This window comes from Helicoverpa zea, chromosome 23, assembly GCF_022581195.2.
Source record: "Helicoverpa zea isolate HzStark_Cry1AcR chromosome 23, ilHelZeax1.1, whole genome shotgun sequence".
Taxonomy (NCBI): Eukaryota; Metazoa; Arthropoda; class Insecta; order Lepidoptera; family Noctuidae; genus Helicoverpa; species Helicoverpa zea.
This window is the reverse complement of record NC_061474.1, coordinates 1,498,865-1,570,953: the sequence shown is the minus strand read 5'-3', so window position 1 is coordinate 1,570,953 and position 72,089 is coordinate 1,498,865. Positions and strand designations below refer to the sequence as shown.

The following is a 72,089-nucleotide window of genomic DNA, read 5'->3' as shown; positions in this document are numbered from 1 at the left end:
CAAGTTTGTAGGTAGTCAACATTGTATCTTAAGTATAGCGTGTTTAGATATTATCTAATTACCGTGGTAACTGAGAACCCTTCGAAAGGTTAATGCTGTCTGCGCCCTTCTTCACGGCTGTTTAGATAGAACCCCCTTGATTCCTATCTAGATTTAATTATGTAGGAAGAAATATAAATGGGTTTGGTATTTACATCGATATATTTACATAATATTTACAAGATAAATTGAGACAATAAAAATATACATTTTCTTCCTACCAAAGAGAAAAAAACCAACTGCCGACTGGTTTGACAAGTCTTCATTTTACGAACGTAGCTGCCAAACCAGCCGGCCAGTACCAATAAGTGGCGAAAGAGGTAGGTCACCACATCACCCCCCCCCAGAGACCTTCAAGGGCGATAATAAGCTGGGAAGTGGACGCGACGTCCTGACCGCGTCGTTCTGATGACGCCATCGTCAGCCGAAGGTAAGCCTCGGTTATCCGCGTCAGGTGAGTAGTGATGAGTGTTATTGTCGAGTGGTGACTGTGGTGAGTTATGTGCGATAGTGTTGTGTGGTGAGTGTGCTGTGGTGTCAGGGTCACGCAGTATGAAGGCCGGCTTGATGCGGTCTATCGATACTGTGACCTGTTTACCGTTCACCAGTAGTTTGAACACCTTGTCACCTCGTTCGAGCACCTTGTGAGGTCCAGAGTATGCCGGTTTCAGACCACCACCAGCAGTGCAGTCCCTAAGGAACACGTGCGTGGCTGTAGCCAGCTCCTTGAAGACAAATGTCTTGAAGCGGCTGTTGTGTCTGACTGCTGGTGCTGGCTGCAAACTCCGGACAATACTCCGAAGCCTAGAAAGGTAATCGGTCATGTCGACCGTTTCCTCGACCTGCGGGTCGAAGAACTCGCCTGGAAGGCGCAGTGGCTGGCCGAACACTAACTCGGCAGCGGAAGCCTGTACGTCTTCCTTGAAGGCACTGCGCACTCCTAACAGCACAAGTGGAAGAGATTCCACCCAACTGCTGCCTGCGTGGCAGGTGATTGCAGCCTTCAGTTGACGGTGGAATCGCTCCACCAGTCCGTTGCAGGCTGGATGGTAGGCAGTGGTCCTACGATGCTGAAAGCCAGCAATGCCGGATAGGCACTTAAAGAGGGCCGATTCGAACTGCCTACCTCTATCGGTAACGATATCCGATGGGCAGCCGAATCGGGCAATCCATCCACCCAGTAAGGCCTTTGCCACGGTTTCTGCAGTGATGTCTGCCAGGGGTATTGCCTCAGGCCATCGCGTAAAGCGATCGACGGCGGTGAGACAATACCGGAAACCTTGACACAGCGGCAAAGGTCCTATGAGGTCAATGTGGATGAAGGCAAATCTCGCCTGGGGCAACTTAAAGGTCTGCAGTGGTGCAGAGACGTGCCGTGTGGTTTTAGAGCGCTGGCAAGCCAGACAACTCTGAGCCCAGTTACGACAGTCCTTCCTAACCCCAGGCCCCACACATAGCGGGCTGCAATCAGCCTGGCAGACGCCTTAGTACCAGGGTGACTCAAGGAGTGCAGGCTGAGAAAAATTGACCTGCGCAGCTCCTTGGGTACAAAAGGTCTAGGCGTGCCGCTGCTGAGGTCGCAGTACAGCTGCTGTTGTGAACCTGGGACGCTAACCAACTGCAGACGCAGTGAGTTGTCCCCGGCGAGCAGCTGCTGCAGCTCCTGGTCATCTTCTTGTGCTGCAGCGATCCTCTCGACGGGCACAGGTTGAGTAATCTCCTCAACCCGCGAAAGGGTATCCGCCACGACATTATCCTTCCCGGAGATGTGCCTGATGTCAGTAGTGAACTGAGCAATCAGGTCCAGGTGACGGAACTGTCGTGGGGAACAGTTTTCTTTACGAGAGGTGAAGGCGAATGTGAGAGGTTTGTGGTCCGTGTAGATCACGAAGTCACGAGCCTCCAGCATATGCCTGAAGTACTTCACGCTCTCGTAAATAGCGAGCAGTTCACGGTCGTAAGGAGAGTACTTAACCTGCGCGTCGCTCAGCTTCCTGGAAAAGAATGCCAGAGGCTCCCATGCTCCTCCGGTACGCTGCTGTAGAACTGCACCTATAGCCTTGTCAGACGCATCCGTGACCAGCGCCATCTTGGCGGTGCAGTCAGGATGCGCCAACAGTGCTGCTCGACACAGACTGTCCTTGCAGCCCTGGAACGCCTCACGTTGGTCCGCTGTGAAATTGACAGGGTGCGAACCCTTCACGGAGTCGGAGAGCAGGCTGTTGAGAGGTGCTTGACAGGCTGCGGCATTCGGGATGAACCTGCGGTAGAAATTTAGCATCCCGAGGAATCTGCGCAGCTCCCTGACCGTTTTTGGCTCAGGAAAATTCTGGACAGCCTCAACTTTGGCAGGCAACGGTCTCGTCCCTTTGGAAGAGATGTGATACCCTAAAAAATTAACCTCCGACGCACCAAAGACGCACTTAGCACTGTTGATGACCATACCATACTCTCGCAGTCTGGTGAACAGCTGACGCAGGTGCAGCTCGTGCGTCTTTTGGTCTTTCGAGAACACCAAAAAATCGTCAAGATATGCGTATGTAAAGTCCAAACCCCTGAGCATCTCATCCACGAAGCGCTGAAACGTCTGTGCGGCATTTCGAAGCCCGAACGTCATGAACGGAAATTCGAAAAGCCCGAACGGAGTCGTGATCGCAGTCTTCGGGATGTCATCCGGATGCACTGGAATCTGGTTATAAGCCTTAACTAGGTCAATCTGCGAGAAGATGGTACAGCCAGACAAGCTGTGCGCGAAGTCCTGGATGTGCCGGATAGGGTATTGATCCGGGACAGTGCGTGCGTTCAGCATCCTGTAGTCGCCACAAGGGCGCCATCTATTGCCCTTTTTAGGAACGAGGTGAAGAGGCGACGACCACGGTGACTCGGATAAACGGCAGATACCGGACCGCAACATGTCATCAAACTCGGCCTTCGCAATTTTAAATTTGTCCGGTGCTAATCTGCGTGGGGATGAAGATACTGGTGGCCCTGGCGTAGTACGAATGTGGTGTACTGTATTGTGTTTGGATGTGTCGTGTATGCCGCGAGGTCGAGTGATGTCGGGATATTCCCGCAGTATGTGTGTAAACGCGGAATCACCGAGACTCACCCTCACCGAAGACACATCATCAGAGCGGCGGACAGGCGACGCCGGGGTGGAGAGCGTAGTATGGTTGTCGATGAGGCGTTGGTTCCTGCAATCGACAACCAAATTATAATAAGACAAAAAATCCACACCTATTATCGCCCTTGTAACGTCTGCAACAATAAATCGCCAGGCGAAGTCGCGGCGCAACCCTAGGTTTAATGTTAAGCTCACAAAACCGTAAGTGTTTATCACAGTGCCGTTTGCTGCACGCAGTTCATACTCTGTTTTTCCTAATCGTCGCGGAATCGCCGACCGGGGGTATACACAGAGGTCGCTGCCGGTGTCAACCAAAAACTGTATCTTCAACCTTTGGTCGGTGACGAAGAGGCGACCAGCGCTCGGACAATCATCGGCCGCCATCACAGATTGCCCCGCGCATTTCCCGACGTTGTGTAGTCGCACGGTTTAATACACTTCTTAGCGTTATCACCGAACCGCTGGTGGTACCAGCACTGCGATCTTCTGGAGCTGGACCGGTGACGTGAGCGACTACGGGAACGGCTTCTGTTGCGGGATAACCTCTCGAGCTTGAGCGCCATCTTCTGCATCTGCCGGTTTAGCGCGGCGATCTCGGCGTGCAGACCGCTGGTGGACGACGACGGTGCAGTGGCGACGGCAGCTGTTGATGCCACCTGCGCGGGACCGGTGATGACGTGGATACGGTCCGCTAACTCGGCCAGCTCGGCCAAGTCCAGCTTGGATTGCGACGCCACTATGGTCTGCGTACCTGCTGGCAGACGGCTCGTCCACATCGTCCGCAGAAACTCCTCGGGAACACCTGGACCGGCGAGGTTGAGGAGGTGCCGGTAAAACTGCGACGGCTTCCGGTCGCCGAGCTCCTCGTGCATGAGAAGCTGCTTCACCTTCTCCTCGCGTGAAGCTGACTGCCTCTTGATGAGCTCGGCCTTGAGCTTTTCATACTTATCGCTGGCGGGCGGGTTGGCGATTATGTCTTCGACGACGTCGGCGTATTTCGGGTCGAGGTGACCCGTGACGTAGAAGTATTTCGTCTCGTCGGTTTTGATGTTCGCCAGCGCGAATTGCGCGTCCATCTGCGCGAACCAAAGCGCCGGCTTCTCAGGGTAAAACGGTGGAACTCGCACGCCCACGCGGCATGCCTCCGCAGCGTCGATGCCGACTTTGCTAGTCTCAGCACCGTCAACGTCGGCTTTGCTGATCGACATTGTTGTCGTGCTCAGACGGGGTCACCAAATGTAGGAAGAAATATAAATGGGTTTGGTATTTACATCGATATATTTACATAATATTTACAAGATAAATTGAGACAATAAAAATATACATTTTCTTCCTACCAAAGAGAAAAAAACCAACTGCCGACTGGTTTGACAAGTCTTCATTTTACGAACGTAGCTGCCAAACCAGCCGGCCAGTACCAATAAGTGGCGAAAGAGGTAGGTCACCACAATTATATAAAGTTTAGACGAAAAGAGGTAAGAAAGAAAATTAGGTAGCCATTACTCTTTTACAAATGAGGTCAGGAATAAATCTGTGTTATGAAGTTGGGAAATGGCCGAGACCAATACGGGGAAACGCTATGTACCTACTTAATGAAATTGGTAAAAGAACCAAACAATGTAAGTATGTTAGAGAGCCCGAGATGATGCGTTATAGTGTTACTTAAGAAGTTCATTGTATTGTATGAATTTGTATGTAATAAAGACCTAACTACCTACCTACCTACCTAACATAGATTTTCTTGGTTTATTTGTTTGATGCAAATTCCTCCATCTTTTGATAACGTAAGCCATTAACATTCTCAATTAATTTCCTTATATTAAAGAGCATTTTTGTAAAATATTCGTTTTATTACTAAAACCCCAGCAAATCAAAAGTTCTTTTTTGGTACCGGAAATTAATTAGTACAGTGTTGTCCAAGTATCGATAAAGCACAGTTGGAAAGTGTCGCTAAAGTGTCGGCCGCCCGCGTCGCCGCGCGCCCACCCGCACCTATTGTTTACCAACCACGTTTTTATGATTGATGCTACTAGTGATGGGACAGTTATATCGATAAATTGTCCATGATATTATTGTGAGATTGTATTATTGTAAATTATATCGATAAATTGTTGTGAGATTTAATGTTTGTAAAGATTGGTTGTTGTAATGTCTTGATGTTATTTTAATTGCTGTTATTATTTATTTTGATTGTAGAAAAAAGAAGAATGCTAGTTGTGAATAAAAAGAATAGGTTGATGATTAATGATAATGTTTAGATTATTTTAGGCTAACGAGGTACTGATTCTGATGACTTTATTTTGAAGTCAATGACTTCGTAATTTGTAATTCTTTATTAGATCTCATTGTCTGTGTATACCAAGATGCTACATCTATTTAGGTTAAATTACATACCTACAACTAAGATTTATGTCCTGACTTTTGCAACACTATTTACCTATACTCAAAATCAATTTAATATATTTTGTTATAAGTACCTACCTAGGTAAGAACCTATGTGCGTTGTAGAAAGTTACATGTATTCACCACTTACCCAAGATTAATTACAAAAGACAAGATAAATTCAAATTAAAAGGTTCGTAATTAATGCAATTTCAAATCTATGGCTATATATGGATATAGCCATAGATTTTAAATCTATGGAGACTAGTTGCTGATATTATCTGGTCCAATATCCTTATGGAGGTAATAAGTAATAACAGGTTTGGTTACTTATACTGATATCATTTTAATATTATCGACGATTTAAGATAGATTTATAGGTATAGTCTTAAAAAGAAATTACGTAAGTGAACGACCATAGTTAATACTCATTCTTCAATGGTTTGAGGAAAAGTAAAACTTACTTCAACAATATATCTAAAGCTTCTTCCTAAGTCGGACAACTATGCTGAAACCTCATTAAAATCGGTATTAAATAATCGCGCACAAACATCCTACATACAGGCAACACTGAGAACCACCTTTTTTAATTCTCGGTTTTAATTCAAAAGTATTTCTTACAACATCGATATCGACACACCCCATCTCTACTGCATCGACAATCGGCAACCACTGAAGCGCAACACTACACAGCATTTATGCGCGCACGCATTTAACTGAACCACCTAACGTCCATTACAACGCTGTAGGTCATTTAAGAGTTAAGCTGCGCTATTATAAACTGTTCGGTTCAAGTTGCAAGGCGTCCATGTGCAAACAAAAGTTAATAAGAATAGAGCTTAAAACCAGCTTCCAATATCTCTTGATTTGCTTGCTCATCATCATCTCCCGAGCCTTTTCCCATCTATGTTGGGGTCGGCTTCCAGTCTAACCGGATGCAGCTGAGTAGGTACCAGTGTGCAAGGAGCAACTGCCTATCTGACTTCCTGGACCCAGTAACCCGGTCAACCATGTAAGACTGGTTGTCAGACTAACTGGCTTCTAAATAGCCGTGATGACTTACCTACTAGAGAGAATTTTGACATTAGCTCCGTACGGGTAATGTCAAATTCCTATCTCTGGTAAGTAAAACCGTATTTATGATCGTTGGAGTACCTATGCGTTGCTTATGATACTGAACGCAAATGTGATATTGAACGGGGCGTTCAACAAGCCAATTTAATAGACTGTTATTATTATTGTACACAATGACTAGAGAAAGAGGCAATAGAATCACCCAAAGTAAGTATATTAAAAGAACTTAAGAAAATTTGGATGACGATGAATATTCATAAAACGACTTTCCTGGTTATTGTAGTACCTATGTAAGTAGGTAGGTAGTTGAAATGGATAAGAGTTAGACTTTTAAACCAAGATTCAAATTGGTTTTCAAATATAGGTTACAATTTCCAACAAATTCCAACAAGACGATGTAAGTACCTACCAGAAATATTTCCATTAGGCCAAATCTTTACATCAACTATTACTTACTTAGTTGATGTAAAGATTTGTTGTATATTTGTATCTAGTTGTATTAACACGCTTAAAATCCAACCAAATCCCTTACCAGATTATCCACTTATTATCAACCAAACCCAACAAACAATAACACATTACACAATTACTGAGAAAACTATTGGATCCGTCTATTATCACGCCTTTTCAAGGGAGCGGCAGAAATCGTGACCACATTTGAATATCTAAACAGCAGTTGTGAGCAATCTAAGGTGTTAGCGCAGATTTTGATTGTATCACTATGGCAACGGATCCAATATGGCGGCCGCGTAATGGCGCGTAAATACGCGGTATTTGTTCTTACTGGTGATTGTTTGTTGCAGCTTGTTTATGGGTTTTGTTGTTAACATAGTTCTAAGACCATTTTCAGCGGCATTTTAAACCCTACCTACCTTGACCTAACCTTGACCTAACTACCTACCTACCTACCTAACATAGATTTTCTTGGTTTATTTGTTTGATGCAAATTCCTCTATCTTTTGATAACGTAAGCCATTAACATTCTCAATTAATTTCCTTATATTAAAGAGCATTTTTGTAAAATATTCGTTTTATTACTAAAACCCCAGCAAATCAAAAGTTCTTTTTTGGTACCGGAAATTAATTAGTATAGTGTTGTCCAAGTATCGATAAAGCACAGTTGGAAAGTGTCGCTAAAGTGTCGGCCGCCCGCGTCGCCGCGCGCCCACCCGCACCTATTGTTTACCAACCACGTTTTTATGATTGATGCTACTAGTGATGGGACAGTTATATCGATAAATTGTCCATGATATTATTGTGAGATTGTATTATTGTAAATTATATCGATAAATTGTTGTGAGATTTAATGTTTGTAAAGATTGGTTGTTGTAATGTCTTGATGTTATTTTAATTGCTGTTATTATTTATTTTGATTGTAGAAAAAAGAAGAATGCTAGTTGTGAATAAAAAGAATAGGTTGATGATTAATGATAATGTTTAGATTATTTTAGGCTAACGAGGTACTGATTCTGATGACTTTATTTTGAAGTCAATGACTTCGTAATTTGTAATTCTTTATTAGATCTCATTGTCTGTGTATACCAAGATGCTACATCTATTTAGGTTAAATTACATACCTACAACTAAGATTTATGTCCTGACTTTTGCAACACTATTTACCTATACTCAAAATCAATTTAATATATTTTGTTATAAGTACCTACCTAGGTAAGAACCTATGTGCGTTGTAGAAAGTTACATGTATTCACCACTTACCCAAGATTAATTACAAAAGACAAGATAAATTCAAATTAAAAGGTTCGTAATTAATGCAATTTCAAATCTATGGCTATATATGGATATAGCCATAGATTTTAAATCTATGGAGACTAGTTGCTGATATTATCTGGTCCAATATCCTTATGGAGGTAATAAGTAATAACAGGTTTGGTTACTTATACTGATATCATTTTAATATTATCGACGATTTAAGATAGATTTATAGGTATAGTCTTAAAAAGAAATTACGTAAGTGAACGACCATAGTTAATACTCATTCTTCAATGGTTTGAGGAAAAGTAAAACTTACTTCAACAATATATCTAAAGCTTCTTCCTAAGTCGGACAACTATGCTGAAACCTCATTAAAATCGGTATTAAATAATCGCGCACAAACATCCTACATACAGGCAACACTGAGAACCACCTTTTTTAATTCTCGGTTTTAATTCAAAAGTATTTCTTACAACATCGATATCGACACACCCCATCTCTACTGCATCGACAATCGGCAACCACTGAAGCGCAACACTACACAGCATTTATGCGCGCACGCATTTAACTGAACCACCTAACGTCCATTACAACGCTGTAGGTCATTTAAGAGTTAAGCTGCGCTATTATAAACTGTTCGGTTCAAGTTGCAAGGCGTCCATGTGCAAACAAAAGTTAATAAGAATAGAGCTTAAAACCAGCTTCCAATATCTCTTGATTTGCTTGCTCATCATCATCTCCCGAGCCTTTTCCCATCTATGTTGGGGTCGGCTTCCAGTCTAACCGGATGCAGCTGAGTAGGTACCAGTGTGCAAGGAGCAACTGCCTATCTGACTTCCTGGACCCAGTAACCCGGTCAACCATGTAAGACTGGTTGTCAGACTAACTGGCTTCTAAATAGCCGTGATGACTTACCTACTAGAGAGAATTTTGACATTAGCTCCGTACGGGTAATGTCAAATTCCTATCTCTGGTAAGTAAAACCGTATTTATGATCGTTGGAGTACCTATGCGTTGCTTATGATACTGAACGCAAATGTGATATTGAACGGGGCGTTCAACAAGCCAATTTAATAGACTGTTATTATTATTGTACACAATGACTAGAGAAAGAGGCAATAGAATCACCCAAAGTAAGTATATTAAAAGAACTTAAGAAAATTTGGATGACGATGAATATTCATAAAACGACTTTCCTGGTTATTGTAGTACCTATGTAAGTAGGTAGGTAGTTGAAATGGATAAGAGTTAGACTTTTAAACCAAGATTCAAATTGGTTTTCAAATATAGGTTACAATTTCCAACAAATTCCAACAAGACGATGTAAGTACCTACCAGAAATATTTCCATTAGGCCAAATCTTTACATCAACTATTACTTACTTAGTTGATGTAAAGATTTGTTGTATATTTGTATCTAGTTGTATTAACACGCTTAAAATCCAACCAAATCCCTTACCAGATTATCCACTTATTATCAACCAAACCCAACAAACAATAACACATTACACAATTACTGAGAAAACTATTGGATCCGTCTATTATCACGCCTTTTCAAGGGAGCGGCAGAAATCGTGACCACATTTGAATATCTAAACAGCAGTTGTGAGCAATCTAAGGTGTTAGCGCAGATTTTGATTGTATCACTATGGCAACGGATCCAATATGGCGGCCGCGTAATGGCGCGTAAATACGCGGTATTTGTTCTTACTGGTGATTGTTTGTTGCAGCTTGTTTATGGGTTTTGTTGTTAACATAGTTCTAAGACCATTTTCAGCGGCATTTTAAACGATTTTTGTTAAAACAACTGTTGATCTTTTTTTATGGGAAATCATCAAATGATTTCCTCCCCCTGTGGGTTGTGCAGTGGGCAGCGTGAGGGTGTGTCAGGCTCTTACTGACTAAAACCCATCATGTTCCTTCTGAAGCCCTTTATGTACCAGGGTCGCGGTAGGTAACTCTTTCAAACAATTCCGCACGGTTTACTTTGAATTTTGAAGGTGAAAATTCATAATAAACAGTGATTTAAAGAAAATTGACGTTTAAGTATTGGTCTTAAACTTGGGCCTCAGAGAAATGTTTGTGACTCTATCTAAGTATTGGTGAAATATGCATTAGAATGATTTCAATTTGCAATAATTTTTGACAAATACACACAGCGAGGGATCTAAGTGATATTGCGAAGTGTGAACAGTTTTTTTCCTAATGAAGCTAACTTAAAATAAGTATCCACCATACTTCAATTTAATTGCGTGAAATTAAAATAAAGAAAATCTATAAAACACGTAAGTATGTACCTAGGTATCATGTGCCGAATTTTATAAGCCTTTACTATACCTATAGGTAGGTCTACCTGCTTATTTAAAGTGCTTGTGTGTACTTAAAGTTAAAATAAAATTGTGTGTGAACTGTACCTAAGCACTATTTGTTAAAAGAAAGTAAAGATTCACCGGAAGTGTTCAATCACCGAAAGTAAGTTTCACTATAATGGGGATGATTGCTGTAATCACCAACTTAGGGGGATCGATTGTTGTAGGGTAAAGCAATCAGTTCATAGGTTACTTGGTTGTTTTATTGTATTAATTATTTGGCATTTATATAATAGCCACAAAATTATATTGGTAGCTACTTATTCATCTGCATTGCCTTTTGCCAACTATGTTAGAGTCGGCTTCCATTCTAACCGGATTTTACCGGATATATAGCTGGGTACCAAGGAGCTATCTGACCACCTCAATTCTATTTAAAAAAAAAAAACGAAATGCCAAGTTTTTAAATCTTGCAGTGATTGCACAAATGATATGTCATCAAATCCGGGCAACGCGATACCCCTTGCTAACAACTGCTATGTAAAGACTGAAAATGAACTGAATTGACAGCCGGGATCCACTTTTTTATGCCTCATGAAATACTGATATACTGGGAATAGATAAATTGGTAAAAAGTTTTTAACATAATAAAGGCTGTTTATGAATAATTCTCAGGCACGGTGGAGTGATGACTTGCGCAAGACGGCTGGCAGGAGCTGGATGCGAGAAGCCGAAAATCGATCTCAGTGGCGTGCACTTGGAGAGGCCTATGTCCAGCAGTGGACTGCGATAGGCTGATGATGATGATGATGAATAATTCTTGTTAGAAAGCTTTTAGTGATCAGGTTCTGGGAGCAACAAAAGTTTTCTAAGGAATTTTAAGTCATTATTCTCACAAACCCAACTTCTTGCATTTCCCAACCCATCTTCTTGTTTTCAAAGATTTAAAAATCTTTCTTATTAGAACATATTTTGGCAATAGACACTTAAAAGCACTCAGTAGGAGTTAGGTACAATTATTTTGCACCCGGCTGATAGCCTTTTTTAAGAAATTTTCTTAGGGAAATTCCAGAGTAAATACAACAGGTAGGTATCTTGGTCACTAATGAATGCCCGTGACCCATAGTGTTTTCATAAGACAATGTCAAAACATTTTCCTTAAGGATAGATAAAGTAAATTCTAGTTACTTAAGTCAAGAAATTACCGCCTGTTGTACTCACACGTATTTTTTTGTAATGTCCTTTTATCCTCTATGTTTGTTTTGGTGTACAATAAAGAATATTCTATCTATCTATCTAAAGACTTAACCACGAGGATTAGACACAGGATTTTAATTTTAACTTCATTTACTTTATGAACAGAGTTAGGTACCTACTTAATTGATAAAAATTTGTATAAGTTTGTACTTATAAATTGAGAGTCCCATAACTTCAAGCTTCTGAATCTCATGACAACTATTTTGTACTTATGGACAACCTTTTATTTCAGCTAGTCGAAATCGAAAGCTACAGTAAACATGATTAGGTATCTAATTTAAAAAAAAAGTTTTACTATACCTACACTAAAGACAGGGTCTCTATAAAAAAATGGAAAAGGTTGCATATAAAACCTACTTAACTCGCATTTAAAAATACTAGCTGATTTACCAGAAAAAATATTAACAAAGCCATAAAATAAAGAAGAATAAATTAGTTAAAATAAAACTTTAATGGCATTTACAATTATTTTCATGCAAAGTGGCCAGCGGTTCCCTATTCGTCGATAGAGGAAAAAGGTTTTTATTGATAAGAAACTTTTTGCTAACGCAGTAAGTATATAAGTATATGGGTATGATCAATTTGGAATTGGAAATGTCAAGTTTCATAATTTTGTTAGAAAGTTACCTTTTTTACTTACTACCAATAACTATTACTTAGAGGAGGAGAAAATAGAATCATTAATTGAGGTGGTGGGTAAATCAAATTACTACTTACAAGACATTAATTCTATATTGAAAAAGGTAAATCAGAGGATTCAGAGACTAAAAGACTCCTACTTTGGTCCTATTCTAGGTATTAAGTTATTTTTACCTAAGAACAAGTTCCTATCTTAGCTATTCCTCCGTTTATAAAAATATGAACTTGATATTTTTTGTAGGACCTACTTATGTAATAATTTCACATCAATTTATAAGTACCTATGTTCCTATTTTTCTTTAAGAATAAAGCTCTGGCTTAATTTTATTTATCGACTTACCACACAGAACAGATGATCATCTGTTAGAAAATATTTTAGTTAGATTTATTTAAGTCATGTTAAAAGTCCTAAGTCCTACTTACTTATATGATTTTAATGGAAAAGTCCTGGGCTGTGGGATTGTTCGAAAGAGTTACCGCTGTCCTGGTCCATAAAAGGCTTAAGAAGGAACATGATGGATTTTAGTCAGTAAGAGTTTGACACTCCCTCACGCTGCCCCACAGCGGGAGGGTTCATTTGATGATTTTCCATCAATAGAACCTTGTAGGTACCTAAGTAGGTGATGATGTCCTCCTAGCCGATTATCGGCTACGGCAGCTGTTATCATGTAAGGAACTTAGCCAACTGCGCAGGACATATTACAGTGCACAAGCATTTGCGCAGACACAAGTGCACCCACTATTCCTTCACTCTCATAGCCCGATGGGACGGCAATCCGACACGACCTGAGTAGCTACCTACCTAGGTACTTATCATTCAATGAATTCGTCCCTGTGTGAGATAGTCGAATGCCCACCTCACATCAGAAAAAAATGCAGACTCGAGTGGGACTCTACCGTCAGCCTATCAAGATCTATGAATCTGATGTCTTTATTTTACATAGATGATTTAGTATCGGGTAGATATGAGGTTCACAAGTTTATTAATTTAAGTATTTGCTTTACTTACATAATGTGAAATTGGAAGAAGTAGGCTAATCAAATTAAATGCAGAAAATAGAGTCTTTATCAAAATAATAGAACTAGCTAATGCAATGTTTCATAATGAATAGGTACAATAACATAAAGTAACCAATCTGTAGTTTATAAACAAAAATCAATCACAACGCACCACAGACTATAAAACATAACAATTTTAATTAAAAAATCAACTATTTACCAAACACTGTTTAGTTTGTAATGGTGGAAAATATCCGTGAAATTCAAACTTTATCGGGTTTCATTAAAATTTAATTCAACTACATAAGAAAACAATCGTACGGCGGCTGCAACAAATTATTTTATTATCGATAAAAATAATTAAACCGAACGCGACTATAAACGTCCGCCATTTTGTAAGAATCAATTATTGGCGGGAATTGTTGAAAAATCCACGTTTATCTCGCGACATTAAGCTAATAAAGCATCGGACTTAATTAAAAAGTATTACAGCGTGCGGAGGCGAGCGGAGAGGCGAGCGCCGCGCGAGCCGACGAGCCCAAAACGAGCAACTCGACCGCGATTACCCACCCAATCGACGCCTTAATTGAATCATAACCAGCTAAATTCGAAAGCACCACTCGACGCGTTTCGCTCCACAAATCTGATGTAATACGCCATACGGCCGGCTAAATCACAAGCTCTTAACTCAAACCGCCCACTGGGAAAGCGTTCCAAATTCAAATAACACCTCTACACGCCTGCTGGCCAATCGCGCGACAGCCATTCAAATAAAGAGTGCAGCTCGGAGATCAGTCGCCACCCCTCGGTAAATACCGTCCAATCGGAGGTGAGGAGTCCATGTTCGTTATTTTTTTTCCGTGTCGACGGGCGTCTCGCGAGTGCGGAGGGCTCATTCGGCCGCGCGCCGCCTTGGCGTTCGTATCGCGCGCTCGCGTCACGATGGATTGTGTTCTGTGTGACATGTGCTTCTGATTTGGTGTATTATTTTTTTTGTGACGGACCCGTTGTGTGTAAAAGCATGATGCCTCTCGCACCGACCCCTGTGGTGGCGGTGCCATCGAAGCCGAAGATAGGATTTAGTATAGACAGTATAGTGGGTGGTTCGGAGCGGCCGAAGCAGGCATCGCCGCCGCTGGCGAGTCCTGGGTCTCCGTCGCCGGTCGCGTCTCCGAGGAGTCCATCGCCGAGACCATTGTTGAGGCCGAGTGCACTGCCGGCGGTGTTTCCTTCTCCGGAGTTGAAGAGGTTGCCGTACTTGGACGCTCAGAGCCATCACCACCAGTTTCTGGCGCACTTCCAAGGGGCTGCGCTGGCCGCGGCGCTGGCTCATCAGCAGCAGGGCTTCGGAGGACCTCTGCCGCCGCACCCGCCCCCTCACCCCGCGCCGCCGGTGCCCCGGGAGTCCTACACGCTGTACCCCTGGCTCATCAACAGGCACGGCAGGATATTCCCACACAGGTTTCCTGGAGGTAGGTTTATTTATGACTATCTTATATTTTGTGTCATTGAATTTGCTATTGAAAAAATCAAAAGGAACAAAATGAGCAGTTTGAGGGATCCATTTGAAACACTGCAAATTCAGATTCCCAAAGTTCTTCTAATAAATTCTCCCTGCAATGACCAATAAATTTTCGTTTTGGATTTTCCGTTTCCAAGGACCTAATGTCTAAGTAAAAAGGAGAGTCATGATTGACAAAAGAATGCTTGTCACAACATTTCTTTCAAAAAATTTATCCTATCCAACAGCCTTTCCAAAGTATTTTTCTTGATCTATATGAGCCTTTTCAAGGCATTTAAAATGTCCTTTAGTCGCACAACGGAGTCAGGTTTTCGCTCTTAATTTAACTCAAGAGTTGTTTTTTTGTTTCCGAGTTCAAGCGGTTCAAGGTCCATTTTCACGGCCGTCAATAAATCTCAGAACTGTTAGAATCTCCTCAAGTTTAAAGCCAATTTCTTCTAATGACTTAATTAACTGTCGAAGCTGCATGAATTGGTCCTTACGGTAAAAAGTCAAACAAAAACGTTCTCACAAATATTTGGCCAATTATAACACAATTTATTATGAGGCCTTCATGTGAAAAGCTTTAGATTACTTTTTGTGGCCCAGAGCCGTTGTAAAAAAATCACAAGTAGACACAATTGTGTGAGTTAGGTACACCCATTTACACTCACTCATTTTTTGCTACAATTTGTGTCTGAATGCGAGCTTCTAATATGTTTTTGACAGTGATTGCTTCATCAAATCCTTTTGGTCTGATGTCTAGTTAGTAGGGAGATAACTATTCTTTCACCAAATACAGTTTTTGTACTAACCTAACAAGCCTTTACCGTGTAAAGGTCATTTGAGATAGCTCACTTTTGCCTACACTTTCTGATGTTATGCCAACGCCAAGGGTTTCCCCTGACATTTCTGGCAACCAAACAGACTTGGAAAATGTTGAAAGGGAATTCAATAATCTACATGTAACTATAGGTTTAGATATTTCTGCTAAGTAAATATCTTACAGAACAGACTCAGACATTATTCAAAGTCTTGAAGCAGTTGACAATCGGTGCGTGAAAGGACCAAAAAGGACCAGTTCTTTCTGTCGAGGTTTTGGGTGTTAGAAATTGCTTATAAAACAGCAAAAAAACTACGGTCATGGGCCTCAGCTCATCAAATAGTTTCTTCTATAAATCTTTGTTTCTTTTTAATGCAATTTGCCAAAAATTCTCACGGGATACAAAAAAATTGCGGTTTTGACAATTAAAAAACTATTTCTGTATGTTTATTTTTATTTATGTCATATCTTCAGCAGGTTATGGTAAATTAACAGACATCCTATAGTGTGCTAATTGCGTTTTATGATACAAATTAACCAATAATACGATTTTTATCGTCGAATTCGATGCTGATTTAAATTTCCGGCGGCAAATTGAGAAACTAGACATTAAAAATTCGTCTGTTAAAATATTATCTGCATTTATTTTTATATTGCCGCCGGGTTTTATCACTTTTGCAGAAAAAAAAATAAAAAGTAAAATTTTTGTTTGTTGTCATAGATATCATCTTACATGCAATTTATTTTTAATTAAAACCTTTTTTAATGATTTACTTATTGATAAAGTTTGAAAATTTCAAAATGGCGGTGTAAACGCTTGCGTTACGAAACGGCTATAAAACGACTATTAGACTAGACACTCAGTTAAGGGAAGTACATTTACTCATGCACTTAATTATCTCTCATTGAGATTGTGTAGGTAAGTCTTTAAATGTATTACTTACATGCCGTTTTAATTAATTCACTGATTTTAATTTCCCGTTTTCGATGAGAGTCGGAAGAAGTATTTATTTGATTAAATAAATATCGAAAAAAAAATCTGGGTATTTTTTATTAAGTAACACATTATTTTTGATGTACAATGTAGCTGTACATTATGTGTGTGTACGTTTGTTTTTGAATGTAAAACCGTTGTGAAGCTCAATTGTAGGTTGCTGTGAATGTATGCGGTTGAGTAGCAACCTATCATTACTAATGCGCTTTCGTGATCAATAAATCATCAAGTTATACCCGCTTGTTACTAAAACTACCTCCATATATTTGTGTTCCCAACACAAGCCTTTTTTCTTCATTCATAATAAGTGACTTAACCAACCAAAGACACGATTTTTTTGTAATAAAAACTTTTTTCACTAAAAAGATTATCGATTCGGCCGGGTCATCGCGTGTAAACGTCGTTGACAGAATTAAAATGTATAAAAAAACGTAGTAGCTTATCGGAACACGAGGCCATTATGATAAAAAGCCCGCTATCTGAGTACGTTCTGATCGTTGTCTCTGCTTGTAAAAAGAAAGTTACAAAGTTTGGCGCGAAAATAAAGCAGTTTGTTTTTGTGGTTTTGTACTTTTGTACTGATTTTTTTGCCAAATTAGATTGATGTAAAACGTACTGAGGAATTTAGCATTATTTTATTTATATTTCAGAGTTTTAGCGTTTCGGTTTTCTTTGTTTGGTGATTGACGCGGGAGATCTTTAAAATGGCGGCTCTTCCGTTAATTTAACAGGAAATATGTCAATCTGTCAATTTTGTTGATACATCGTGATCTTTAAGATAAAGTTTGACGGCCGAAATCGAGAAAAAGTGAACCTCAAGATTTAACGGATTTGATATAACCTGCTAGATACATAGATAAAGTTAACACACTTTGAAATCATTGGTAATTATTTTAAATAGGCAGACCTTGATTGACATCTCGTTTAAAAAAGAGTTTTTTTTTTGTCATGGCGACCACAAGTCTTTTAAGACGACCATAGACCTTTTATTTTTTTTTTCACTCACAGTTGTTTGAAGTACAAAGAGGTCTTAATAAGTTTGTTTATTCCTATTGTCTTGTATAAGTCAGATTATCCCTTTAAGCTTCTTTACTTGTTTAAATTTTTACCGTTGAACTAACTTGGTTAATTGCGATTAAAACTGCCGTTATACCGTCCGTTAGTTTAGCAATGTTTTTTTTAACTTATGGTTCTTTTGTATATCGGTTTTTAAGTTTAATCTATTAATTTGCTTAGTATCTTTTTGAACCATTGTTATTATCTTAAATATTTAGTTGTCTTTGTGTTTCGGTTATTTTTTACTGTTAAGCTCCCGTCAAAAAAGAGCTTAGCTGACCGTTGCTTATTTAGCCGCAAAATCATTTTTAAGCACCGGCATATATTTTTTTGTAATACCTTATGCTTATACTCTAGAAGGTAAAATGTTTTCTTTCCCTACTAAACCCTTATACAGGCTAAAGGAGGTCAAATTGTTTATGTAGAAAAGCCAATAGCCACTTAACAGTAGAAGTTAAAGATGGAGTATATATATAAGTTAATCCTTCATACATGTCATTCCTTGGACAGCTTCCTCTCGGACTGGCCTCAAGCAGCGAGGGATAAAGAAAAGTGGAAGGCTTTGGGGGAGGCCTTTGCCCAGCAGTGGGACAGCACAGGCTAATTAAAAAAAAAAAAAATCCTTCATACATAAGATTTCACATAGAAACGGTAACATTTGCATTTCACACAAGTTTTTTCACATAAATAATAATTATAATATATGTAAATACATAGCCAGAGTACGGCGTCGTAGATTCACAATTAATATGTTTTATTACTCATATCTAATGGAGTCAATTAAAATTTTATGATTTAATTATAACGTTTCGTTCGTAATTATTGGATGTTCTTTTAGCTTGGTGTTAGGTATCTTGTTTAGAGTTCCTTAGAGAAAAAAGAAAAATAATAAAAAAAATATTTTAGTCCCACGCGGGGCGCCAACTATTTTTTCTAAATAGCACTGCTAGACTAAAGTATTTTTCATGAATTAGCCTCAAATAATAGCAAAGTCTATAGGCTGGAATAATTATGATATTCAACTAGAATTGAACCAAATCGCTCTTTGGAACAAACATTTGAATTTAAGACTGTTCTATACTTAGGTATTTGATTCGATTCAATATTTATAAAATCATACACAATAAGAATACATTTTTAGTAACAGACAGTCCTACCAACTTAATATAATGTTCTGACCCTGTGTTCACCTCAACATACTAAGTACCTATTAAGTTACACCGAGCTTAAGTTAGCTTGAAACATGTTGCTTTATGCCATAAGTCATTTATTTACTGGTTCTTCAGAATCAATAGTATAGATTATATTATTTAACACAACGTCTTGATCTTTGAACTTAAGACTAGTATTAAATTTTATTTTAAGTGTAAGTCTTCAATTTTATGTGGTTTTCTATTTTGGCGCCCAAGCAGGGGCAATGTCACGCTTCGACGCCATATTTAAGCAATCTGTATTGCTTGAGGCCTATACCTAATAATTAAGTAGGTATCTGGTATACCAAGACTTTAATTAAATACAAGACAATAATAAATTATAATAACATAAATGGAATGGTCAATGTTTGTCTGTCACTCTTGTCGATAAATCTATTAAAAGAATATTAATTTGTTTTGAAAAAAATATGTTACATGAAGGTAGGTATGTGCTTTAGGTAAGTGAAGCTGCAGGCATAGCTAGTCTTGAAGTTAAAGTCTAAATAGCCAGTAGGCCAAGTGCTTAAGGCTAAACACTGAACCTAGACATCATTAAATCGTGAACTAAGTAATAAAACTATTTTGAAACAATATCATGGCCGTTTGACCCGGCGTGGTCTGTTTCATTACAGTTTTACTGATAGCCTATAGCCCGAATACATTGTAACTATCGACCCATTAGCTGCAATTAAAATGGTGATAACATAATTATGTTGATAACAACATGAATTTATAGATTCTTGTATCTTAAGGTTTGTGTCCCGGATTTGGTCTTGGTTTTTTTTTCATGCGGCCATTTTGGTAGCGCTGTCAAATTCCCCGCGCGTGTGTCTATGGTCTGATTTTTCTTTTTATTCAATAAATGGCGTTATTGAACGTCTTTTTTTGGGTTCGTACAATGCACATTACGTTTGTCAATATTGAAAATTGATTTCAGAAGCTGATGAGGCTAAGTAATGTTTGAGTGAAAAATATTGGTTTTGATGACTAACGCCAAAATGAATGTCATTAACTAAAGTTAAAAAACAAGTTAGGATATTTTTGGCATCGGTAATGTGTCATACCTACCTAACCTAAACTAACTAAAATGTTTATATGAACGTGCTCAAGAGCTTTCAATTATACATAGCTATGTACCCAATTAAATAGATTATTTACAATGAAAACAGTAGCCCCTACCGTTCCCAAGTGATCTACAACTACCCTACTCAATTTCACACCATTATTTAAGTCAACAAAGGGCCGCCATCATAATTTGTCCCTCCTTCCGTGCAGTAAATATTCATAATAAACTCTATGGATTAGTTGCTTTATCATCCCCATTTTTATCTGCGATCCAATGTTATTTTTATGAACCCGGCGACATTGTAAAGAACTCGATTTTAATTAAACTGGCTTAACGCTCACCCAGCCCGTCAGACCCGTCAAAAAAGGGGGAAATAATAACAATAAAATATTTTTTTCATACAAAACTAATAAGCGTTTTGACAAAGAAGGTTTTATGTGACCGAGCGGGCCTCGCTCCCGATTTATCAACTGACGCCATTGTTGTTCGAAATTTGATTATTTTATAGTGCTGTTCCGAAGTCGATTAGTTTGTTTTGTAAAATGTTTTGTGTTTAATTCTGCCTCATTATTCAAAGAAGTCTGTATAATTTAAAGATGTCTATTTATCTTAATTTCAATTTGTCTAATGCTAATAATGAGGTAGAAATTCTTGCGTAGGCAAAAAATATTGCGTATAATGCAATTACTTATACGCCAACTTTCTATGTCAATATGTGTAAAAGATTAATAGACATATTATAAGCTGGCACAGATAATCACAAATGTATATTTCTTATTTACAAAAAATACTTGTTTAAACTACTGGTTGTGTAAACTCGTCATGTGTACGCTTCGTTTAAATCGCAACGCTAATTAGATGCTTATTTGCATGTCATTATCAATCGTCCCACTTATCGATACTTGCACATCACTATCTGCCTCGTTAAACATGTTGGTAGCACTGGCCGTCACATCTTTCGTTACGCGCGCTTTTTTCTTAATTACCGCATATTGTTAAACTACGTGTTTTTTTTAAACCATATTTCCACTAAAAGGATTGAATAGCTTATAATTGGCTGTAATTTGAGCTTACTTTGTTGTCGGGCGACTGCGACGATTAACTGACGTTAAAAAGCAACGATTTATAATGATTGTTATGTTGGTTACATTGAGTGGGCAGCCATTTTGTTAGTGATGCGATCGGTAGTTAGACAAATGATTTACAATGTCGACGGCTGCGGAGAGCCACGAAAACTATGATTAATTAACTTTGAGTTATTGCTGTTGCTCGCTCGAGATAAACGAAATCTTATTAGACGCTCGTTTTATTTGTTTTGGGCGATAATTTTAAAAGTGTTCTGGCTTTTTTGGGCCATCACCATAGACAAAAAAAAGTTGTGTAATTAAAAGGTTTGTTCGAACGAAATTCCCAACAGAATTATTTGAAAACGTTTACGATGTCACGATCTGTTAATATAAATTGTATAATAAACTCTATCTTGAAGCTTATTTTAATTGATGACGAGCATTTTCAATTCACAATTTCAGTTTAATTGTATTTGCTATCAAAAAAATCATTCATTAAAAGAGTTCAGTGCGCAGTGACCTCACAGCGCCGGCCGCAACTATTTTATTTTATAATTTTTGAGTGTATCAATACATCGTTTGTTGTAATAGTTTTAATAAGTTTATCTGTCGCTCTTTACTTATGATGGACGTCAGTATAATTATTATCTGGTCTTGCGGTCGTAAAACAAAAAGTTTATGTGTTTTGTGACACCCCCGCGGGTTATCGTTTCGATAAAGATGTTTGTCATTTCAATCACTTAGGTAGTGGTGTCAATCTTAAATTATTTTTCCACTTGATATTTGTTTTTCTTGTTAATAATTTGCACTACTTGATAAAAACTCTATATCGGATAAATTATACATACAACAGCGTTTTTTTCTAATTAAAATCGTTTTACAACCGACACGAGGGACAGCCACCATTTTTCCTGAGTCATCGTTGCCTGAATACAATTCCTTGGAACGTAATTCAGGGCAGTTTATCAGATGGCCACTAATAGCTGCTAATAAGTCACAAGTAGTCCAAACGTAAAGACTAGTGTGAAAACACATTACAGTAATAAATTGAGCCACTTTTGCAAAACTCGTGTGATATCACGCAAAACGCACATTTGCGTTGACACAAACGTAACACGTAATTAAATTGTCGTTATTTAGCAATTATATAGTTTATATAAGGTAGTTATTGTTGGTATTTGTACTTATATAAGCTTAATGAGCTTAGCAATGTCTAAGTTAGTATCATTAACTTAGGGTTATAGCGTGGTGATGTCTTTATTATCTGATGAGTACGTTAAGCAACAGATGCAATGTACGAATTAACATTTTAATATGGTGCGTCTAAATACTTATCAATTTTAAGTATACAATGTTTCAACGTTATCGTGGGTCAGTTGTAAAATTGTCTTTTGAGGAGTTCGTAATAATATTGTAGTTTATTGCAATTTAAAAGGAGTATTTTAGCTCTCTTTTCACGATATGTTTTGAACTTTTTATCAGAGTTCTGAAACTTTGACAGTAGAGTGATATTCACCTGGTGTTGTGTTAATAACATGTCTAGCAGCCTAGCTACTCTATGTTATGTTCCATATCAAAATTACGAAGTAGAAGTAGAAAATGACGATCTATTTTATTAAATAAATGAACATTTGTCGAATCTTCAGGGATAACACACCTATGTGTCAATTAATTATGATGGATAGACTCCACAAATTGTATCATCAACTAGTAGATTATGTAATCACTTGTCAAAACGCAAAGGTTAGCCATGTCAGTTGCAAAACTATTTATTTCGCCTTCACGCGCCATTTTTTCTTGCAAATAATCCTTAGCTTTCCTTGTTGGGTAACTTCATTCAATATTCGTATCGGAAAACAATTGAACCCTTTTGAGTTTTGTTGTAGAATTTCCCTGTTTTCCCTTTTTATTTTTTGTTTATTTTTCTGTATTGTTTATCAATCCGTTGAGTTTAAAGTGACAGTTAATTAAATATGGCCGTTTAAAATTGCGCAAGTTGAAAAGAGGTAAATAAGAAATTTTGTACGTAAAGTATGTAATAGGCATGTCATTCTGTCGCACCAACGATTATTGCAGAAGTATTCGAAAGGTTTCAAAAGTGGAACTCTTGAACGAATTAAATCTTTTTTCGTACACTTACAGTTATTTAACTTTAATACCATGCATTTATTGAAGGTAACATATTTATCATTGACATTAATAGTATTGCACGCGACAATGTAAGTGGAAGTACCTTGGATTATGACAGTTTTATCTCGCTCACAAAGTAATCTCCTCATTAAAACCCACCGACGAACAATAAATAAAAATAAACGATAACATCTCAATTTTAACGTCTCGACCAACAATGACGTAGCATGTAATTGATATCGTACCTTAAATATTACATACATTATGAACTCACGACCATTTTAAAATGGCACGTTGGCGAATTGTGTGCGCTTAATCGCGGATGGGTAGAGATAGGTCTCGGTTAAATGGTTATGTGTGCAATTATAATGTCATTAGCAAATGTCAGGACGTCGCCACAAGGCCACTGCGTGCGGAACGCGCATGCAGCCACCCACGGGTAATATTATTCCTCATAACTAATGGCCTATTAAAGTTCCAAGTTGGACGAAGCCTTTAGCTCGCCTGTTATTTTGATATGAGGCCTAAATTGGTTCGGTAATCTACAAGTAATTGTTTGGAGTGGGCGTGTCAGTTTTTAATTATAATTATATAATTGCTTTTGTGAACAGGAGTTTCAAAACCGGTAGTATTACTTTGAATAGACCCATTATGGGAGTGGGAATGAGAAATATTTAGAGCATGGTACTCGAAGCATGGAACGTGAAACGAGCTTTTTTATTAATTTGATTTAAAGCTCAAAGGTGGAGGCAGTAATTATCTAGTTTTTATTAGTCATCCATTTGCATAGAGCAGTATTAGAAGTTATTATGAGTCATGTACAGACTAAACTACTCAATCAAGTACGTATTCGTCAGTACAATGTGAATGGCACTACAAAGTGGATCCATTCTCGGTACGTGTACATACATTAACGTGTAAATATGCGAATTACATTAGCATCCTGTTGATTACGATCTATAACGTATAATAATAGCCATTTTGCAAACGTAAGTACTATTGTGTAAATCTAGCAAACGTCAAATTTCAACACAAAACTAAATAGCGTTTATAGGAGAAACAGTCGGGTGTATAATTTGTTGTTTCATTACTTCATATTTCTTAGTAGTGGAAATAACATAAGTGGATGATGGATTATACTCCTGGGGCCGTGGTCGTTTAGTGGTAATCTTTGTTTAATTTAATTTTAATAGTCGGTACGCCACTGCGAGGATAGAGCGCACGGCAGTTTACACATTACCGAGTGTGAACGGACTGGATTTTAGGGAAATACTTTTTCGAAATATGTTTTTCTGTCAATAGTTAAACTAATAAATTCATAGAAATGGAAATTAGCATGAAGACAGTAAACAGTATCGTATATATAAAAAGTTACTTAGTTCTTAAGAAACCAAGCGAAACCACGGGAAAAAACATAACAAAAAACCAACTATAATTTTCCACCATAAAAATGACCACCGCAAAAAACTTCTAATACAACAATTTAATTGAAAGCACAGTCATTGTACGTTCTCTAAACTTATGAATTATTTATGAAAAGTAAAGAATTTTATATTTAACATTCAATAAGTGTGTGTAATGACAATTTTATTACTGTTCTTGTCATGTCTGTGGCCATATAAGTTATGTTGTATCTATCTGAACTGTCAAAGTGGGAATATTTACGCGTATTTAGAAACTATTAATGAAGACCAGTGTAGCTTGATACTTGGTAAAGACGCTTCTTGATATGTTGCAATTTAAAAGGTCTTTTTAGTTAATAAACTGCATGAAAAAGGTATTCTGCTACTAAACTAGGTACCTTAAAATTATTATCTAACTTATTTTATTTTGGTCATGAAAAGCATTTAATGCATTTAAAGCATTCATAAATAGAGTTCACTATCTCTCGTGATAAAAGGAAATACAAATTGTATTCCAAATAATGACCTAATTGTCGCTCTTCAACTATTTACTGTTGTTTTAAATCTGTTGTGTGGATGTTTGACTTATCACTACGTAAAATTAATACCTATAGAGTACTGAGTACATTTGAACTGTCACTAAATACATAATTGTAGAACCCAACTCCGTTGGTTTGTTCAAGCTTGGTCAATTTTCATTGAGCTGTCAAATTCAATACATTTAAATGTATTTCCGTATTTCACCGCGGTTCTAAACAACTGGGCGTATTAATAAATTATTATTTCTGATTTGTTTTTCCTAGTTGTTAGAATAATATAGGAAAGTAAATCAGTTAGATGTCAAACCTTGTCTATGGTTCGAATATATTACAATTTGTCGTTGGTTGTATTGCTGTCCTGCTTTGTTATATGGAATGAGATAAGGATAGATAGTGGGGAAGTCCGATCAATACATCAAACGTTTGTTTATCTGTTAAAACCTATGTTATTATGATAATTGCGACAGTTTTAGTTATAATTACAAAAAAAAAATAAAGGCTGATTACAAAAGCTACAGATATAAAACATAATTTAAGAGCTCTTTTGAACCATCTGCTTATTTTTTTCCCCGACTATGTTGGGGTTGACTTCCAGTGTAACTGGATTTACAAGGAGCGACTGCCTATCTGACTACCTCAAACCAGTTACCCGGGCAACCCAATACTCCTTGGTAAGACTGGCAGTCAGACTTTCTGGCTTCTGACTACCCGTGACGACTGTTAAAGATGTTCAAACGACAGCACGATAAACTGTTTATCGTGCTTTCCGAAACACGGATCTCTTTTGAATGAAAATTATAATTACATATAACAGATACCTGAGGTATAGGTATTATCAAAAAATATATAATTTAGGTACAATGTGAAAGTACGCCCTGTCTGCACCCATTTCATAATCTATGCTAACAGCTACTCTTTATCTACAGGACCCGACATCCCCGGCTTCCTACTCCAGCCGTTCCGCAAGCCCAAGCGGATCAGAACAGCGTTCTCACCATCACAGCTTTTGAAATTAGAACACGCCTTCGAGAAGAACCATTACGTGGTCGGCGCGGAGAGAAAACAGCTCGCTCAAGCGTTGAGCCTCACAGAGACACAGGTTAGTTTTATGCCTATTTTCATATCTTCTTTTGTACTTAGTCTTTGATGGTTTAATACATGTATCTTACCTTCTCAACCCAGTTGCCCGTACAATCCTTGGTGAGCCTGGTTGTCAAACTTACTGGCTTCTGAAAACCCGTAACGACTGCCAAAGATGTTCAATGATTTGAGTCAATACATTAATTTATCTACAGGACTTTATTTTCTACTATTTATTAATGCACATGCCTAATTGATGGATAAACAAATAAAATTGAATTAATTTAATCACAAACTATCCCACTAGGTCCTACTTATACGCACATTTTCAAAATCTGTTCAGCGCTTTAAACGTAGGTAAATCATAGAAGCTGAAAATCGATCTCAGTGGCATGCACTTGGAGAGGCCTATGTCCAGCAGTGGATTGCGATAGGCTGATGATGATGATGATGATGATGAAATCATTGAAAAAAACTTAGCATACTTATTTTACATTAATTGTCGAGTAACTTCATGTTCACTATACATAAAACATAACTTAAGATCAAATATCAGACTGATATTTCAAACTTATCGTGATACTTAATCAGAAATGTTTACATTACCCTTTTAAAGACCATAATTATAGTATTTCAATATCGTTGCAAACATCAATTAATCATTAAATTAATTGTTTTAATACTTTGAACGTACCTCTTTGTAATAATGAGGAAGTAGTACCAACCTCTTCGGCTTGTAACAGTTTATGACCATAGATTTGTTAAAATATAATAAACAGGTTCGCTACTTACGTATCACAATATGTATATCAACACTTGCCGTTTCCCCGCGGTTTCATCCGCGTTCCATCGAACTATTTCCCGTACCGGGATAAAATAAAGGTATATTACTCAGGTAGTAGCTGTCCAACAGTGAAATAATTTTCAAATCAGTTCAGTTACTGGATTGACTGATCAGTTCAGTTACTGGATTGACTGATCAGTTCAGGTCTGCGATTAGGTTACAAACAAACAAAAAAAAATACCTACCAATTACCAAAAAAGTAGCTCTACTTCAGTCAAGCAAAGCACCAGGATAATACTAGTGTCACTTAAACAAATCGAATGTCATAATTAACGTTAAATATGTATCAATTTGAAGCAAAACATTCGATAACAGAACATATCTACGACTATTAAAATGTTGAGGTCAAAAACGTCACAGTCTGACCTCATGGACCAAAAAAAAAAAATTAACTACTTCTTTAATACAATTATCTGTCCGCAACAAAATAATTGAAGTATTAATTATTGTATCACGTGGGCAATAAAATATATTAACGATTGTTTTATCTAAAATAAAAGATAATGTAGTTTCTGGATGTTACCAAGAAATTACGTATGTTTGATTCGATTTAATAATTAAGTATGTGAAACTGTATCTAATTAATAGGTTATCGATTTAATGCCTTGGTTATTTGTAATAATTTGATAATGTTTCTTCATTGGTTTGTATGTTGTATAGTTTTCTTCCATAATACACACACCGGCACAATTAGAGGAACACAAAAAAAATACAGTTTTATTTTAAAATAATAGCTTTTAATGCAATTTTTTCACTTAATTCGAGCTTGTTTACATGTTACACGTATAACACAACTAAAACTAGGAGTAAACATTAATAAAATTGGTAAAAATACAGTAAAATAACAAATAATGAGAATCTTAAAATTTTCTAAACAATTGTAAAAATTAAATTAGTGGGGGAAATCTTTAAAAAAAACTTAATTAATACCTTGTATTGCCCCCGCGGGCTCTAATTAATGCTTGAATGCGTCTGCCCATACTCATGATGACATTCGCGATCATTTCTTGGGGTAAGTTGACCCACTCTTCGACCAGCGCCAACTTTAGCTCTTCAACATTCCTGGGAGGTGGAATTTTCGCTCTTACCCTTCGCCCAATCATGTCCCAGACATGCTCTATTGGATTCATGTCTGGTGATCGTGCTGGCCAGTTCATTTGGGTAATTCCGATTTCGCTAAGGTATTCGGTAACCACGCGTGCAGTATGGGGCCGTGCATTATCGTGCATAAACACAAAATTTTCGCCAATGAATGGGGCAAATGGCATTACATGGGGTTCTAAGATCTCTGTAATGTATCGATGTGCAGTCAGAGAACCTCCATCGATGATGACTAAAGCCGTGCGTGCGGACAAAGTAATGCCACCCCATACCATAACGGACCCTCCACCGTATGACACCGTTTCGGTAAAATTTGCTTGATGGTAGCGTTCTCCTCGATGCCTCCACATCCTTTCCCTTCCGTCGATGAAATTGACACAAAATCGGCTTTCATCAGAGAATAAAACATGACTCCATTCTTCAGACCAATTTTGGTGTTGACGAGCAAACGCTAGTCTTGCAACTCGATGGCATACCTCAAGCTTGGGCGCTTTAGCTGGCACGTATGACTTTAAACCGGCATCATTTAACCGTCTTCTTACTGTTCGTTCACTAATATGCACATTACGCACTTCTTCTAAAAGATTTCGGGTCTGAACTGCAGTTTGACGACGATTTCTCAAAGTTTGCACCCTTATAAAACGGTCATCTACGGCACTGGTTGCACGATTTCTGCCTTGTCCCCGCCTCCGCAAGTAAGACCCCGTCTGCCTGTACCGTTTAACATTACGGTGGATCACAGATACGGACACACCCAACCTTCGACTCACTGAACGGTATGTGTGACCTTCCTCGATCATTGTCACAGCTCTGGCGACATCAGTTGCGGGCAAATCACTCATTTTCGATGCAATACAATGTTAATTCTCCAAGTAACAACAACAAAGTGAGCTAGGGCCACCATTGACTGCATAAACAAATTTCTTATCCAAAACACTTAAACGCCCTAATTGTCAACAAACACTTATGAGGGTCCAATTTCTGTTAAATTATTGAGGGATGTCAAAAAGTCTCAAAAGGGTATGTCATAAGAGGGTAATAAATAAAATAAAGGAGCCACTTGTAAATATTCTCATAAGAAATAAAAAAAAACGTCTTTTTTTTTTGTGTTCCTCTAATTGTGCCGGTGTGTGTATTTTTTGTTTTTATAGTCTTTGAGGTCAATTTATCAAGGTTTTGCTACGGGCGTGGGGTCAAGCATGATAGTAAAAATATTTTTGTTCGCCATGATGTTATATAATACTGTTTTTTTCTATTGTTATAATGACTTTAAAACTTTTCCCAAAAAAAAAAGACAAAATAAACTCGAATTACGGTTTTCATTTGTTTTCAGTAATGGAATGTAAGTACTTTACATAGTAGGATTTTTTTTATCAGATTAGTCCAATTTTATTAGGCCATCCATCATTTAGGAATTCGTAGAAAACAAAAACCTAAGTCCTTTGGATAAATTAATTTAAATGTACTGAAGCAAATAAATAAATCATTACTTAAATAAAAAGTGCAATAAGCAAGGTCTGAGTTTTCTATAAAAATAAATTAAAAAGCTAAGCAAAGACATAAATAACTTTTATTTTCACGTTGACCACTCGCAACTAATAAAAACTGCGAAATTGATATCATTATTTTGCTCTAGCAACACTACAATAAAACGTTTGAGGTTGTAGTTTTTACGTCACCTGTTCTAATAATTATAATTACTTAACACGCGATTTAAAAGGAAGTTTTGACAAATATGTATGTATATGATATATTTTAATGAGTATTTTGTCACTGTAGGTACTTACCTAAGTCTAGGTAGGAAATAAATGTTTAGTAGAAAATATTTAGGTATCTATGTTAGGGGTGGCAACTCAGCCGTGTCTAGAATATAGGTAGTGCTTTACAGAAGATATTTATGTATTTAAAAATAATAGAAAAGTCCAATCAAGCTATCGGCCGACTAAAATTTTGAAGTCCGTCGTCCTTTGCTACAGTTCTGTCATGAAAAAAAGGGTTTTCAAAAGCCATATTTAAATAACAATCACAATGTTGTTTACATGAAAAAGGGCATATTTTTCTAATTTCACTGAAAACTGAATATTTTTTTTTTTTTTTTTTTTTTATTTATAAAGCCTTACCGCAGACTTGAGGGTCCGCGCTTTTATTTACATTTTTTTTTTTTTATTTAATTATAATTTTTTGCCGTCTTGGCCTCACAACTTATGTCTAGTCTTAAGACTATGTGAGTCCACCGCGTATTTACGTTTTTATTTTAATATTTATATATATATATGTATACAGAATTTTTTTATTACTTACACAATACTTAACACTATATTCATGGACTTTGGCAACTTAGTTAAACACGATTTTGGGACAGGAACGGATTGGGGATTGGTCTCATTTCCCGCTAGCGACTAGGGACTTTGCGAGTGCTAGTAGGGCTAACATGACAGTGGAGTCTCGATGTTGCATGGCCGTCTTGAGGTTGTATTCGACGACCGTTTTTATTGGCGCGTCCATCGCTCGCTTTATGAAACGGCCAGTGGCATCGTCGGCGTCATCTGTGTAATAGACGCAGCTAGCCGTATGTCTCGACACTGCCACTACCGCGTGGGAGACGCTGTCATGAATTTGGAGCTTCCTGGACTTAGTGTTTATGATGACGACGCTGTCGTATGTCAGTCCCTGAGCCTCGTGAATGGTTAAGGTACGCGACCCTTCACCGGACCCGTATCCCTGGCTAATAAGAGAAGATTTCTCTTCTTGCGTATGAACCAAGAATAGGGTGTTCTGGGCGGTGGTCGGTATTTGCGCTCCCGTAAAACCCTTCAAGCTCAGGGAATGAACAGAGAAAACTGAATATTCACCTAGATAGCTTATTTATTAAGTATTATAAAATATTCTCTGAGAACGTAAAGGCAATTCATTTAACCGTGTCGTTGCGTCATTAGTCGCGTCTCATTGCACACCATAGACTAAATTCCAGTAAAACCTATCGCCATAGAGTTTTACTTCGATCGATGAATTTATTAATTTTAAAGCAGTCGCTCCATGTAAAAATCTGGTACTCAGCTGCATCTCGTTGAGACTGGAAGTCGACCCCAACATAGTTGGGAAAAGGCTCGGGAGATGATGATGATGAAGTGCTTAAGGCTTAAGATCGAGCAAGTACAAACACATACTTAGTTAATATAAACAAGTAATCCAGAATGTCGCTAAAGTACATTTAATTGTTACTAAAATATTAATTTGACTTCCCCAAAAAATTAGCACCCATCAAACCAGTCAAAGTCACACAAGATTAAGTGAAATAATAACCGACATTATCGTAACAATGAAATCGCGATAAGAGTATCAAGCGTTGCGTCTAATTGTTCGAAACTGAGCGAAAAAACCGCTTTAATTACTAGATCATTAGGCGTCGGCGTGCGTGCGCACAGGTACCGTCCACAACATCAGTAGCTAGTCTACCAGAGCAAGGAAAAAAGAGCGGAGATGCCATAATGCAGGTAGGTCAGGCGCCTTCTTCTAGGTCAAAATCATGACCAAAACGACCAGTTACGAGTGAACTAATGAGGCGTTCGGGTTCTTTGAGACATCTGCCAATTGGTATTACAGAAAATGGTCGGCTGTGAACGATTCTTGGTATAACAAAAAATGATCAAGTCTAAAGAAGGCGTATAAAGGCGAAGACAGTAACGTTCTTCGTCCCCCGCTCACCCGCATTTTGGCGCGCTACTTTCTTAGGAGACTTTCCGTTATGACACCTCCGCTAGTCATTTTGTTCTCCATGCTAGTTTTAGAAACAGGAGTTTTTGCTATTGTGTTGGTAGGTTTCTTTTTCTCGTGTTGGTAGTTATACTAATGTGTTTATCTAGCTTATTAATCTCTGGTGTTGATTTTATGGTGATGTTTTGATGATATTTGATTGCGTATCGTTTGTGTGAATCTGTTTTGTTTAGTGTTTTCTGATAGTTTGTGTCTCGTGAGCTTGTGGTTAAGTTTCCATTGGATATGACGAATGAAGTGCTAAGAATATCTTTGGAATCTGTAAAGAGATGAATTTCACTGAAAAATATATTCAGCTAAGTTCCCAAAGACAGATTTTTATAACGAATTTTCGTACTAGATTTCGTCAGTCCCAACTCTGAGTTCTTCAGAATCACGCTTTCTACATTCACCATTATCACCTAAAATTTTAATATCACTAACGAACAGTCTAAAATTTTCCTTTTTCAAATCAATATTTTGGTTATTTATTTAATTTTCTACGTGACACTTTTTGCTCTCCCCATTATCACAGAATAATGTTAACATTACTTACCAATGTTCAGTCTGTAATTGTCTCCTTTAAAATCGATATTTTGGTAATTAATATAGTTTTATACTCGTTTATTTTGCTATCGTTCCAAGAAGTTGCCAATCGGCCGGGTGTGGTCAGTTACTAATACTAATAGCCTAGCCTAGTTTCTAAACACATTTGCGATGTTTTTTCACATCCATTAAGTCAGTAGTATGTTTAGCTGTAATTGTTTGATTTATAATCAGTTTTCAGTTGTTATGTGTCAGAAGCGTCGAGAAAATTTATTTTGTTTTTGTAGGATTTTTCTAGAATATATTTGTCACGATTGGTTTTCAGGCTGTTAGTGTGGTAGTTGAGGATTATAGTTTAGAAATAAGATAAGTCTGTCCTTGACTGTCTAGATAATAAGTTAAGTAGAAAAACTGAAAAAGTAACTAAGTATCGAATGAAATTATATTTACATTTACATATTTACAAAAATAAAAAAGGAGGGAAAAAATAAAACTAAGTATCAAAAAATTCATCCGCATCGCTGTCAGCGGAGATCGTGCCCAAAAGGCTGGCTGCATTGCCACGCTAGATGGCAATGCATATCCTTTGGCCTAAGTAAAATGAAATGCATCACGGACATAATCTTGCTACATTTATATCAATGTAGCATTAGTTATAGAACAGGTTAAAATGAAGATTTACAGCTGATATAAAGACAATGGACGTAGAGAAGAAATTAAGTGAGTTGATTGCTTAGTTAATTTACAAAGCTCAAATAATTAGACTAGTCTAGAATGTTGCTAGGTAATGTTTTAGGTACAATACACACTATATTAAAGACTGCTCAACCTGTAATGATAGCCATTAATATCTTCTCAAATCATTATCTCAATGTACAAAATTACAATCCACATCTCGAAAGGAAACTCGTTATAGTGATTTATCACTCAAACACAAACATTAATTTTAAAAATTTATATATCACGACGAAATTACACCTCTGCCCACTTCCTTTGCAATAAAAGGCGTGCCGTGAAGATACAGATAACTCAAATATTGCAGCTAATTATTATTAAAACCTACCTCGTTCTAACTCGATAAATGTTGGAAACTACCAATTTGGTAGAAAAAAAGACATGGCTACACAGTTGATTAAGGCAGCCAGTAGGAAATTAGCGCCGCGGCTAATCGCATCATGCAACACTGGTGATGAAATAAAAAATGTGGAGCGATTCTTACATGTATGTCGTGGTTCCGTATGATAGCATTAATTTTAAAGAATGTCTACAAAGATCTTTAAGGTCTTAAAACTCGAATTAGGAAGGGTTATGTCGCTAACCATTATTTTGGCAAGTTCTACTTCGCAATTGGTTCGTTAATTACAATCTATAGAGCAATTCTTTTGTCTCTAATACGGAGCAGCCTATTTAGTCATGTGTTTAAGATTGAAATTTACTTCTAGTCATTAGTATTTCTTATTCAAGTATGCGCAGGAAACCAATCTAACGAGGCAGGTTACGTTTCTACACCAAGAAAAATAAAATACCTCTTCATTATCACATTTCTAACAGACGGAATCCTAAAAAAAAGTCTTTCCATCAACATCAAAGTAGCAATCATTATCTCCCGTCACAACTACACATTACCATAGAGAATTATAGAGTAATGAGGCTTGAAAGCCGATCTAATTTATGGTACTTTGATGATGAACACCAGTTTTTTACTGTTATAGTTAAATATTGAGTTCAATTGAAGAATTTACATGTTAAATGAAGATTATTAGTAATTTTGTGGTTTAATTAGAACCAGCTGCTTGTTTATGCTCGTTAGAACGTTAGTTACGGTATATGGTGAAAGTTAGATCATAGACAATGCGGCTTCCGGTCTTGTTTTTTTCGTAAAATTCAGAAAAGGGTTGTTTTCCGGTGACAGTTAATTCTGCTTAAGGTCTCTGCACACAGCGGGCGCGGGGCGGCGGGACGGGACGGCGACGCGACACTGAGCAGTTGTAATGTACTAGATATTACGGACCACGCCACACAGAACCGTCCCGCTCGGCGCGACGCGACGCGACGATCTAGTACATTGTGTCGCGTCGCCGTCCCTTTACATGTATATAAAAAAATACACTATTAGGTACTGGAAAACTTGTAAAAAAAAATATTTCTTACAGGACAGTGATTTGAATTTCCCTTATAAAACGCAGCTATTTTGATAAATTGAAATTATCGTGTAGGTGTATATCAATCACCAACTCAGCCATTAAAGATATTTAATTAGTGTTTGAATCGTCGAAAAAACTTACATAAAGTCTTGAATTAGCGCAATAACACGAGCTTTTAGCGAGCTCGCAGAATATATTCTAGAAAATTAATAACTACAATAATAAATTTTCTTTATTACATCAGTAAAGAAAAATATAAAGTTAAAAACTATCTGTCTGAAAGAACCATTAACAATTTGCTCGTCACGGGTTCAGATTTTAAAGAAAATCTCGATCCAAGTAAACTTTTCAGTCTGTTACCGGTTAAATACCTGATCTTTGTAATGTGCGTACTGCCATTCATCTTCATACTGATTCATGAGCCCAAACAAACTATTGGCCGACTAAAAGTTTGCCGTGTGTTTGTAAATTGTAACTACAAGTTAAATAAGTACCTAAGTTAATAAACAAAATTTCAATAATGGCGGCTCGAAGTGTAAACAGACATGGAGTCTTAAAACCCAATACGTTTATTTCCAAGCCCCGATGACTTACGGCCAAGACTGGTTATTCTCGATACAAGTAATTTTATATTATTAACTAAATTACACGCAGCTGCCCTGTTCGTATGTTCGTATATAGTCGACTATTAAGATAAAATGTTTACCATACTTAATTCGATTATTGGAACTCGTGAAAACGTAATTTTTGAGGGAAATACGAGGAGGTTGCGTTTTTTATTTCAAACCTCTTTGCTGGTTTATATTTTTTTTAATTAGTCATAATTTCTGACACATGGCGGCGCTGCTTGGTTAATGCATTCGAATTTTGAAGTTTAATGTTGTTTCTCCATTACGCTTGTGGATTTTTATCGATGTTTTCGTTTTATTTCGCAATTTAATTTTCGTTCTCGATTGCTCGCCGATTTGCAGTTATTTATTATTGTTGGCAAACTATTATAATAATATTTTGTCAGTGATTGGCCGTTTAGTTTAAGATATGGTGTGATATTAACAATAATATTGAATATTATTTATTTTTACGTAATATTTGGTACAGGTGTGCACTTAATTTCACACCTTCTCTTCGTTGCGAAATATTTGTACTAAAAGATGTTAAATCAAAGTCCTTAAGATTTTAAGATTACGCACACGTGCCTTACAATGTATTTTATCAATTAAGTAGCTTTTCAGATTGCAAAACTTATGAAATCTGTATTTTATCTCTCCGCTGCCTATCTAAATTACAAAATGAAAAGCAATTACTTACGCCCAATTATTTTATAAATAGTCCCTATTCTAAAATTAATTTATAAATAAACCAGCTAATACTCTCGAAATAAAAATTCAATTCACTTTATCCTATACATTCAATACTTCCCACCTACTATTTACCTAAGCTACCGAATAAACATAAAAGAAAAAAAAACACCCAATCTATTCCCGTACCAATAAGGTTGTCAATCTCACAACCTATTTCGATTACCTCTCAATTGAGCAAATAAAAAAAGGTGGCAAATATTTATTGTGATACTGCGCATGCGTGATAATGGGGCGGAGCCCTACGGCGATGGTAACGCGGTCTCCAGTGGGGGGTGGACGAGGGGACGCTTTCAAACGTTTTTTTTTTTTTGTAAAAAAGTGTAATGGCTAATTGAGTTTTCTTTTTAGTCTATGGTTGTGTCGTTTTTAGAACGTCGATAAGTTGCAACAAAAAATCATTTAAGTAATATTGTATGTGCTATATACGCTAATTATGTAGGTATCTGTTAAAAAATATATTCTTTATATTAGAGGTATAGTTAAATATATTCCTAAGTTCATTGCACATTTTCCTGTTGCGTGCAAATCTGTAATGTCATAAATATTCTTTTCCGCAACCATTAAGTGATAGCAAATAACTTTAACAGTTCCTTTAACTGCCTGAAATAAACTACTTACATTACAAATATGTACTGCATGGAACTACACAAAGACACCATCATACATACCATAACCAAAACATAGACGATAAATCATCCGCCATTACGATTCCCGTCCGTTTTCCACTCACGACGCTTAACGTCGGAAATCGACACGCGTACCAGCCGTACACGGTTTTATTACCGGCCGTTCCGGTATTACCGAAGTCTCGTATGTCCGGTAGCTAAATGTAAAGGAATTCTACATTATTATTTAGCCAATTTTGATTGGGGTCGATGAACTTTTGATTTTTTTTTTAAAGTTAAATAATGGATGCAGTCATAAATCGTTTTTGTTGAGATCTACATAATGGCTAGATTTGCGGATTTTTTTTAAATAAAAAATGTAATTTAATTAAAGTCGGTATTCGTTTGAAAGATGGTTGAGGAGTTGATATTAATTGTAAGCAATTAGGGTGAATTTATGAATGATGAATTTATTCATTCCGTAATAAATATCGCAAAAATAATTTAAATATGGTTTTAAATTACCATTTTATTTATAACTTATTTAGTGGTTATTCTTCTTCGTACTTATTAATCCCAGTTTTAGTTGAAACAAGTCTGTATATACCCTATTTGATGACCATGTTTTAAACATACTCTGTACTAAAAATAACTTTCCCAACACTCTAAATAGCAATTACATTAAAACCACTTCGTGTATCTCGTGATTTCCACTACAAATTCAACGTTTACACAAAACAATTTTCTGTGCCTCTAATGGCGAACGGAAGTAACGTAAGCGCGCGCTTTCCCGCATCCGGACTTCGCTCGATAATCGACTGTTTCATTTTATCGTGCAGTGCATCACTAGGGTCTTAGGCAAAGGAAATTCGCGTTAAGCCTGTTTGAATTGATGGGTTCATTCTGTTGAACTGGCCCATGGAGTAAGGAAAGATGAGCGAAAATGCCATAATGCAGGTTAGGTGCCTTCTTCTATGTCAATTTCTTAAGCTGACCAAAACGATCAGTTACGAGTGAAATAACGAGGTGTTCGGATTCTCTGAAACCTCTGTCAATGATTTCTGCTATTACAAAAAATGGCAGGTCCAAAAAAAGCGTATAAGGGCGAAAACAGTAATGTTAGTTGTCCTCCGCACACCCGCATTTTGGCGCGCTATTCTCATAGACGATTTTCCGTTATGGCACCTCTAGTCATTTTGTTCTCCATGAACTGGCCTATTTGCTGATGAGCTTAAACCTCCTTTGTTTAATGCGAATTGTCTTTGGTTGTTGTAGTAATTATGATTGTGAGAAGTGATGATGTGTTGTGGTTGAGAATGTCTGGTTTGTTTTGAAGATTGAAGCTTAAATGGTTTCGCCCTTTAATTGGCTTTGTCTGATTGGGTTTATAATTAACAAAGGTACTCCTACATCAGTATACGACACACGATGTTGAGAAAGCATTTCTAATGTATAGATTCCATCACGATATCTGACTGAAAAATAACAGGCGTTAAATCAAATCTAAAGTACTTTCAAAACGTTACTCAAAATACTGAAACATGTTTTTCAAACTAAGCTTTTTCATTACTAAAATCGTCTTCAATTACTCGGCCCAAAACTTCAAAATGGCGGCCATTACAGCGAAATTCGTCAATCAATCAAAACCAGTACACATCACACACAATAATTATAAGCGACAGCCAATTGAGTCATGTCGTCTCTTTTGCACACAACGCCATGAGCTTCCGAACAATGGACTCATAAACTGACATTGACAGTTATGAAGAACTGTCATTTCAAATACGCGCGAAAAAATATGACAGTTATTTTAAAAATAACTAGTAGTTATTTAAATGTTAATGGTAAAGATAACTGATGTACTTATTATTAATTTCTTTGTTATTTTACCCTTCCTTAAAAAGTTAAGGGCCATAATTGAGCGTTGTCACCAAAAAAACATTCGCCTCGCTCGTTCTAACAGAATCACTTTATTAACATCCAATTAAAGCTCGGCGAGGCTGCACCAAAATATCTAACAACCCCAATTTGTCTCTGTAATGTCCCTTTCTAAACTATACCAGTCCCTTTCATACTAATGGACCTACAATAAAGTAATACGGGGATCCGTTTAAATTTTCCTCTGAATTCGCGCGGCGTACTTAATTGCGTATCTCCCCTAGTTGTTTCGACCTCTTTCTAACTGCTGCCGTGTTGAATAAAGTCTGTCTCTCTCTGTAATCCGTAGGGGACCGCCATAATCGGGTACATAAGCACTTAATCGCATTTCGGGGGCATGTTGAATGACACCCCTATTTATTTAGTACGGGTATCATTGTGCGGATCCCTTTTCGTATTAAACCGATTGTTTGCGGAGACTTATGACTTTTATTTAACGACCAGCGTTGTTAGAGCTCTTGTGTTGGTATAATGGAGGTTTATGAGGGCTCATTTTACGGTAGTTTCGTGCGTGCGAGCAGATGCGTAGTGTAAAACGAATTAAAGTTTATTGTTGTTGTAGCGAGTAGAAGTACATTAAATTTGCATCAGAACGCGATAATTGTTATATGGCACGATGGGTGTTGTGAATTTTTTTGAGGTTTTGGACTTGATTACCTACTGTTTTAAATTTAAAGTAGGTAGGTATGTGTTTTAGAATGGAATTTAAACTTCAACACGTGTAGGCAAGTGAGATTTTATTCCTAATACTTACTTGAAGAAAATTTAGGAATTCTGATTACATTTTAGTTCAATTCTTATAAAACTGAAACTATATTTAAGAAAATTGAAAGAGAAAACTCTCTAAAGTCTTCAAATTTCCAAACAGCCCCAAAATATTTTATCATCCATAAGTCGCAGTAGTAATCATTACCAAAATATGAAAAAGGCGTGAAATCACAGCTCCACACTAACACAAAGATCACAAAACTCCAAAAAAATGTTAACCCTACAACACAAAAGCGAAATGATACAAAATTACATACCTAGCACATGTCCCTAAGGGTACAACAGACCTTATGATTGATGCGCGCTCCGTATAACCCGGGACTGCAAATGGGCCTACGGGATTTCAAGGGTTGATTCGAAATGGGGTATTTTTGCTACACTTTGAATTGTGTAGTCAGATGTATGATGATGGTAGAGTATTAAAAAGTATAATTGCTGTAGATAACTTTATTATTTGTTAGTAGTTTTAGGGCAATGTGTGGATTTTTGGGAGGTGACGAAAAGAAAATGATTGAGGATTTTCTTTGCTAACTGAACTAGTGAACGGTTTAAAATGAATCGCTTAGATTGTCTTTTTGGAAGTCTAAAGAACATTCTCATTACATTCTGTCATAGCGATTTTTATAAGTCTAACCATGCAACCAAACCGCATTGAGCAATGGTAGTGAATATTACTCATTCTTTCTCTCTATGAGAACAGGCCTGTGCCCTGCAAAACGGCTGATGGTAAACCATTTAACTTACACCTACATTACCAACTATGTAGGTGTTATTTACTCACAAACGCCTTTTGTAAGCACACAAATAGTTTCCACAAGACCCTACAGAACAGATCACGCGTCAAAACACTTAAAACAGAACAATAAGCCTCCTCAACATCATTTACTACCACAATTATCATACTTAAGACATAGTAGTAAAACTAACGACAAGTCTGCAATAATATCCATTTAGTTGACTTGATTTACAACAGCTAAACACAGGTTTAAAAGCTTTTGTGAGAACAGTGGACGGTCGTTAAGTTCAGCATAAAATGCAAGAGGATACGACACCTAAAATGGCGTATATGCCGTTATGACATACTTACTTTAGCGGGTTGTACTTCTAATTATAGTGACTGGATGCTTGAACGGTCCAACAATGTGTGCTGAGTTTAGGTACCTACGATAAATTCCACTTGAGATTCTGTAACTAATTCTTTGTATTCTCAAATCAGTGGATCAGTGTTATACTATTGCACCATTTAACTATAACCATAATCGACTTATTTTCATCTTCGTCTGTGATTTAACCAATGGGCGGCAAATATACGGATAGTATAGTTATGGTTTGGGTATCTTTGTATGCAGTTAGAAAGTGCAACTCACCCTTACTGATTTTAACCCCATCCAATGTTCCTTTACTTGTGCTCTGGTTACTCTTTCAAACGTTCTCCTCTCAACTTTGGAGACCACATCACGTTACCAAGCGAATTTACACCCCCTTGCCTTTAAAATAGCAAAAATTACCAACGTCTTATATGTTATAGACTTTATATATAATATTCCATACATAGAAGCCCCTCAAACACGCACCATTACTTCCAGAAAGGGTGGCATCGGATACACGTTGATTGATATTTGATGTCGATACACTGAAGGTAATGTAGCGAGACTGTCGCAGTATGGAACCTCATAATTGAGGGGGAGACGCCATTACTAAGTGAAGTTTCGGTATTTGTCATTTTTCTCCCATAGAGGACCATGATTAAGCAAGAGTTTGGGCAAATCTGGTAGAGATGTGAAATAACATTGATTAATCAAAAAGTGTGCATTTGTGCGATCAGAAGGCAAAGGCAGATTAAATTGTAGGACCCAGTTGTCTTGGACAGATGTTGCGGGTAGAAGGTAGGAAGTCTGACTATCAGTCTTACCAAGGGGTATCGTGTTGCCACTTGCCAGGATAGGTACTAGGTTGAGGAGGTCAGATAGGAAGTCGCTTCATGTACGACACTAGTACTCATCTGCTTTTGGTTTGATCAATAAAATCGGGAAAAGTAATATAATTAACTTTAAAGAGAATATTGGACGTGGTAAATATAGTTTTGCTACCGTTGGTAATTGAATACCTTGTATCTAAAAAAAAATAAAGATGATAAGACCCTATTTCAAGCACGTAAACCCCAATCATAGGAAATAAAAACAATAAAAATCATTGATAGAAAATGGTACAAAAATCAAAGTTAATGGTTTATTCCCGTGTAAAGTTTTATCAGTTATAAACTAAAATGTGATTTATAACATGAACAGAATTGTAAGGAGCCATAAAACGTACGATTGCGTCAATTTCACGCCAATCCTATGTAACTAACATGGCGATTGACTGTTTTTACCGTCGCATTGGATTTTTAATGGAAATCCTGATAACTTATTGCTTTCGACTATAAAAATATAATCGTATATGTTTCCTACCTAATTCTTGGTAATTTTATTGCTGTGGAAAATTTTATATAGCTTCCTTAGTTAGTTTTGTTTGTGCTCAAACTAAAGACAGCATTTGTTACCTCTCAATCATCAACTTTGTCTTATAAATAGTATTGGCTGAAGCATGTCTTTCAGCCTCAAGCTTATTTGTTGGTAAATCTCAAAAATAAATAGGTACCGTCGTTTTCAAATTACAACAATGAAAATGTAAAACTATATTTTCTCGACTTAAAACAGCGGAAAGCAAGTCCTTCATAATTCGTTTCATTTAACAGTTTCAGCTGCAGTTGTCCCATTTTACAAAATAATAGTTTGGCACAGCTTCGTACTTAAATTGGCATAAGGACCTTGTATTTCTTCCAGAACAATAGCCAAGTTAAATTATTGTAACAATTACCCTTTATTGTATGACTCATTCGCTATAATAAACTGCGTTGTCAACTTCTCTAAAATATAAACCAATATTAACCTAAATAAGCGTAATATACAACTTTTAATCCAATTTTGGCAGAATAACAGATATACAGACTCCATGCATTAGTTACAATATCTCAAAAGCGTACTGGCTGGGTAGAACGTGAATACATTTCGCAAGCCATTAACCACGTGACAAATTGTCTTACAAAATGGCTGCCGACGTTTTTTGGGCGGGAAATCTGTTGTTGGCGCGCAGAAAAATTCGACAACGGATTTTTCTTTCAATAGCATGTGATATATGATTGGAGGGGTCGCATTCAATAGTTTTTTATTGGCTAGTTCCTTTAATCCTTTATTGTTGTGCATCTACCGTAAAATTGTATTATGATTTGTGTTTTCTATTCGTTATTGTTACATTTGGATACAATGAACATAACCCTACAACTCGTGACTCAGTCAGTCACATCTTTCAAAACACATTTTCCTCAAACTGAAAATAACCTAGAAAATCTTTGTCAACAGGTAAAAGTTTGGTTCCAAAATAGAAGAACGAAACACAAACGAATGCAGCAAGAGGAGGAAGCGAAGACTGGAGGCAAGTCAGGCTCCTCAAACATGAAGCCAGATGACGGCAGCCAGCTCAACAACTCCTACGAAGATGATGATGAAGAACTAATTGATATGGACATGGACGAACTCAGTGAAAGTGAAAATGAAACGTAAGACAGTGGAATAAGTGATAAAATCGTGTAAATATTAATGTAATCTAGATGTTTAGAGTATAGTTTTATTTATTTATGAGTTTTAAGAGATGTTAGCTGGCGGTGGTAGCCTTGTTTCGACTGACAATGACTTTGGTTTGAAAAGCGAATGTAAAAACGTTACGTTTGAATTAGTGCAAGGAATTCTATGATTGATTATACATTTCGTCGTGATTACAATACGCAATAAGTAACAAACCAACGCTTAGAATTTGTCATCAATTATCTTAATTTAGACAATTAATTTAGGCATTACCATGACGCAATCAAATTTGCAAATTTTAATTAAAATTTATTTGATTACTAAACCCCGTATATCAACAGGCAACGTGATCAATCTTCAAAAAGTGGGCGTTAGGTGGTGTTTGCAATAATTTATATCAATTCCAAAGCCATTAAAGCGGCCATATCATTAAATCAACTTTATAAAACGGTTTCAAAATGGCTCCCCGGGTCTTGTTAGCGTTACGGCTTATTAGATAACAAAATTGGCCGTATTATAATAGTTTTCGGGCTTAAATTAATTAAAAATGGCTCTTTTTTGATGTTCATCCAGTGATGTGGGTATAATTAGACATTTTAGATTTGAAATGTTGATAGGCAGGGTCCGTGGTTTCTCAACGAGCGCTGTCAACGTTAGACGGAGATAACAATACGGGCGTTACTGGAGATAGAGGGAGATAGGTGTAAGATAGAGATGAAGGCGATTATGGGTGCGTTCAGGTCCCTATTATTAAGAGATGCGTTCGGAAACTATCGCGTTCTCGAATCGCGTTTCGTAATTGCTCGCGACGTAACAAAATTGTTTTGAAGTCGTCAACGATTGTTCTCCGACGACTATTTGTCTACGCGTTAGGAATTTAAAGATAGAGATCTTTTTCTTGTTGATGATTCCTTTGACGCGTTGCTTAACTGTTTAGTTTGACTAACGACGTGTCCGGACTATTGTTTTAATGTGTCACATTCTTTTTATATTTGTGAGCTCGTATTTTTATGGCCATTATCAATTTAGAAGACCAGTTTTTAGTATGGAGGTTGTTTTGATTTCTCCGTGAGTCCGAAAATAAAAATGAATTCACACTAATGGCGAGCGTTCGGCCATTTTATGGCGAATTATAGTTGAATGCTAAAATTTTAACGGTCAATTAATCGATTAGCAACTAAGATTTTGCTTAATTAAACTCGAATAGGTACTGAAAAAGTTGGTCTTACTACGGTTTGTCCGTTGAAAATTGTTTTATTTTTTTTCTGTCTAAAGTTTAATGCGTACTTTCTTGATTGAAAAGGCGTTATTCTCATTGCTTTGTTTACTATGTTCTTTCACTAGGCTGTAGCCTTTAAACCCGGGTTTAAGCGAGCGATTATAAGGCTAATTTGTATTTTCCTTTCCGTCTTTTGTTCATATGATTTACGATTACCAGTATCGAGTTCTCGCCGAATCGATTTACCGAGTGAATCGGTTTTAAAAACAAACTATTTTGTTTTTGTTCGGTACCCGTGTGGTTATGCCATGTTGGTACAAAATGTAGTTTTGAAAACATGTAGCGGCAATATATTTTTAATTGCATGACGTCGTGGGAAAATATATTTGCAAACTGTGAAGTTAATAAGACGAGATTAGACTATTTACATTGGCAGTAAAGATGTTAAAATGCTAAATATTATTTTAAAATTCTTAATCACAGTTTCAAATATTCACAATAAAAAGATTGTCTGTCGAAATTCTCGCGCCTAATAAAAATCGAGAATCGGAATGCGCTAACTACCACACTATCCGAATCAAACGCGATCGAAGAAAAAAGAAGAAAAAAAAAACGCAGGCAAAGAACCAAAGCGTTTGGCTCCACGCCATTCGTAATTTGAAATCTAGATTCCATTTTCAGCTCAATTAACTCTTAGTCGATTTTAATTATCGTTTTTATTCATTAAGTGTTTGCGATTAGCGGCCATGTCGATATTTTACGATGTATTCTTTCGTAAAAGTTCGTTTTTAATTACATTCGCATTGATTGCTTTTAATTCGCTGATTATGTGACATTATAAGGTTTATTGGAGTCATTGGATGTTGAGATAAGGCTGTTCGATATTTGAATTGACTTTGACATCTGAATTTTGAGTGATGCTCATTGTTTTACGAAGAATGAAATTGATCTAGATGTTGTAAAATTGGACTGATTTCAACAAAAAAATAACTGAATGTCAAAATTAATGCTTGTTTGAACTTATTTACATATGTACTTATTTTGATTTGAAAATTTTAAATGTTTATTATTTATGTTATATCAAGAAATATTTGACTGCTTTGTTGAAATCGGTCCTTATAACCTATAGCTCAAAATTGAATAGCAATATACAAGAAAATAAAACATATTACATACTATAAAGTTAACGATTCGCTCAAATATAGTAGTTTTATTAAGCCAGTTCCTTTAGAGTAATATGTTATGTGAATAAAAATGTCTAACGATTTAATGCAGTATTATAATGATTGTACCTCCTTGGTGAAGTGGAACCAGACTTGTGACGTCACTTGGCACGCCAGAATGTAACGCAGGAAGCCGATAAGATTTTGAAAGAAAACTCCCTTCGAATTATTTAAATCATATTAGCATATGGATTTTGATTTGATGATGCATTTCTTTGGTTTGTATCACGTTTCATCTCAGTGAATAGTTACAAACTCTGAAAGTGTAATTTTTACAAAATTGATCCAGTTCTGCATGTTTATATAAAGTAGCAAAATTCTCGTTTAAGCTACAATAGTTTTCGACAAAGCGTATGGTCGAGCACAATAGTGAATTCAATAAACGTAAAATAGAAAACCCATTTTAAAATTATTATGAAACAATGAAACTGGCCATTAATATTCGCAAACTATTGTATCTTGTAAGAGAATTACAGAAAATTAAAACCTATTATATTACACGATCCTATTATCCAAAGGTAACAACATTTGTCGGCATTCAGTCAACAAAAACCTTGTTTTACAGTAATTCAGAAATATTTTAACGTTTAACAGTAGCTCGTGCCTGCCCCCGGCTTTGCCCGTTTACAACTATACATTTTTTAACCACAAAGACCGATGAACGAGGTCAGTCATTCACTCACTCTCACGGAATCATTCAAAAGGTTCGTTGACAGATGGTGCAACGAGAAAATTGATCGAAATATTTTATGTATTGTAAGAAAAATTTAAAAAGGATACAGAAAATTGTAAATAATAACTATTTATTTCTTACTTTGTACTTAATAAGGAACTTATGTGTAGAGTTGAGCGCATATGGGCAAGTTTAACTTAAGCAAGCTATAATCTTTTGTTGAAATAACTGTTTTTCGCGGTTACCATTTTGAAATGGTTTCAATGATTCTGGTTCAGTTTATAACTATGGGTGTATTTCTCCAATGACCACTTGTTACAATATATTATATCTTTTATAATAATGCTCTCCTTTGCTAACGTAAAATTAATTTCAGCCATTATTTATAAAATTCTTACTGTTACCTATTTATGGGAATTTACAAGGCGTTTATAAATACATTTATTAAATAAACGTCCCCCATTTGCGCTCAACTCAAAATACATGAATCTATAATTAAAAAAATGTTCCTTTCCTTGGATAATGCCACTGAAACAGTCTTGTAAATATTTAATTAACTTTAATAATATCTTAGGCTAGTTGTACATTATCTCTATTTAAATAAATACATAGTAAAACTGTACATATGTGTGTCTAGATGTAACGGAATACAGTTTAAGTGTATTTGTGTGTATATCGAGTAACTTCTCTTCCCGACTGTACTCAGCAATGTTTCGTTTTAACTCAGTACGAAGATGTAGTAATTTAAATCAACGAGTGATATATAAAATATATGTTTTTACTCATTTATGTTTGTTGTTTTCTTTGTTTTATTTTTTTTACCATGTTAGTATATCATATCCAAATCCTGGTTCTAAGCATAATATAAAGGGCCAGTTCTTCAATCCATTATTACCCTTCATTTTTGCCGATTAATACAAATATTTACATGAATAAGAATATTCAATTTTATTTCATAAATTCATTTAATTATGCCTTTAACTTTAAACACATTTTGAACATTAGTCTTTTGAAGAGGACGACCAAAAAGAAAATCCTATGGACTGTGTAAAAAAGTCGACATGGTAGTCGACATCTCACAAGTAACAGAAAGAATGTTACTTGTGAGATGACGGCAGATAGAAGGGTATGGAAGAAGACATGCTGCGCCGACTACAAATGAAATTGAGATAAGGGCAGGAAGATGATAATAATGATGATGATTTTGCCATTACACCATTACGATGTAACTACTAAAAATATTTCTAGCATCCCATGATTATTGCTCTCAAGTATACCTAACTAAGCAAGTAAGGAGAAAAATGAAAATATTTAGCTAAGCCTGGGAGCTGACCCCGACATACCGACTTAGGAAATGTCTAGAATGAAGATAATTGACTTAAATACCTCACGAGTTAAGTAAATGGCTACTAATGTTAATGGCTCAATAATGTCTGGGAACCTAAAGGTTAGAAGTGAGTTCTAAATTGAACCATTAGAGTAGTATTTATTTATTTAGTTAGTACAGTTATAAGTTGTTAGTTCAAAGTACCTATCACTAAATAGTTAAACTGTGGTAGTAAGGATCTAAGATAGAAAAGCAAAATTGTTATCAGGAAATACATGCATTAATTTTCTTTAGGTCTTTGAATGCAATTAATACATAATATTAAAGGTAAAGGATCTTGAGAAAACCTGAACTTTAAAGTCTGAAATCACCAATCCGAATTGACCAAGCGTGGTAATCACTGCTCAATCCTTCTCCGTGTGAGAGGAGGCCTGTGCCCAGCAGTGGGACTTTAATAAGACTGATGACGGTGAAGAAAGGGCTTAATATTTTCTGGGAGATCAACGATAAATGATTTCAGGAGAGCCTGACATTACCTATTAGGCTACTAGGTAGGTACATAGATATCTTATATGAGTTCAAATCACCTACCAAAAGTTATAAATTGAAGTCTTCGTAAGCAGACCAATAGACTGTCTAGAAACAAAATTAAAGTCAGACAACTACCATTTAATAAATCCGTAAGCAAAGTAAACGCCAGGGGAAATCCTTCTAATTTAAATATCAAAACTATCAACATAAAGAAATTCGCCAACGACCACACAAACCGTAGTGACGTGACCCTATCGATATGATGACAACACTAGCGCGCGATGAATGCAGAGTAGGGACGTGACCAAATTATCAATCGACTATCGATAGAAGAATTTCGGTAAAACTTTTTTATTATCTTTTTAAAGTTTTGTTTGTGGTATGATTTTTATGTGATGAATTTATCTGATTGGAGTTTATGGTAGAATCGGGCGTGATAAGGTTGTCGATGGTCGGTTGAGGAAAAGTTTTGAGGTTTTTTTTAAGAAGGTCAAATGTTTGCTTACCTACACGGTAGCCGTGAGGTTTTATTGTCTTTGATAGTCATTTTATGTGTAAATGTGTTGTTATTATAATGAAAGGAAAAGTTTTAAGCTCTTTACGACTAACTGTACCACACATTTTGTTGCTAAAGTCTATTAGATAGATGAAAGCGGAGTTTTAGTTTTACAAACTAGGTTTTTATTATACACAATAAAACATCAAACAGGATTTTTATTGTTCTAAGTTCAGGTCAAAGGTTCTCGACTCTGAGAGATTATTTTTATCAGTCAGGTTTACAAAATGTTGGCCTGCATACAGTTGCCCCTTTGGTCCTCGGCTTGAAATATAGTCGTACCTTACATAAATATAATAACTTATGCCTCTAACTTGCTGAAGCACGCAATCTTTTTTTGCAGCGTGAGGGAGTGTCACACTCTTACTCACTAAAACCCATCATGTTCCTTCTTAAGCCCTTTGTGTACCAGGGCCACGGTAACTCTTTCGAACGATTCCGTCACGCCATCATTACGCCATCTTGTGGGAGAAGTACTGGCTAGTTTCCGAACACACATGTACCTACGTAAGCAGGTACACCTACTACAGAAAGGTAGGTAACCACACAAATATGTGCTGATCTTATCTTTTCCCATCTTTGATAAATTAACTTCCCACACACACAAAAGATAGATTAAAGAAGTATAAACAAAAAAATAAGGCAATTTATTCTCTTTTGCAACTAAAGTGCTGTGACGCACTGACGCGCGAAAAGTCAAATAGCATAAAAGGATTATTGGACAGGTAAGTGGGTTCGAATCCCGGGTGATGTAAGCCAATTTTCCACGAAGCGATGCGGGTGGCACATTATAAGGATATTAAAAGATTTCACAAACAACATTTAGATAAGTTTTTTTTGAGATTTTGCAAATTTTCTGTGTGAACCGCCGAAAGCGGCAGATTTTTGACGATTGGTTTAACTTTAAGTTAACTTTTAAGATCGTATTAAATGGACATTCTTTAAGTAACTGCGACTATTTAACCACATGATTTAACGGACATAATACAAGGAATTAACGTTATAAGCCTTTCAAAAAACTCCGAAGTTTGAGATGAGATTAGCACTAAATTGTAATTGGTTTATGTTCCAATGCTGATAAGGCACTTGTACTGTGATGAGTCGCATCATATTCAGTACCTATAGTTTCATCAGAATTATCAGTAGACTGCTCATTTCACACTTCATATACAGGCATCCTTTAAGGGTCTTTACGAGCCTACAAGGGTATCCTTTAGTTTAAAAGAAAAGAGCAAATAGCTCATTCTATTCCCACGTAAGTGTAAAATTATTTTAGAGACAGCCCGGAAGGAATGCTCTAAGTCTGCTTCAGTTAAAATAATTGATAGGCAGAATTTTCCAGCAAAACAGTATTAGATAGGTATTTACACATATAGAATCGATTCTTCCAGAAATTAATTCTTTATTTATTAGTGTAGGTTGTACTTAAAAAGTCAGAGAGTTTTTTAAGGTTTTACACTCAAGGGTAAAATGGGATCCTATTACTGAGACTTTGTTGTCCGTAACAATTATTTTTTCAAATACGGTGACTTTAATGGGTGACAAAGGCTGGACTATGAGTCGAAACAGCCGGTTGCCTTTTAAGTATTTTTTGTTAAAAATTTATGCAGATTAAAACGGTTTCAGTATTAAAGATTTTTAAAAGGGTTTAAAACTTTTTCCTAATTTAATCTCTAGATTTAGTTAATTTGAAAGCCGTTTTGTTGTCGATTGTGACTGTGATGGCAAAGCGAAAGGGTTAAGTCAGAATTAAGTAAATCCATTCTTTAACTTTAAGATCTTTAACTTTTTAGTTAGACCGCTTTTGTACACAACGGTAACAAGAGTATACTTACAGATTAGGGTTAAAAAAGGGATGTGAATGAATAAGCGATTAAAATTAAATAACAGTTTTTGAAGTGTAACAGTTTTTAAGTGCTTGACAGTTGTTACGGGCAGTCAGAAGGCAGAAAGACTGACAACTACTCTTACCAAGGGGCATCGGATTGTCCAAATTAATGGGTTGAGGTCAGATAGGCAGTTTCTCAGTAGATACTCATCATATTTCACTCAGCATTGTACGTATAACGTAACCACGAGCTCCTTTCGGAAATTAAAAACAGATGCATAAGCCAACTTATTCTTCCTTTCCTGTTTTCTTATTTGTGGTCGATGACATACATTTTCTCTGTCAGGTATCATACTTACGTCCTCTCCCTTCTTACTCATGTCCTCTTTCAGGCAATCAATCCATCTTTTCGTTCTTCCTTTGGTCAGTTAATGACCAAATTTTCAAAGTCATGGTACATTATCTTATTATCTTACTTAATAAGCAAGGCTCTAAACAAACACAGTACTAACTTAACTAAGCTATTAATTAATAAGTCACAATGACGGCTGCACATTAAGTTATCCGTCAGTATTGTAACAAATGATGAGATCTGCCCGTCAACTCGCTAAAGAGTTATCTTTGTATCTCAAGTTGGGTTTAAGTTATAAGCGATATACGTTTGAAGAATCAGTAGGAATAGGTACTATAATATAAAACTGAAGTTTGTTTTAATCGAGAAAGGCTATTGACTACTTTTTATCCGCAGAAGCAAGTTAGTTTATCGTACTTACGTTTTCTCGTCGAGTCCTTAGCCGTAGGTTTTAATCACCAAACAGTAGTGTGATTCTGTAAGACTTCATTCTTAACTTCGCATCTGAATCCGCCGTGAGTTTCGTGATTGGCATTCTCAAACTACACTAGCGCTACTCTTGCGAGCGTGTTTGCGAGTTGAACTAAATTAAACTCAAGATTTTGACAGATAAAGTATGAGATGACTTTTTTAGAACGTTTTGAACCGAATGCGAAGTGAGAGTGAATAGCGAAGTGAAATGCGAGTTGTTGTCTGAATTTTATAGAATCGACGCGACGTACAGTACTTCATTGCCAAAGTTTTGCAATATACTCACTGTACTTTGTTGAAAGGTTCTTTTAACCTACAGACAAGCAGTTTTGCAGCCAAGTTTGAATATATGATTTTTGATTTTGATTTTTGATTTTTTCTCAATTCCACCTCACGACCACTGACGTTGAATTTTTAACGAAAGTTGCTACTAGGAAATAGTAAGAGATGCCAGCTCTATGTGCCCACCCAATGACGGGGATGTATCATTTTCAAAATCCGGGCTGTTTTGTGAGTTTCTAAATACCTACAATGAAATACTTCACAGTTGGATACAGGAGAAAAATCTCTCAGTAAAACTGTGGATTATAAGTACATATAAATAATGATTAATTCAAAATCAAATTGTTTTTATTTCAAATAGGCTTTGCAGGCTCTTATGAAACGTCAAATTAGTTGCACGGTTCCAAAAAGTTGGTCTCATGGAGAAGAGCCGGCAAGAAACTCCATAGACACTCTTTTAAAAAGTAATATTTTCATAAACATTCTATTATTTTTTATTTTTATTAATTCGCAAGAATGTCCTAACTTGCACCACACAGTAACGGTGTACCCTAGATTGTGTTGATGACCTGTGACTTATATTAATATAGATGTCCAACAAAGTGCTATTATCGTAGCTTGGCGTGCCACCTCTGTCTTATCGCTTACATCTGTAGTATTGCTAGTTTCATAGTGTACCTTAGTATGTTTCTGTCTGTCTGTCTGTTTGTGTGTTCGTGGTGCCAATAGAAAGAGATATTAATGAAGGAGGTTTAGGTGTCTTTAAAAGCAGACTGCTTCCCTTCGTATTGCAGAAAAGCGGTATCTCAGCGTGCAGGTAATTCAGGTCAAGTAAATAATCAATGTAACTTATACATGTGTACTTTCTAAGTACTTATCTATATGTTGGACTTCAGTGAGGGAAACAACTTAAAGCCCGAAATCGCCAATCTGTCTTGAGCAAGCGTCGTGTTAATGCTCGCTAATTCCTTCTCTGTATGAGAAGATGCCTGTACCGTTCAGTGGGACTATAATAAAGCTAGTAATGATGATGATGGTATCTCATTTGATCAAAATTACAGCCCCAGCTTCAGAACTGTACGGAATCTAGACAGTTTCAAAAAAGAAGTGATGGTATTTATCCTTATTCTTTCTAGTACAGCTCATCGCCTCAGTCGCTGTGAAAATAAATACAAAAGTATTAAACACACATCCTACAAGGAATTCTTAAGCGATAACCACTTAATAATGTGAACCTTTCAATCATATAGCATTGAGCAATCAAAACACACTAAAACACTATAGTTCGGCCATTCAGAGAATGCGTTCCTGACACGTCGCGATTGAACTGACGACGTAACTACATTCATTGATTATTGATATAATAATGTTGTTTTAATGCTCCTCAATTGTTAAAACGGTAAACAACCAGCAAAAATATTTTTATCGTAACTGCAACGCCATTGCAAAGTTACGTCGTCAGTTCAATCGCGACGTGTCAGGAACGCATTCTCTGAATGGCCGAACTATAATTAATAACATTAAAATCATTATGTTTCGGCGCACATCAGAGAGAATCCTACCAAGATAAAACTACTATTTACAAAAGTATTTTTTGCTCTTACAACACTGTAGTTAAGGTTTAAAATAATTTTGACAGCTGCTGTCATAATTTTGTCGATGGCCGGCGACATGTTTGACATGTGTCAGAAGTGACCGCGCTTTTATTAATTATGGCCATTGAACATCAATGTAGAACATGTTTTAAGGGCCATACGAGATTTACGTCTTCCTAGTCATCCGTTATGAGTTTTAATTAAGAAATTATTTCTTTTTTTTTCAGGTTTTACCACGTAGTATCTAAACTCTCGTAAGAAAATTGCTTTAAAAACATTACCAACAAGAGACCCGTCTATAGATTGTTGTTGTTGTAACGTATTTGTACTCTTCTTCCAGAAACTATTAGGTAATCGCTTATCAGACATAATTAGAAGGAAATCATATCCATTTTTCAGACCATATCTCCTTACAAAACAACATATCTTTGAGAGCCTATGTAGCTCCACTTATCTTCAAAACCAAATAAACCTGACGAGTTAACAATAACCAACAGATTAACAGAAATAGATATTCCTAAAACTTAATTAACTGTTCGCCTTAACACTTAAACCGCTGTCAACGTCTTGAGATTAAGCGATACTAACCAACAAACGACAAACATAACCTTGCTACTACAAAACTTTAAATCCTCCTTATGTTCGGAGCAATAGAGTCTATTTTTGAACAGCGTGGCTGTAAAAAGGTTTGGTTTCGTATTTGTTCTAATAATTTGATTAGGTTATCTTGATGAGCTGTCGATCATATTGTGACGTCATGTTAGGCTGACCAATCAGAGGTCGTTTGGTTGTTTGGAATTTTGGTGCTTAACGGAAATGCGCAGAAGATGAAGTAGTTGAACTAACCTGTTATAGCAAGTAGGTTTATAGAATGACTATGTACTGGAAAGAAACAAATGACTGGTAAAATTGTACTGTACATTTTTGTCACTATAACATCGAGGTTTATACAATCATGTAACATAGAAATTATAAGAGCAGACAGTACTTTTGGCCGATAGTTGGCTGACAAAGTTTTTTATCCTACATATTTATACATACCTACAGCCAAACCCATCACAATTCAGCAAGTAAGGAGAAACTCGTAGAAGATTTTGACTGAAATACTCAAAATGAGTTTGAGTTACCGGTTGAGATCATCGATTTCATTGCACCATATAATACAGATCACAAAATCGCAACATTAAAAATCGAAAATAGACAACTAATATTTCCATAACCTGAACATTAAAAATACAACCAAAAAGCAATTCTCCAACTAGAAATTACACTCTAAACAAATTTGATTGCAAAAATTCACTATAAAAAGAAATTGCAAAGACGAGATGAGACCTATTGATCAATAACTATCATAACTATCAAAAAAAGTATAGTAACGGCCTTAAATATCACATGTAACGTAATTATTGGACCTTATTAAGTTATCATATGTCGTGGTGGCCTAGTGGGTAAAGGACCAACCTCAAGTACGAGGGCGCGGGTTCGATCCCAGGTCAGGCAAGTACCAATGCAACTTTTCTAAGTTTGTATGTACTTTCTAAGTATATCTTAGACACCATTGGCTGTGTTTCGGATGGCACGTTAAACTGTAGGTCCCGGCTTTCATTGAACATCCTTGGCAGTCGTTACGGGTAGTCAGAAGCCAGTAAGTCTGACACCAGTCTAACCAAGGGGTATCGGGTTGCCCGGGATACTGGGTTGAGGAGGTCAGATAGGCAGTCGCTTCTTGTAAAGCACTGGTACTCAGCTGAATCCGATTAGACTGGAAGCCGACCCCAACATGATTGGGAAAAAGGCTCGGAGGATGATGATTAAGTTATCATATGTTACCTCACGACATTTAATAAACCAATAAACTTAAAATTAGCCTCATTATGTGTGATTGGCGATCGTGAACATGTAGCAACATTATGGCACGTTATTATAACTGGCAACACTGTTATTGTGGTGTGGCAACACTCTGTGTTATTGGTAGTCTATGGTGCTTTATTTGAAAATTAAATTGGTAGTTGCGTATTGATGATCAATTGTGATTCTGTTTTATGCATGTATGTATGGTTCGCTATTTTCTGTATGAGAAAAAGTTTAATGATGTACATAATTGTAGGAACTGTTAAATTGAGTATAGTTAAAAGAGATTTTGCAATAAAGAATATTGTTGCATCATAATTTCAGGTTAGATATTTGCATTAAGCTATGATCATGAAACATTTTATAGCAATGCTGCCCGCATTGATAAAAAACTTTGATCAAAAATCTAAAGTTCCGATTGCACTCAGTCTCTAGATATTACTGCTGTATTTATTTATCCAAAGACTTTTAGAGGCGTGATAGGTACATCTGTACGGTGCACAGATGATGATCTGGAATTTATCGACTTCTACAGCCGTTTATGTGATTCTCAAATAAAGTATGGTTCCTGGAAGTTGGTGATTGATTCACCCGTGCATCGGAGTGCACGTAAATGTCGGTCCTGCGCCTGATCTCTTTCCGGTCGTGTCGGATTGCCGTCCCATCGGGTTATGAGAGTGAAGGAATAGGGAATGCACCTGTGTCTGCGCAAATGCTCGTGCACTATAATATGTCCTGCGCAGCTGGCCGGTCTCCTTAAAATGAGAACAGCCGCCATGGCCGCAATCGGCCGTGGACGCCATTATTATGGTTCCTACTCTAAATAAAACACAAACAGTAAAGTACAATAATTAAACAAAGACTCAACCAGCCCACACCAAGTAACATATCGACTTTTAATTATAAATCTCTCATAACATTTTACAAAACTCAACTTATTTTTTCCGCCTACCCACTTAACTCTATAATTTCCTAATAGTTAGCTACAAAATATATGACTAATGGTCTTGGTGCGCGTCTCGACAGGTAAGGGGCGTGTTTTGGGAGAAATTACCCCAAAAATGGGGATTTAAACACCCACTTAACCCATCAGCGAGTGCTGCCCTCGGAATGGGATAGCGCCGGTGGTGTGTGTCCGTTAGAGTACGAGAAAATATCGTGGCTAACAAGCCTAAGAAACACCTATGTAGTAGGTTGTGTGTCAAACGTCATATATATTTATATAGGTATTAGTTTAATGAAATATCGCTATCCTAAGTGATGATGATGATGATGTCCTCCCAGACGTGTCCGTCGACGGCGACACCCTGTCAATTCCCGGCAATCTGTCTTCGCTCATGGGCCCGGTAGTGACTTGCGAACCCGAATTTGTTTTTAAAAACTCGGTCACATGATGCACAGTAGAGCTCTCCGTTTGCATTAAAGGTATAATTATACGTCGGTTTAGGACGAGTTTTACGGGCCAGGCGTTTACCATCAAGGTCTTCAAGACGATGGGACTCGAAGTTTTCTAGTCACTCAGATCTTTGGGTGGCTAGGTCCCCCCATGAGTTCGGGGATAAACCGGTCGATTTTAAGTGGCGCTTTAATACATCCCTGTAACGTAAATATTGTCCTCCAGCTTGTCGTTTACCCAAACTGATTTTCGAATAGAAAATAGTTTTCGGCAACCTGGAGGACTCCATGCGTACCAGGTGACCGCACCAGCGCAGCTGACCTTTCATCAGAAGGCACTCCATGCCCGCCAAGCCCGTCCGTCGAAGAACATCCGTATTGGGCGTATCCTAAGTAATGATTCATTCGAACTTGATATTATATCCAGTATAGGTATATTATTCAGGCAAATATCAATCTAGTTTATCTGAGTTATATGTAATTTTTGAACAAATGTACACCAATGACTGAGTAAAGGTGAAGGAAACCCATCTTACTTTAAAACTTTGATGTCTTGCCATCTCTCCATGAATCGATTCTGGATAGGTACTGGTTGCATATTCTATAAATAACCCAGTTAATTGTGTTTTAAATGAAGTAGTGCTCTACCTCAAAACTCAAAATAAAGAAATACTAACGATACGACATTTCTCTCGTGACCAGCTACCACTTATCAATGGACACAAACCGAACAGTTTAGCTCACCAATTTAAATAAATACGAATAGAGTTAGGCGAAGTTATCGAAACTTTCATTATAAGTTAATTTATTAGTTAATAGCCATTATTTCCTGCTTTGTCTTAACTGACAGATGTTTTAGTTAAATGTTTTGGTTAAGGCGCTGACAACCCCAAATTGGCTTTTCTCAAAAAATTTTTTGGCCAAATCTATGTATACAGATTTTGACGGCGAAAAAATATATATTAATCTTGAACATATTTTTTAGAAACCTGTTAATTTCAAAACACGTTCTCGAAAAGTTTTCTCGATACAAAAAAAAAAAATGTAAACTTGCCTCTTAAAATGATCTTCCAACAAAAATATCTGTATTACTTTTCAACGTACATTGATAAAATTTGTAACATTAACGAGTCCATAACACACACATAACTAGGCTAATTTTTATTTTTGACTACTCAACTCATTTTAAAACTATTAATTTATACACTATTAATTACGTACGAACGTTACGAATGTTGCGTCAACAGGCTTCTCTGTCGTAGGTACCTACGAAAGTAGTAGTAGTTAGTTAGTAGTTTTTTTGTTTTTCGTGCTGTCTGCCTCTTAAATGTTTTGGTTAAATTGCTTGGTTAGATGTTCATGTTACGTTGCACCTTTCGGTACTGGATAGAGGTCTAATTTTGTGGTTTAGGGGCTAATAAGGTTAAATGTTTTTTCGTTTTTTAATGGGGTAGTCGGAATAGAGGTAAAACATTTACAGCCTACTACAAAAACTTAAACATCTGTTGAACACTTGTCTAAAAAAAGTGTGTCTGCAAAACGGACCTTATTTCAACGTCATAACTTGTCATTCTTTTAGACAAGTGTTCAACAGACGCTTAAAAGATTTTTGGTACGACGGTTACGTTTAAGCCCAGTTATTTTACAATGCGGAGAGGTTAAGGAGAAAATATTTTTTTATTTATTTTTGTGGATTTTTGTTCTAGTTTCATATAAGAAATTTCAATGTTTTCTCAGAGAAGGTGAAGTGTTGTGAATGATCTGAATGATCACTCTTTGAGAGGTTTATGTGCAGGCTCTAGTCTAAGATAAAATCAAATTCGCATGTAATCCTCTGAAATGCTATTCAAAAGAGAATGTCATCAGACTATCAGTTGGGAATGATTATGTTTTAAAGTGCACACAAAGTATTCAAGTACTTATCTGACTATGTATGGCTATATTTCTATTATAACGATCCAATGATCCTTTAAATTGGTTCTCATTCTTAGTGTATTATTAAGAATAACCTAATATCTTCATAAAATCTTCAATTGTCTTATACATGTCTTTTTAAGTAATTAATGCACCTACCATGTTATCTCTGCATCACCCTAAGGTTGACTGGAGAGAATGCCTATGACATTAAGTCCGCCTTTGTAATTGTATGATTGCATAAAGTTAAATAAAATAAAATTAATCATGCAAGAAGTAAATAGTCTAAAAAACTAGGTAATTATTGTATGTGACAATGCCTCCAACTTTACTATTTTCTTTCAAGCACTTAAAACTTATGCCAAAGAACAATTTACAATAAAAATACCTACACACCATTTGTCTTTTTGCGGGCAATAATCACAAACATATGTAAGGGGTTGTTAAATCATTCGAACCATTAACCAATTGTGTCGGCTAGTTGAGCTAATGGGGTGAGAACCACCCCTAACTAATACGTCTCGAAGATACGACCGTGTAGAGTTTGCGGTAGTGTGTGTGAATGTGTTAGAGTGTGCGTGTTAAGGGGGAGGTTCGACTGTTGTTTTGGTGAATATGTTAAGTTATAATTGGTGACTCAAATGGCAAGTTACTTTGATTTTAATTTAAATAAGAATTAATATAAAAGAATACATTATTATAAGTTGTAAATAACAAGAAAAAACCTGGCGAAATTATAAAAAAATAAATGAATTGGATAAACTTATGTAGAAGGAATTCTAAGATTAAGTTTATTATAAGGCTTTTTAAAGCTGGCTTAATATCACAATCTCAGTTCTAAACTTGCTTAGCTTAGCACCAATAAAAATCGAAGTCAATTCTCCCCTACTGCCTTTTGTATAATTTTGTATAAACGAGCGAATACTCAGTCTATCCCCACTTATTACATTAATTAACCGAAACAACAAAAGAACACTCTGAATCGTAATCTCCATTTATTTAATTCTCACTATAAAACGATCCTTTATCAAACTTAGCCTTAACAACTCTACATCAGTGTGCGTACAAATAAACACACTGTCTGTACTATACATGTGTGTCAGTGTGTGTAAGCAAGAACAACTTGTTTGTTCAAAGATTTAATACTCAGTAAATTTCTTTAAGTTTACCTGACGGACGCGGGTGCTGGATAGAGGAGGAAATGCACTTTTGTACTGAAGTATTTTTACTAAAGTTCAAAAGAATAGAATAGAATCATTTATTTGTCATAAACATGTGTATTCATAAATACTCAAAAAGAGAGGGTGTTAAAATTGAAGATTTCTTTAGTTAATGTGGTAATCTAATAAATAGAGAAATGGACCTAATTGTACGTGTGTTCAGTACCTTTAGTGTCATCATTTTAATTGTACCTATGTATTACCTCTGGGTCTAAAAGTCTCTATGGCACATTAAAAATTAATAAATTAGAAGCATGTCAAGATAAAGTAGTGATCTTCAAAGCGGTCCTGATACTCACTACAAAGATCACTCTAACATTGATATAAGTATTCAGTAGTAAATAATTAAATTTTATTTAACATTTACTAGCCAAACTAGCTTAAGTAAAGATAAACATTTCAAAAGATATAATAATAATAATTCCAACTCCTTAATTCTAAAATTAACTATATTAAACTATATAAAATTACTATATATACTAAAGCAAGACACGATCACAAACCATCAAACTAAAAACGAAAATAAAACCCGCCATTTATCAGCTACGCCCTTACCCTCGAGTAGAACTTAATTGGATATATCATAGACGTCTGTTTGCGCATGGCAATTGATTGCGCCATAACAACATGTCGGCAAATTGCCGAGACGTGCGACAGAGACAACAATACCACCATCCTACAAGAAAGAGCGAGATAGATACACGAAAACAGCTCCGTCTTCAACTACAGTCAGTAACGAGACAGTGGCGAAAATAAAAAGACTTTAATATTTATTTTTAAAGGCGATTATTTTGGTTTAAAAACATTTACGGATCCAATATTCAATCTGCTGTTGGAATTTGACATTACCTGTACGAGTCTAATGTCAAAATGATATCTCTAGTAATATAAACAAAAGATGGATCGAATATTGAAAAGCCGTTAATAATGAATGCCTTAACGACCGAGTTAGCCCGAAGCTTTTCTAAATCATTTATTATAATTGACCAATAAAACGTTAATTTTTATAATTATGGACCAGTATTGGGAGTCCAGTGTTTATTGGGGGCTATAAGGTGTTTTTGGACCTTTATTTTTGATTTGTGGTGTTGGTAATATCATTGGGATAGATGGTTCTTGGCCCGGGCAAGAGATAGGTATCTTGACTTTATCCAAGGAGGTTTAATATGCTTTGTTTGGCTAAGGGAGTTGAGGTTTGGTTATATAAAAATAATTATCGCGGTAGCACCGGCTGTCGCTGAAAACCAGCGCTGGGACTCTGTCTCGTTTCGGGTCGCAGCATTATGCTGAGCGAGGGCCGTATTGCGCGCTTTAAGACGCATATTTTCCCCTTCTATCATTATTTCTGTACAATGTGCCTAATTTTAAGTGTGTGTATGCGTCTATTGTTGCGCAATAAAAATTATTTTCTTTCTTTCTTTCTAATTAAAGAAATTACTTTTACAATAAGTGAAGACTTCAAAATTGTGATTAAATTATGCGAATTACATAGAAAAATTAATTGCGATTTGGAGATCTATTAGTATTAATTTATTTTACATTTGACTTTACTTTTGTTTATATACCTAACAGTGTAAAAATAGTTTAGCTAAAAATGTGTCAGGACAAAATGATTTCGTAGAGTAAGTAGTCAAGGAAAATGCTGAAAGATGAAAACCTTTTTAGAAATTGTCAAAAAATCATTATCTTTATCATTACAATCTATTAGAATAACGCATTTCTATTTGTTACATGGCGACAGAAAAAAAACTAAGTTATTCTGAAACCATTTTGTTTGTGTTCCAATTTCATATTCGTGGAACACAACATTATTTTAATTGCTCTCAAAGATAGCGGGACACAAATCTAATTATTTTTAGAGCGTTTTAAACGATCATAACAAACACCTTTTGAGAATTTTATTATTGAAACACTTTTCAGCAATATAGTAGTAGTATTATTGTAAGTAATAAGAAGGTAGACACATGTTGTTTAGTGTCTTATGTTTATATATCTTCTTTCTATAACACATCCTGCAATGGATTAGTACCAATCAGTTAATTTTATATTCGATTACCTAGAGGTTGAATGTAGACATTTGAGTTGACATTAGAGCCATCTATTGTGTTGTCTTTCAATCTTTAATTATAAAATTATTATAGATAAGCTACATAAATCAATAGATACACAGTATAATATTGTAACTTTTATTTACTCTCTTATTGAGATATTATTCGTCCGTGGATTAGATACGATTTTTGCTTAAATGCTTTTAAAAAACAATTGTTTTTATATAACAGAGTAACTGTCACGTTTCTTGACCATTCTTCTTTTTAATGGTCGTCTTAATTCAATATTATTTAATTATTTTGACTTCCACAAGTGCTTTTTTTTAAATTTGGCTAACACAAATAATGTCCTGCACAACCCTTATTAATAGAATTCAAATAATTATCAATATTTTACTTCATACGTATACCTACCAGTTTCTACCCCATATATTAGGTATAGTATGTATTTCTACGTCTCCCAAACAAGCCAGACTTAAATAAAATAAGGGGGTTGAAGCTTCGGGGGTGGGTTTCATCAAAATTCATGGAATATCTACAATTTATTCATATAGTCTGGCTGTCGAGTCATTTCATATGATATTGTTTTATTTGTACTCGCTTTTGTTTATATTATTATTGTGTTGCATTTGTTTTCTTTATTTGCGTTTGACTACTTATTATTTTTGGAATGATTTGCGCGTAATAAAAATATGAGTATTTATATTATTCCTCGGTAATCATTATCTGCGGAGCCCTTTCCCAACTAAGTATGTTCTGGTCTGCTTTCAGCTAAACAGAGGCAGTTGAGTACCAGTGTTATAGATCTGACCTCTTAAATCGAATTAAACGAGCCTTCCTACACCCCCTTAAAGACTGCTTGTGTCGTTCTGACTTCTGACTTCTAACTACTCCTAACGACTGCCAAAGAAGTCAAATGGCAGCGGAGAGGATCTCTGGAAGTTCACCCATCCACGGACGGATATGTAGGCTAATAAGTAGGTATCTACTTTAAAATATTATTTCAAGTTTTTTTATTGAATAAGAGTAATCATACTTCACATAAGTATTATAAACAAATCAAATATAACGTCATAAAAAAAAATAACAGTTATCCTTAATAGTACCTGCACACTGCGGCTAAAAAGTCGACCGACAGTTGACCCGATGTTTGTCATTTTTTTTTTTAAGAAAATCTTCTTGTCTATCAAAGTTTTCAGTCAATCTGATACCAGCTATAATACCTGATATTTGTAATGTGTGTAATACCATTCATCGTCATACTGATTTATGAGCCCAAACAAAATATCGGCCGATTAAAAGTTTGCAGTCTGCGCGTACGTTGAACAAACACGTAACGAAGTGCATACGCTTTAAAAACACATCACAATTTATTTTTTTGGGGTTCCGCAATCTGTATTATTATTTGAATGGAAATATATATTTATTGGAAGCAATTTTAATGTAATATAAATAAAATACACGCACAAACGAGCCAACGAAATCTGATCGGCGATTAAAAATAAAACTGTTTGTGGGACCATGCAGGTGAAGTGTGGGATTTAAGGATGTGAATGATCCTTGGGCAGAGGAAAAGTTATTTTTTTTTTCGATGGCATGCTAGTTAAGAAAAAGAATAAGAGCATGTAAGAACCTATTCATTGAAATAGGTAATTAGGTAGGTATTACCGGATCGATATGAAACTAAACATGCAAATATGTTAAAACTATTCTACTCTAGTATATTTATAGGTATAAGAATTCATTAGCACTTAAAAAAACATGTTTAATAGCAATGCAATATGTATTGAGTATTTTACCGGACCATTTCTTGTCTCTGGATCCATAGAGTATCAATAGGTATTACCACTAAAGAGGCCTAATGGTGACTTTAGGCAAAAAATATATCGTAAAGCCTTAATAAATTCGCCAATCCCTTACTGCATGACCGTCCACCAAATCTTACTACAGCGCCGTCGATACAACAAACAACTCACACATTGCCGTGTCGAAGTAAATAAATATCACGCTTCTCGTAAACATGGCCGCGGCTGACTTTTACTGCAGCCCTTTGCCTTATTGTGGGCCTTTAGAGATCGGTGTAGCTGACATTAAAATTGGGGGGAAATTTGACGTTTCTCAAACGTCAACAATTTTTTTGTTCTATATAGTTATGTATAAGTAGGTTACGGATTTTTTGTGCGGTTTTGGTAGAAAAATCTTTTTTTGGGCTTAATTTTGCAAAATGCACGTTCGTCAACATTTTTCGTTTAAAAAACCCGTTGGTTACCCCCGTCCTTAGACTAACGTAACATAACTTTAACGTAAACTAGTAAAGTTTGTATTTTATTTCCAATGTAATCTTTCATAAGGTAGCAATAAAACAAAATCTTGATTTTCTAAGTAATTAAAGGTACTAATAAAAACGTTCAATAAAATTTAAATAATCAGTTCAATCCAGAAACAAAAATATTTACAGTTATACTTTTCAATAAAACACACGCAGAACCATACAGCTATACAACACATACTACACTATATTAAATTACCGCTGTTTTATCTCGTAAGAAAATTAATTTTTGCATTATGCCTCACCGTTTTGTCTCTTGTCCGCTCCGAGATTAAACGATTGTTCGTAATTTAAAGCCATTGCCAACACGTTTTTATTAAATTTCAAATGAAGAACGGCCGCGTTTTGTTTTTGTTATTTGCGTATATTTAATGATGTAATTTTCGCGAAAGGTACACATATTTTATTGATTTGTTTTTTTTCGTACTCATTTGTTTATGGAATTAATCGGTTTTCGAATTTTTTGTGTTCAATGAGTCACTGGGGACATTGTTTATGGTTTTGTTTCAAGTATTTACAAACAGCTACCTATTTAATGGGCTGTTAAAATAACTTAACCAAATAATTGGAGTGTCGATAAAACTTGATACTCGTCAGCTTATCGAGAATAAAAAATCATAATCATTACACACACAATTTTTATAACTTCCTTTTGTAAGTTTTCATTTCTCTCACAGCAGCTGGTATACGAAGGAAATAATTGAAAAACTTCTAAAATAAATTAAACATTATCTTTACAACATCTCTATTGCGAAATAAAAACAATATAAAAAAACACCTTCCCGAGTTCAGTTAAAAAGAGTATTTACTCTACTTAATCATTGGACCATAAACTGTGAGCGTATTAAAAAATAATTTGCATACAGAATAAATGTCTCTGGGCCCATACCCTCGTCATTTTTCGTACCTAATTTAGTTCCAAAAACACTAACGTGTAGGTGTTATAACAAATTGACGATCGCAAAAGGATATCAATAAAATAAAACACATTTTTATGTGGATACTAACAAACTGAAATTAAGATCTTTTAAAACAAAGTGTTCATACGACACTTTTGCGTTCGGCTTTCTTTGCGACACAGAACCTCTATCTCACATCCCCCTTCACTCCGAAACCAACCAAATTTTCCGCATTTTAAGGCACAAAATCGCTTAACAGCTTTACAAACATACGCCCTTTGTATTAAGCATACTTTCAATCTGATTGTCACTTCAAGAGATGGCAATAAAAAGCCTATAAAGTCGGTCCCAGACCTGCGAATGCTAATAATCTTATAATAGTCTGCCGTAACACACCTCGGTATAACACGGGTAAGGCAGGCACTACCATAATTTGCAATCGCATTTACAATAAAATAATTAGCTTCAAGTAATTATTTTGAATATCGTTAGGTGGTGTAAAATGACTTTTTTTATTTTATTTTTTGTCCTGACTTGGGATTATATTGAACTGTATATGCATATATTTCTTCGAACTTTTTGCTCCTGTTTTTATTTTATATGTCGCGAAAGGTAGTCTGGTGCTTATCTTCGATTATTTTCTTTTTAGGGGTGTATCAATAGTTTTAAGTTTTCATTAAGTATAAACCAATTGCACGACTTATGAGTTATAAGCTGTATTCTATAGGTATAAGTCTAGTTTTAGATGTATGAAGTAAATATGTGTAGGAACTTATTATGAAATAATGGATTAACAATTTAAAAGAAATAATCTAGGTATTTAATTTTGTCCTTTTTATTTGTTATAAATTAGGTACTATTCTTCAGAATAAAACAGCTGTTTTGCTAATGGTATCGCTCAAATTCCTTACCTACCTATACCTACCTAACTTTCCTTTATCTGGAATGATACATTTATTAATAGTTTTGCTATCACACATTTGAACTCTATTTTATAATAATTTTAGTGTTTTGTAACATAATGTTACAAAACTTTTATGAGATCAGACTTGTCGTAAATGCTTTAAAAAAGGTCATTTTGTTTGATAATTCAATAATAAATGTTTTGGGAATAATTATAATGTAATTTTTATGTGCTACTGTTACTTATGGGATTTGTGTTAATAAATGTTGGAGTTTCAAGATTTTGTAAAATTAGACAATAGAGAAAAAAATATGGATTAGAATGGTTAGTTGATTCAAAACAGTTTTATTTCAAGAATGTAGTAATGTAGTGTAGTTACTTTACTGATCAAAATCGGTAGAAGAAGCCTTAAGTATTTTATCTTATAAGTTGTTGAAAAGTCTTAAACTACATCTCATAGTTATGATTAGATCACCAAACAATTAGTTGTCACTAATATTTCTACAATTAATTCAAAATAAATTAAAACCCACTCTAAACATTAGTAACTCTTTGTCAACCCATACACATCTCTTTCGCACTAGTTATAAACGCTATGTTTTGTCTCGCTCCACCGGCAGCCGATGCCCATTCACACCTGCGCATTATTATATCTGTTTATTTGTTTGTTTGAAAACGTTTTATTTTAATCGCCCTTTACGAATAAGGATGTAAGAGCAAAATGTTCTCTTAAAATTGTATGATTTTATTACAATGGAAGTCTGACAACCAGTCTTGCTAAGGAGTATTGGGTTGCCCGGGTACCTAACTGGGTTGAGCGGGTCAGATAGGCAGTCGCTTCTTGTAAAACACTGGTACTCAGCTGAATCCGGTTAGACTGGACGTCGACTCCAATTTAGTTGAAAAAGGCTAGGCAGATGATGATTTTATGGCAATGATACTCGCAGATTAATAGACATTGTTGTGAAGATATTAAATGTAATTTTAGAGGGGTAGTGATTTATTAAGTAAATAATAGAAGCCCAAAATAAAATTACACAGATTTGGCGAGAATCATTGGTGATTTAAGTCAAGTTACTTCATATAAAATGACGTCAGGTTACTTATTTCTGGCAAATCTTCCTACTGAAAACTCCCCCTTAAAAGAAAATTTTCGAGGAAACCACTATTATTTCCCACAAAACAAAAGCGGTATTTAATAACAAACATTGTTTACAATATAAAAAAAACAAATATATTGTTTCCATAAAAACCGTAGCCAGAATATATCAAAGTCAAAAAATCTCCCTTACACCCTTACTTCACTTGCCTCTACTTCTATACATCTCGATAACCCGTGCTTATAAATTTGTCCGTCCGTCCGCGGGAACTATATTACCTGCTAAACATATCTGTGTTCCAAGAGTTATTGCTCAAGTAATTGTTTACTAAAATCTTATTGAACGCTTTTTTAAAGATTTTGATTATTTAAGTTTTTTTCGGTTTGATTCAGTTAGTTTTTTTAAAGAGAAGGCAGTGGGGTCATTTACTTAAGATTATTTAATGGTTGAATCAGTCAGTTATTTGAGGACAACAATTACGTTAGTATCACTAATACCTGTGCCCACATAAGTGATGGTTATTTATAGAGTTACGGAGCACCCACAATTTGCCGTACGCTGAAAAAAATATTGTATTTTTTTCCTTAAAAAATTAGATAGACACTGGGCTAGTAAGAAAGATTTAGAAAGTTTGATGAGTACAGTTGGTCCCGCTTTGCTTTGTCTCATTGAGATTATTTGAAAATAGCACTGTCTAAACCGATAACACATTGTAGGACAAAAAACATTATAAATTGTTACAACTATAGTACAGAGACACAATTCATTAAAACAAATACAGAAAAACTACGGAGTTTACCCAATACCCGAACAAGTACATCAACAATTACTCTTAAAAAAACGAACGTGGCAGCCGTCTTTAACAACGCCTCGAAAGAAATTTATACGCCCATTATTTTCCCAATACAAACATTTACTAATATTTTCTTGTAACCTTATCCTCGAATCTTAGATAGAGTCATTATCATTACGCTATGTAACTTGATACTGTACTAAGCAGAGTTCTACCTGACATCTGATGAGAATGAATGGTTTTGTACGTGAAACAGACATACGGATAAACATGTTATAGTATTTTATTGTCACTATTAGTGTTTACTATGTGTATATTTTTTTTGAAGTAATAGAAGGTTAGGTTTCTTTGGGCAATCAATGTTTATGGGAGGTTTTGATTTTTAAGTGTCAAATTGCTGTTGAGATTTGAATTTATGAATGTAGTTACCAGGGTTTAGTTGTGAGCATAGCCGATTATGTCTCTTGTTACTTTTAGTTTGATTTCCACTATCTGAATGGAATATAGGTATTTATGTATGCCATGCTATAAAAAAAACCTTTAAATACAGAATTTTATACTTAAGAAACTTTTGCTAGAGGTTTCACCCCTGGTGGAGCTACTTCCATCATCGGGATAAAAAATAGACCTGCGCGTCGACGAAAGCACCTAATTTTGTCTTAATTGGTTCAGCCGTTTTAGCATGCTAGCGTTACACAAAGACCGAGTTGATTTTGAATTTACAATGCTACTAGGAAAGTAAGAATTAAAAAGGAAATTAAATTCCTTTCTCAATATTATCATCTTACACATCACTACATACTGTTCACAAATTACCTGTTTCGCAGTCACTTATTACGACAACTGTATATAAACTAACCTTACACAACAAAAAATCCTACAAAAAGGAGGTTTTGAGAACCTCCTTTTTGTAGGATTTTTTGTTCTCAAAACCTCCTTTTTGTCAAGTCGGTTAAAACTATGTTTTCTTAACCAGCGTTTTCCTACATAATACACTCCCGTATAATCCACTACCAAGCCACCAAAGTAATGGTACGTCAACCCGGCGTGTTTGGTCCGTCAATAATGTTAGTTCGTTTGTCCGTTCCTTTATCGAAAACAGTGGGTGGTGGGACTGACGGCACTAACATTTGATTTGACCGCGGTAGCTTATGGTGAAGTGATGGTTTCTCACTTATAAGCTGTGAGGCCATGGGAAACTGAATAAGGTTGGTAGTTGCTGTTGGTCTGTTTGTTTAGAGGTTATTCTACGTATATTATGCATTTATTTCAGGGATGAAAGCCCATATAAACGAATAGATTCAATTGTATTTACATACCAACTAAGAACTATTAATACATAAAAGTACATGTATATTTACTTGCATTTAATATTATACCTAAGTCTGAAGTGCTTGCTTGCATCTCAGGAATTACTGGTCCGAAAAAGAAATCTTTCAGTGCTTGATAGCGCATTTATTGAGGAAGACTGTAAGCTACTTCTAACCTGGTGCGCGGAATAGTTCTCATGTGAAGCGGTTAATCTCTTGAACTTCACCTTGTCCGTAGTTGTCGTATCTGAACACCTTTGTCAGCATTTCCTTAACTCATTTCCTGTAAAAAAAGTTGTAAGTAAGTTTGCCAATACAAAATGAATACTACTGTATTTAACTAATCAAAACTATAGATACTACAACTATAATGAACATAATTTTCAGTCATCATCTCCCAACCCGAATATCTCCGACAAGAGCCGATCTCACCCGAACGCTCCCGATCTTAATCGAGGTACGTTCGGAACATTTTACGCTGCGCCTACGTCGTTTATCAGAAACCCGATACTTTTACAATGAACACAAGACTTTTATATGTGGTTAAAGCCTTTTAGTTTTCGAATTGAAATGTTTTACGTGATTTTTCATTGAATACGTGGGTTTAAGTTTTTAAAGTTGATCTTTGTTCAGTATTTAGTTGTTGTTTAGGGTTATTGAAATGGGATGTTTTGTGAGTCAGGTTTATCCACGTTCTACAGAACCGCAAGTGGCTAATATGATGAGGAAGAATGTTTTATAATACTAGAAGCATGCTTTGGGTCGAACATACCTAATGTCATAACATAACCTAATAATATCACAGTGAGTACTTAAATATTGCAAATGCAATCGGCAAAGACAAATTTTAAGGCCAAAGTTATGTACACTTACTTGCTCATGCTAATGAATGTCTAATATTACTGGAGTGATTTAATAAAATATTTCAACGTTAGATAGTCGCTCTTTCTGGAATCCGCGCACCTTTATAAAGGTCCTACGGGTCACGGCTGAACGCTCCCCGGACCTTGTGTTCGATCGCCTTAAAGTTACTTTTCACGACTTTTCTTCCATCTCTAATAAAGACATTCTTTCTTCTTTCCATCCATTTTTTTATATAAATATATCTAGTTGCTATCAAATACAACACATTGGTTTATTTCACCTGTTTCCAAGCACGTGTTAGATTGAGTTATGCCTCTATACGGTGGATGTACGGGACCCGTGAGTTATGTGGCGCTCACACATGCCTGTGTCAATGTTTTGTTTTATTTATTTGTTTTTAAACTTAATAGTGTTGGTGGGAATTAATTTTGGAAATATTTGTGTGGATTTTTTGGGGTTTCATTCATTTTTGCAATATTTTTTGTGTTAAGTTACGAAAGTAGTGTAAATATTTAGTTGAAATACAATAAATTATTTTTGCACCAAAAACTATATTACTACAGAGTACCTAAGTCGAAAACAAACCTAAGTAAAAACCTCATGAAAATGTGTGCAATAGTTCTTAAGCTGATCGCGAACAGACGTACAGACATACGCGTTATAGGACTTTTTATAACATGTATTGCTGAAATAAAAAACAACACCAAACAAAAAAACAGACAAACATTTCTCCTCAATAATAATTTACATATCATAATTCCATACACATTTATAAATCGTAATAACGTTATTTATTTTATTAATGTCCCGGCAGGCGTTAAGTTGCCTTTTTATTTTGAACTCGGTTTAAATGTTTATAAGCGTAGATAAACCATCGATCGTATCGGGGTTCGGTTCCAATCTGAGTTATTGTATTGACGCTCCTATTATTTCAAAATGGAAAAAATAATGGTTGCTAGTGGGATAATCGTTTGTAGTACGGAGAAATGTAAAAAGTGTTAGGTACTGAAGATTTTTTTTAAGTAAGCCACCTAATGAATTCCGAATATTTCACCACAATAATACCGATTTTCATTATCAAATGAGTAGTGGAACAGGATTTTGGGTACAGCGTAGGTAATTCAAAAAGTGCTCAATTTATTAATCGTATCACGCCTACTTCATATTTCAAGAGGACTGTAACCAGCTGTGGTATTTATAATATAAACTGATGATCAGTCGTTTACAACTATACTCGACAAACTCTGACTTCCAAGCAGTTTTGCCAACCTGCCTTTTCCCAACTCTACTGGCGTCGGCCAGTATTTAACCAGTATTTAACATGGAGCAAAAATTTCTCGTTTTCCCAGCCGACATAAAGTTTGCCACCAGATCAGGGTACATCATCAAAGCAGCGATCTACGATGAGGCTGTTTCTTGGAACCCTGGCAGGGTCGCGGGGATTCGGCCCCCGCTGTGTCGGTCATCACACCTTGGATATCTGGGCCATACAATTGCAAACATCATCTGCCAAGCCCTTTCCCAACTATGTTGGGGTCTTCTCCGGTTTAACCAGAAGCTGAGTACTACCAGTACCTTCTTAAAATCATCATCTCCCGAGCCTTTTTCCAATTCTGTTGGCGTCGGTCAGTATTTAACCAGTATTTAACATGGAGCAACTCGCTTGACTCGCTCAAAGTTCCCAGCCGACATAAAGTTTGCCACCAGATCAGGGTACATCATCAAAGCAGCTATCTACGATGAGGCTGTTTCTCGGAACCCTGGCAGGGTCGCGGGGATTCGGCCCCCGCTGCGTCGGTAATTCACGCCACTCACACCTTGGAGTGTTGCGACGGGTATACTAGGATTGGGAAGTGTTGATACTTGGATTTCTTTTAGCTGGTATAATTAGTTTATAGGTGTATTTTATGAAATATAATATCGTTATGTAGGTATATTTTGTTATAAGGTAGAATATGAACATTATTTTAATAAAAGCTGTATTTTATGTCTTGATTTAATTTCTCTCCAATTCCAAACATCACAGATTTAGGCAATAATAATAAAAATTACGTTGAGAAACCAATGTTACATAGGTAAGCACGTAGGTAATAGAGTACTTCTCATTAGTACGTTCTGAATATGTTACAGAAGTCAAAAACCTTTAGTAGGATACTAGGGAAATTACAAGGGAAGCGCCCAGGCAAGTTAAGGACTATGTAGAATATAAGTTAGCAAGTGGTAAAATTATTACCTGACATAACAGATTGAATGAATTTGAATTAATGCCTACTTATTAGGGAGATTGAGGCTGAAAAACACGAAAGATACGAAACAGACTACTTAGTTACCTATA

At 36.1% G+C, this 72,089-nt stretch overlaps 1 protein-coding gene across 1 annotated transcript; it reads left to right on the top strand.

Annotated features, from left to right (window-relative positions):
* The first annotated feature begins 14,426 nt into the window (after window positions 1-14,426).
* On the top strand, window positions 14,427-46,974 carry LOC124641866 (homeotic protein empty spiracles-like). The gene is made up of 3 exons (XM_047180114.1): window positions 14,427-15,007; window positions 26,234-26,406; window positions 42,849-46,974. Exons 1-3 carry the CDS (start codon window positions 14,557-14,559, stop codon window positions 43,047-43,049), a joined length of 825 nt encoding a protein of 274 aa, XP_047036070.1. The 5' UTR covers window positions 14,427-14,556; the 3' UTR covers window positions 43,050-46,974.
* The last annotated feature ends 25,115 nt before the right edge of the window (window positions 46,975-72,089 follow it).

What these genes read in the sequence shown, in the direction of transcription:
- LOC124641866 (XM_047180114.1), top strand. Translation starts at nt 14,557, where the DNA reads ATGATGCCTCTCGCACCGACCCCTGTGGTGGCGGTGCCATCGAAGCCG. An exon ending in CCCACACAGGTTTCCTGGAG is followed by an intron (nt 15,008 to 26,233) that starts GTAGGTTTATTT and finishes CTTTATCTACAG; the next exon opens with GACCCGACATCCCCGGCTTC. An exon ending in TGAGCCTCACAGAGACACAG is followed by an intron (nt 26,407 to 42,848) that starts GTTAGTTTTATG and finishes CTTTGTCAACAG; the next exon opens with GTAAAAGTTTGGTTCCAAAA.